Source organism: Miscanthus floridulus, chromosome 8, assembly GCF_019320115.1.
Source record: "Miscanthus floridulus cultivar M001 chromosome 8, ASM1932011v1, whole genome shotgun sequence".
Taxonomy (NCBI): domain Eukaryota; kingdom Viridiplantae; phylum Streptophyta; class Magnoliopsida; order Poales; family Poaceae; genus Miscanthus; species Miscanthus floridulus.
In genome coordinates this window covers 37,501,074-37,573,162 of record NC_089587.1, presented here as the reverse complement: position 1 = coordinate 37,573,162, position 72,089 = coordinate 37,501,074, and the positions used below count along the sequence as shown (strand labels likewise).

Genomic DNA, 72,089 nt, shown 5'->3' with positions numbered 1-72,089 from the left:
AAGATCAACAAGTGGCTAGTTCATCATCTCAACCAAGTGATCAATCAAATGCTAGCGATCAAGTGCAAGTGCTTCAACCAACCAATGTTGCAAGAGATCATCCATTGGACACTATCATTGGTGATATTACAAGAGGAGTGCAAACTAGATCAAGATTGGCATCATTTTGTGAGCATTTCTCATTTGTGTCATCCATTGAACCTAAGAAGATAGATGAAGCTTTGAATGATGTTGATTGGGTCAATGCTATGCATGAAGAGCTAAACAACTTCACAAGAAACCAAGTATGGGATTTAGTTGAGAGGCCTAAGGACCATAATGTGATTGGAACCAAGTGGGTCTTTCGGAACAAGCAAGATCAAGATGGGATAGTAATAAGGAACAAAGCAAGATTAGTGGCTCAAGGCTACACTCAAGTTGAAGGTCTTGAATTTGGAGAAACATATGCACCGGTTGCAAGATTGGAAGCAATTAGGATCTTGTTAGCCTATGCTTGTGCACACAACATCAAGTTGTACCAAATGGATGTGAAGAGTGCATTTCTCAATGGGTACATCAATGAGCTTGTGTATGTTGTGCAACCTCCCAGTTTTGAAGATGAAAAGAAACACAACCATGTTTACAAATTGAGAAAGGCTTTGTATGGATTGAAACAAGCACCAAGAGCATGGTATGAGAGATTGAGGGATTTCCTACTCTCTAAGGGATTCAAGATGGGAAAGGTTGACACCACTCTCTTCACCAAGAAGCTTGGAAATGACTTGTTTGTAATACAAATCTATGTTGATGATATCATATTTGGGTCAACAAATCAAGATTTTTGTGAGGAGTTTGGCAAGATGATGGCAAGTGAGTTTGAGATGTCCATGATTGGAGAACTTAACTACTTCCTTGGTCTTCAAATCAAGCAAATGAAGAGTGGCACATTTGTGAGTCAAGGCAAGTATATCAAGGACATGCTCAAGAAGTTTGGAATGGATGATAGTAAAGCTATTAGTACACCAATGGGGACAAGTGGAAGCTTGGATAGTGATGCAAGTGGCAACATGGTGGATCAAAAGATGTATCGGTCTATGATTGGAAGCCTACTCTATGTGACTGCATCAAGACCGGATGTGATGTTTAGTGTATGCATGTGTCTAGATTTCAAGCGTCACCAAGAGAGAGTCATTTGAAAGCAACCAAGAGGATATTGAGATACTTGAAGCATACACAACATATTGGATTATGGTATCCCAAAGGAGCAAGATTTGAGTTGATTGGATATTCGGACTCCGATTATGCGGGATGCAAAGTTGAGAGAAAGAGCACATCGGGCACATGTCAACTATTGGGAAGATCACTTGTATCTTGGTCATCAAAGAAGCAAAATAGTGTAGCACTTTCAACCGCCGAAGCGGAGTACATTTTGGCCGGTAGTTGTTGTGCTCAATTACTTTGGATGAAGGCTACTTTGAGTGATTTTGGAATTAGAATCAAGCAAGTGCCATTGCTATGTGACAATGAGAGTGCCATCAAACTCACAAACAACCCGGTTCAACACTCAAGAACAAAGCATATAGATGTCCGTCATCACTTCATAAGAGATCACCAACAAAAAGGAGACATTTGCATAGAGAGTGTGGGCACCAAAGATCAACTTGCCTACATATTCCCCAAGCCACTTGATGAGAAGAGGTTTTGCAAGCTAAGGAATGAATTGAACATACTTGACTTCACCAATATGTGTTGATGCACCCCCAAATTTATATGGCATGCCTCTCCTTCGAGCAATACAAGGTATAAATTGATTGGCATGACATACATCCTTGCTAAGGACATGATTAGTGCATCTAGACATATTCCACATTTGAATAGGCTCATTCATGAAAATCAAATGAATTTGATGCTTGTATGTTACCACTATTGCTTGTACGCTTGAAATGATCTAGTGGTAGCATATGACATGTTTGTGGGCTTGTAAACCTAGTGTTTGATATATAAAATGAGCTATAAGTGTTTAACTCAACATGGTACAAGATAACCCTCATTTGGAGGTGTGAAGAAGCTTGTCCTTGGATCAAACCGAGTTAAATATCTTTTGCAAGTAATCTAGATTGAACAAAATTGAAAAATGATCCTTATTTCACATGGTTTCACCCCAACCTATCTATAATTTAAACCTATCTATACTTTAAGCCTTTGTGGTCATTGATGACAAAGGGGGAGAGAAACAAAGATAAGTGATAGGGGGAGAAATAGTGTAGAGAGATAAGATATGACAAAGGAAGGGGGTCAATTAAAATTTTAAGCACACAAGTAGGGGGAGCAAGCTCATGAACTTGTATGTGCATTTGAATGTGCATTTCATATGTTTTGCTTGCATGGCACAAGTTTTAAATTTCAATATCCATGCTTGTGTGGTGTATGCTAGTGTAAGTTTGAATGATAAAATGAAAAACTAATATGCATAGGATATCTAATGATTTCATTTCCAAGTATTTACAAGTGGTATCTAGCTAAAGTAACTAGACTTATGTTCATCATATGGAAACTAGACCCTTACTTGTAATATTGATCTCATGGGGTATTCTAGTTTTTATCTATGTCTAGTTACTAATGGTGCTAAGGATGGTATAATTGTGCACTCCGATTGGTATCACGCTTCAAAGGTCCATCTCTTATACCTTAGCATCATTTGGTAGAAATTGTCTCCTATATTTCCTATCTAAGCATATGTGCAAAGCCACAATCCAAACTCTTAGCACATATGTAGGGGGAGCAATTGCTACCATATGGAGTTCATGAAACTTGTCCATATCCTTTTCACATGGTAGAAATGCTTGGGCAAGCAACATGGATTCAAATAAATTTTAATTCATATCTTTGTATAAGGGTTGTCATCAATTACCAAAAAGGGGGAGATTAAAAGCTCTAGTTTGGTTTTGGATAATTGATGAAACCCTAAGTGCTAACCTAGTTTATCAAAGTGATCATGAGATAGGTAGCACTACTCCAAGTGATGAAGCAATGATGAAGATCATGACAATGGTGATGACATGGTTATGATCAAAGGCTTGAACTTGGAAAAGAAGAAAGAGAAAAACAAAAGGCTCAAGGTAAAGGTATAAAATGTAGGAGCCATTTTGTTTTTGTGATCAAGACACTTAGTGAGTGTGATCACGTTTAGGATAGATAGCCGTACTATTAAGAGGAGTGAAACTCGTATCGAAATGCGGTTATCAAAGTGCCACTAGATGCTCTAATTCATTGCATATGCATTTAGGATCTAGTGGAGTGCTAACACCCTTGGAAATATTTGTGAAAATATGCTAACACATGTGCACAAGGTGATACACTTGGTGGTTGGCACATTTGAGCAAGGGTGAAGGAGATAGAGATGATAGAGGGTCAGTCTTGCTATTTTACAACTGACCGGACGCTGGTCTCAGGGAGACCGGCGTGTCCGGTCAGGCGTGGCAGTGATACCCTGGCATCGGTCATATGACCGGACGCTAGGCCTCTGATTGACCGAACGCTGGAAGGCAGTGTTCGGTCAGAGGTGATGTAGCTGCACAGTAATCAGGGTGACTGACCGGACGCTGGCTGAGTCCGGTCAAGTGCCATCGGACGAGTCCGGTCGAAGAAAACTGGTTTTGGAACCTTAGTGAAAACGACCGGATGCTGGGGGTTCAGCGTCCGATCACTTATGACTGAGCGTTCGGTCATGTCATGACCATTGAGATCAGACGACTCCTGTTGAACACAGGATGACACGTGGCCGCCATCAGACGACCGGACGCTGAGCTCTGTGTCCAGTCAGTAGTACTAGAGCGTTCGGTCACCCTGATCAGTACTCAGTGAAGGGGTACAACGGCTCTATTTCGTGGGGGCTTCTATTTAAGCCCCATGGCCAGCTCAAGCTCACTCTCTTGCACATTTTCATTGACATAGCAACCTTGTGAGCTTAGCGAAAGCACTCCCACTCATCTCCTTCATTGATCCATCATCTTTGTGAGATTGGGAGAGAATCCAAGTGCATTGCTTGAGTGATTGCATCTAGAGGCACTTGGTATTCGTGTTGCGCTGCGGATTTCACTTGTTACTCTTGGTGGTTGCCACCACCTAGATGGCTTGGTGCAGTGGTGGAGGATCGGCACGAGTTGGTGATTGTTCGTGGCCGCCTTCGGTGATTGTGAGGGGAGTTGTACCTTCCCCGGTGGAGTGCCGAAAGGTAACTCTAGTGAATTGCTCGTGTCATTGAGTTACTCACTTATGAGTAGGTTCTTGCGGTGTCCAATTGTGTGGATGAGGTTTGTGAAACACCTCTTAGCCGCCGAACCACCAAGTGTTGGTCGACACAACGGGGACGTAGCGTGTTGGCAAGCACGTGAACCTCTGGAGAAAATCGATTGTCTCTTGTCATTTGCATTCTTCCGGTGATTGGCTTAATCTTCATCTTATGATTGGTTCATTCCTCTACACGGCGGTATAATCATACTACTTACTCATTTATATTCTTGCAAACTAGTTGTGGCAAGCTCTTTAGCGTAATTAGAATTGAGAGCTTGCTTTGTTGCTTTAAGTTCATCTAGTGGAGCTCTTTAGAGTAGCAAGTTTGAGAGCTCTTAGTGAGTAGTAACATTGCAAAGTTGTGTGCCTAGAAATCATTGCAACTAGAATTGTTGGATAGGTGGCTTGCAACCCTTGTAGAGCTAGAGCAAGTTTGCATTTCACCTTTTGTCATACTAATCATATTGCTCTAGTTGATTTGTAGATTTTAAATAGGCTATTCACCCCCTCTAGCCATACTAGGACCTTTCACTCGACCAGGGTCTTATCACCTATGTGACTTAGACAGAATCAATGTCCCCAACTCATGGCACATCGAGCACCTCATACATTTCTATCCTTGAAACGCCCTAGATATGTACTCTCCGCTTTATGATGAATAAAGTTTTGGTCTCCATAACTTGTCTCACTTTTTCTCCATTGTGGTTTAATCTCCGCTTGTGGTCGCCGGGCTCTATGCTACTCCATAACGAACTCCAATATGAAACCGGCATAATATCGCCGAACATGTTTTCTCCAAATCGCCGAACATGATTTCTCCAAATCGCCGAACACGATTTCTCCAAATCGCCGAACATGATTTCTCCAAATCGCCGAACACGTTTTCTCCAAATCGCCAAACGTGTTTTCTCCAAATCACCGAACGCTTTTTTTTTCTCCAAATCGCCGAACATGTTTTCTCGAAATCGCCAACGTATTTTGCCAAACATGTTTCTCCAAATCGCCGAACAATTTGCTCCAAATCTCTAAGATATTCCGCCGATCAGCGAGCAGCATACGTTGTTTTCTGTTCTCTTTGGAGAAGACCCAGACCCCGATCCCTCCCTTCACGTGCCACGGGCTTTGCGCTCTGCGTTATGGGTGGTCGGCTGCGGTTCCTTGGTCACTCCTGTTCTTCCTACACATCCACGGGCTCCGCGCTCGACGTTATGGACTATGGGCTAGCCAAGGCTGAGAGCTCAGCACAAAACTAATTGCTCGGGCACCACTTATATTATGTATATCTCCAAGTTATTTCGACAAACGCTGAGTAGCACATGTTCTGCTCTGTTCTCTATGAAGAAGACCCAGTCTCTGATCTCTCCCTACACGTGCCACAGGCTCCACGCTCTGCGTTATGGGTGGTCGGTTGTGGTTCCTTGGTCACGCCTGTTCCTCCTACACGTGCACGGGCTCCGTGCTCGATGTTATGGACTATGGGCTAGCCAAGGCCATGGGGGTCAATAGAGAACCACCTGCTTGGATGCTACTTATACTATGCATAATTGCGTTATGGTTAAAACTACGAAGATTTTTTTGCCGAAATACAAGCAAACTGCATACACATGCCCCTTATAACATTTATCACATACATAAGTGTTTTTTGCGCTTTCACGCGTTCTAACTACACTGTCCAGATATTACAGATGATAATCTCCGAGCAGATCACCGAGCTTCACCATCGTAGCTCGTTTCACCAAACAGGTCGATGTCGCCGGCCATCTTTTTCGCCGCATCCTCCACCTCATCCTCCAGCTGCTGGGTTTCCGCCTCGCTCAGCTCCTCGGCGAATCCGACCCCTATCGACTGAAGGTCAATGGATTGATAGTGGGACTGGACCACCGCAAGGGCATGAGTAATGCCGGTAACAACGACATCGCAGTTGAAGCTCTCAAACGTCGTCTTGCACCTTTCGATGACGATGTCCGGGCGCGGTGGCCTGCCGTCGGGTTGAAGAGCCGCCTCTAGGTCGACATAGTTGAGCACTGGTTTGACTCCAGCAACTACGGCATCAAACTTGTCCCTCTGGGTTCGGGCGTCCAGCTCCAGCACATCGAATTGCGCCTTGACCCTCTGACGGTAGTCTACAAGCATTACAAAGTTCCATCAAGCAAGGAAACTACTTTAGCTTTAACTCTGACCAGTGAGTACTCACCGTTCAACTCCTCGACTAGTTTGTCTGCTCACCCTATCTCCTTTGCCTTCTCCTCTCAGAGTTGTTCAAGGGCCTAGCGCAGCTGGCCGAGCTCCATGTTTTGCTCTACAAGCACAACAATCATCGCCAAAAATATGGCTGTTCAGCAATACAAAGCACATTCGTCGATATACCGCACCTGCTTTCTGCTCGGATACACTTTGGAGCTGCTCAGATTCCTGTTCTAGTTGCATGGAGGTACTCGCTAGCTCTTCGGTCTTGCACCGAAGTTGCTCGGACGCAGTCACCAACTGCTCGGACAGGACCCCCTTCTGGTGTTCCAGGTCTCGCGTGTTGGACTCAGCAAGGTCTCGCTCGCAACGGGCCCTCTGGATGTTTCTCTCCATTAGGTTCATCGTCTCTCTGAGTTTTTCATTCTCTTCGGAGAGGGGTTCCATCCTCTTTATCAGCTGGTGCCGCTGCTCGGCAGTCCGAGATATTCCCTACAAATGCACAATTATAATGATGAACTTCGATCTCCAACATCAAAGATGAGCACTCCAGATGTAGTACTGACCTCGATTTGTTTCATCACTCTGGCAAGGGCAGTCTTCAATCTCCTCATCTCCCTGGTGGTGTCTTCCTCCTTGATAACCACCACCTCATCGCCGCGCTTGAGGAGGATTCGGATAGATTGGGGCCGAGGTTCAGCGCGCTTAATCTCTTCAACCTCGTCCTCTTTCACCGTAGCTTGAGGCACCACCGGGAGGCTCTATGGCCGGACAGCTAGTCCGATCATTCCCTGCGACGCCTCAGGTAGCACTGTCTGCCCTTCGGGTGCCATCGGCTTCACCACCTTAGACTCCGGTGCATCGCTAGCAACTCTAGTCTCTGCTCTCAAAGACCCAGCGGTTCCCGCCGTTGCCTTGGGCACTGTTGCCGATCCATCCGTTGTCAACGATGCTCGTTCATCGTCGCCAAGTTCGCCAGTAGTGGCGGTTGACTCCTCCTCCAGCTACCGAGCTCTCGGGGACTCTAGGATAGGAGCTGCCGATGTTGCCTCCACCATGGGATTAGCCCTCGGTGGTTTGGTAGTCTAGACTGTTGGGGTCAGACCCTCCGCACACTTCGCACTACATCAGATTAGTTCGTCAAGCGCCAAAAAAGCTAAGAAATGACAACAAAATAACTCCAAGGCAAGGATACTTACGGTTTGGTCTGCCGGTACAATTTCTTGAACCGGTGACGCCTACCCAAGCACTAAGGCACGGCCATGGTCTCGACTTCCGTGCTTTGGGGTGGAGGTCCTGTCTCCTCCACTGTCAGCCTCTGCTCCGCCTACTGCTCTGGGACTTCCTCCGCCTACTGCTCGGGGACTCCCATTGCCTACTGCTCGGGGGCTTCCATCGCCTGCTGTGCAGGGACTCCCCTAGCCCGCTGCTTGGGGACTTTTTTGCCTTTCTTCGCTTGTTCCTCTGTGCATGTGCTGCGCGGAGGCGATTCAGTGTTTGGTGGAGGAGCCATCCAAGTTTTGTCATCATCCGACCACTCGAGCACCGCGGTCCTTCGCGTTCGAGTGGTCTGGTCACCACCAAGCGAGATGCCGCCTGGTTTGAGGGGACCGGCGGCCGCCGTCTTCCTTTTCTTCTAGGATGGCTCATGTGCCACTGCCCTCTTCCCTCGGACTTTCTCCGATACCGGGGGCGAACTCTTCGTTCGACCAGCGTCGGTGCTTCTGGACTCTAATGAAGTGCTGGCCACATCTTCCTCAGGCCGAGCCGGTGGCCGGGCGTCTACACCCCTCGACACACCAGAGAAGTACACCGCTCTTTCCTACAAATGGATCTTTGCATAAGTGAATCAGTTCACTGCTTGGCAATGCTTCAGGATTAAGAGTATCGGGAAAAAATAATCGAGATGGTTACCTGAGGAGGCAGATTTGTACAATTGAAGGCCCTCATTTGCCTTGGCCAGCTGAACAAGGCGTTGGGAGCGAATAGCTCTACGACCCACTCTAGGACATTTTTTTCATCAGCCGCTCCGTCCTCTTCTAGGTCCCATCGTCATCACCTCTGTAGTCAAAGCTCGAGTGGGCCCTCTCCTTGTAGGGCTGGACACGGCGCACTATGAAGCTCGCCGCCACTAGTTCACCGCTAAGCTCCACGCCTTTAATCAGGTCGAGGAGCTCCCTTACTTGTTCCATGTCAGCACTATTTAGTTTCTCCGACCAGCTTTTTTGGTTCTCCAGGATATGGTAGACGTCGTAGCGGATTGCAGGGTGACTCTGTTTCATGTAGAACCACTTGGAGTTCCACCCTTTTAGCGAAGTGTTTAGTGGTACATTAATGTACTCGCTGGCCATCCCATCCCGAAGCTGTAGATATACGCCGCCGACCACCTTGGAACCACTGCCGCCCTTCTTCTTCAACCAGAACAGGTGTCTGAAGAGGTTGAAGTGTGGCAGAACCCCTAGAAACATCTCATAGAAATGAATAAAAATCGAGATGTGTAATATGGTGTTGGGGTGGAGATTGCACAGACTAATCGTCCAGAACTCTAGTAGATCCCGCAGGAAAGGATGAACATGGAACCCCAACCCGTGCCAAAAATAATCCTCAAAGACTACAACTTCATCAGTGTTAGGCATCGGGAAGGGCTCACCACTGGCTGGCCGCCATCCGGCAGTGACGCGGTCAGGAACCATGCCTGCCTCCACCAATCTCTCGAGCTCCGCTTCCCCCGTGCGTGACGGCACCCACTCTTTGTCACGACTGGCTCCGACACCTGCCTTCTTTGGACTCATCTTCTTCGGGTTCACAGCTCTCCTCTTCGGTGCCATCTCTCAGATCTAGATGGGGATTAATGTCGGGAGCGTGCGTGGATGCGAATATGGAAATGTGAGGGCTGAGAATGAAGACAGAATGGTAAAGTGGCAAAGGTATGAGCGCGGGATACGGCGGCGTAGTTATAAAGCACTTTCCCCACCCTTTCACATTCGAGGGTTTTTGGGAAATTGTTCCCACAATTTGCGCCCATCCAAATTCTCCGACGCGGCTTAATGGGCCATAACCTAGGTTTTCACGCAACCGCAGCCCACGTCACTCATTTATCGCCGCCGTTGGTTATCACTCGCCGAATAAACACTGACTTCTCCGCCATTTATTGAGGCTCAGTAACAGTTATTGTACAACCATTACTCTGGTTTTTTCTCTACGGTTGGGTTTTTTCAGATATCTCTGTAAACGGCTCGGGGACTGGCTGCCTGCTCGGCTGGTCTTTTTACTATTTTTTTGTCTTTGACCCTACTACAAGATTCATTCTTCATCTTCTAGTAGGCTCGGGGACTAAGTGGGCACACTTCACCTTGCGGTGAATGTGCTCTTTCTCATTTTGGGGCTACGCCCGAGGACTGGCTGCCTACTCGGCTGGTCTTTCATTGTTCTTCTACTTTGGACCCTGGCACCACATGACTGCGTGATCTACTGTCAGGCTCAGGGACTAAGTGGGCACACTTCACCTCACGGTGAATGTGCTTGCTTTATTCTAGAAGACTCCGTGCCTCTTGTAGCTGAAGAAGACTATCTCCTTTTCTCGTGGTCGGACTCTAAGTGGGCACACTTGGTCTACTGCGAAGAAATTTTTGATTTTGAACTTGAGCTCCTTACACCCTTATGGCAAGCCATGCTTGGGTTATGCTGCTCGGCTACGGTTCACGCTGCTCGGTGACAGTACACATTGTTCGACAACTGCTCACAACTGCTCGGCAACTCATCACGATGTTTGGACCATGAGTTTGACTGCTCTGCTTCGTTTGCACCTGCTCGGACAAGCTCAAGACGGTGTTGCACAATGGGTGCAAGGTGCTTGGGGACTAGCTGTGGGCGGCATGACCCCGGATACCCATGGCAGACCACATGGGCTGCGCCCCCAGGGGCGGCCTAGCCCACAAAACATCCTGAAGATATCTGGGCGGCACCTCCCACAAGACATCTGGAAGATATCCTGAAGATACTACGAGATCTGTTAGGATATGTATGATTTCAAGATTCCTGTAATCAGTTATTACTTTTCGGTTATTACTTTTCGGTTATCTCTCAGATCTAACCGACTTATAACCCTGCTCCCAGGACTATATAAGGCGGGCAGGGACCCCCTCCAAACTCACGCAATATCATACGATAGCTAATACAAACCAACAGACCACAAGAGTAGGGTATTACGTCATACTGACGGCCTAAACCTGTCTAACTCGTGTGTCTCTGTTGCCTTCTTGTTTTTTATCTCACGCTCCTCTGCCGATCAATCTACCTTCGTGGGATACCCCTCGGAGGACTATCGACGATATTCTATCGACAATTATCTAAAACAAAATATAGCCCCACCCTCCAATATGGCCATTGGGCCCTTGCTGCCCTCTAGCAGACCCGACGGTCCCACTGTGAGCCAGGGCAGTCTAACCATGAGATAGCCAATGGTCGACTGCCTCCTCCAACGGTCACCATCTCGCTTTCTGGTCCTACTTGTTGGCTAGTGTCGCCTGGCGGTCCCTACCGGTCCAACCGTGGGGTGCACCAAAGGTCACCCCGATGCCTCCAATAGTCATTTTCAGTTGAGGCCCATCTATTATTTCCCTTCTCTTGGCGGTCCCACTAGTGGACCTCCAACCTGTTCGGTTGGCTGGTTCGTATTGTTGCTGGTTCGTGAAGAAGTATTGCTGGCTGGTTTGTGTGAGAGAAAAATACTGTTCTGGATGAAAATTTACGATCGTTTACGACAAGCCACAGCCAAATGAACAGGCTGCTCATTGTCCCACTATGAGACGATGATGAACTGTAAGTGTATCTGATCCGTTGCCCCTACTCCACATGCATTGGTATAATCCGATGTTGTCGGTCCCACCGTGAGACAAGGGAGAGCCTGTCCTTCTCCTTTCTTTGTGCCATTTTGTTCGTTCATCGCTCCAGGCTTCTTTCCTTTGTGCCAAGAACTTGTGCCTTTATTTGTGAGTCTTCGATAAAGCTCCTAGGGTCTTCTTGAGGTGTTGTTATCTCCGCATTGGTCCAAGTTCACTTTGCATCCTGTTGAACTACAACACATATACTAGCACACGATATTAGTCCAATTGGTCATGTTGATCATCAAGCACCAAAATGCAAACTTAATGGCCCATAGGGTCAATTTTCCTTACAACCATGTATTCCTGATAGACATGAACATACTTGTACAAACCACTTGTCATGTATGGGTGTGGCAAGCCAAGTACTTCGTTGTGACCAATTTTTCCCATGGATTCGGTGCAAGGAGTAGTGCGGGGTAGCTAGACTAAGCTAGTACCTTGGCTCACGTTCAAACCATTCGTGGGTGTCCTTGGCCGAACTTGGGAAAGGTTGAGACATCGAGGTATCCCTTTATGTACCGATGGGTTAATGTGTACCCCTCTGTAGAGTTTTGAATTTATGCTATAAGTTCGATGCTTCTAAATATGGACTAGTGAAGAGAAAAGGACTCGTGGAAGATCGAGGCCCACCTTTCTAATTGCGTCAAGTGCATCAACCATGCTATGCTTGTTTAGTTGATAAGGTCCTTTTATTTATGTATAAAATGCTTTTATGCAAAATCAATCGCATTCCTTGCTACTAACCAAATGCATAATCCTTGTTATTATATGGGTAAGTCCTGTTGAGTACAACTGACTACTCACGCTGTCATTGTTTAAGCTTTGCAGGTACCTCAGCCCTCACGTATGGATTTTTCTATGCTCTTGAGTCTGTCGAGGATCAATAGTGGTAGATTATCCACTTGCAACATAGAGTCCGTGGTGTTGGCACCCCCATGGCACTAGTAGAGAACAGACCTTTGATCCTCGGTCAAAATGGGCTCTAGTCCCGGAATTTTTTGCCCCCGGGACTAGAAATACCTTTAGTCCCGGTTGGTGGATCCAACCGGGACTAAAGGCCCCTGCCCAACGGCTACTGCGCCAGACAGAGGTGGCAGGGACCTTTAGTCCCGGTTGGAGCCACCAACCGGGACTAAAGGTAGACTTCTACTCCCGGTTGGTGGCTCCAACCGGGAGTAAAGGTCTACTCCCGGGCCGTGGCTGCGCCCGGGGTTGGAAAGTTACCTTTAGTCCCGGTTGGATCTATCAACCGGGACTAAATGTTCTCCCTTTATAAATCGGCCGTCTCCTCCTTCCTCCCCGAGCCCGAGCTCAGCACATTTTGAAGCTCACTGCAGTAGTGTTCTTGCTTCCTCCCTCCCTCCATTGTTCCTCCATCCATTCTTCGATTCCTCCGTCGATTCTTCAGTTGTAAAGGTTACCAATCTCATACTCTCATTTTTTACCATTTTCTTATGCCATTTTATTCACTATATATATTTATGGTTCTTTATTATGGTTTTTTTTCATTTGTAAGCAATTTGAGCTCAAAATCACTTTAAGCTTGCATATTTACATGAAAGAAGGTTAAAGTATATATAAATATAAAGTTAGAAAATAGTTAGAAAATTATAGCAAATCCTTACTAGTTGAACTTGCGGACCGTGTTCAGGTCGGCGAGGATGTTCTCTGCCGAGCGGTAACGGACGTCAAGGAGGAGCTTTGATTCTACGAGGGAGAGCGATAACGGTCGTGGAAGACCGTGTTCCCTTCCTCGTAGAATCGGAGCTCTTCCTTGACCAAGTACGGTGCCGTCCGGTGGAGAAATCCTCGCCAAGCTGATCACGTAAGCAAGGTCAACTAGTACGGATGGTTATTTATTCACATGTCCCGATATCGTCGTAGTAGTCTGTCAATCACCGTACCTAAACGTAGTATATATAAATAAAAACTTAGAAAATAGTTAGAAAATTATAGAAAATCCGTATTAGTTGAACTTGCGGACCGTGTTCAGCTCGGCAAGCATGTTCTCTGTCGAGCGGTAACGGACATCAAGGAGGAGCTTTGATTCTACGAGGGAGAGCGACAACGGTCGTGGGAGACCGTGTTCCCTTCCTCATAGAATCGGAGCTCTTCCTTGACCAAGTACGGTGCTGTCCGGTGGAGAAATGCTCGCCGAGATGATCACGTAAGCAAGGTCAACTAGTACGGATGGTTATTTATTCACACGTCCCGATATCGTCGTAGTAGTCTGTTATGTGTGTACATTCCCATTCTTCTGTTAATTTGCGGAAATATCATATGAATTACTTACCTGCCGCAGTAAAAGACGAGAACACAATGACCATTAAAAATATCATTGTTTAGAGATCTAGATAATTTTATAGTTTGTTAATTTTATTTGTTTATAAAAGAAGAAATTTATAGTGTATTAAAAAATGAGTATAGAGAGTAGATGGCAACTGCTTCCGGGTCCTCGGCCTCTCATGGGTTTCCAAAGCGACTTAGGCCGGGCCTTCCTCTCATTCCATGCGGCAAGTGTCGTGATGAGATGAAGATTGTGATGGAGTACCGAGTGAAGAAGGAGGGTCCCAACAAGGATCGTATCTTCTACAAGTGTCCGGATCGCAATGTGAGTTATTTTATCGTATTTAATGATTATGGTTAGTTTATACCTATTTTCATGATGGTTGTGATTAAAGTTCTAATTTTTTGTTTTAATTTCAGTGGGATGGCAGTGGACGATGTTCAGGCTTCTACTGGGAGGAAGAGTATGTTGAACTCGTGCAAAAATATCTTGCACAACAGGCAGATACGGCGGCTAATGAGGCAGTGATCCAGCCGAAGAAGCCCAAAGATGTTGCACAATCGGGGGATCTGTCTGTTTTAGTTGAGATTGGTCGCGAAATCCTTGTGCTCCTGAAATGTATTTTAGCTTTAGTTCTTTTAGTGGTAGTTGGGATTGTCTACATTGTAGCGATGCTTTCATAAATTTGTATCTTTTGTGGTGGCACGCATGTTGTATAAATAATTAATTATGATCTAGGTTTTAATATGATATTTATGTCATGTAATGCAGATGAGCCGTCATTGGATGTATAATGCTGATCGCCGCTCACAAGAGTTCATTGACGGCGTGCATTCTTTATTACGTGCAGCCGAGACAAACAAACGCGACGGTTTCATGTGCTGCCCATGTGCCATATGTAAGAATACGGTGGAATATCCTTGCTCAAGGACTCTTCATTCACACTTGTTCAAGTCGGGTTTCATGCCAAACTATATTTGTTGGACAAAGCACGGAGAAACCGGTGTTGTAATGGAAGAAGATGAAGAAGAACAATGGGACGACAATGATATTATTCCTGATGGTGCGTGCTTCAATGATACTGCAATGGGAGAAGCTGAAGAAGAGGTAGTCGCAGAAGATGAGCTGGCTGATGATCTTTGTCAGGTCATTCGTGATGCACAAAGAGAATGTGAAAGTGAAAAGGAGAAGATCAAGTTCGAGCGGATGCTAGAAGATCACAAGAAATTGTTGTACCCAACTTGTGATGCAGGGCAGAAAAAGTTGGGAACCACACTAGAATTGCTGCAATGGAAGGCAAAGAATGGTGTATCTGACAAGGGATTTGGAGAGTTACTAAAAATCCAAAAGAAGATGCTTCCGAAGTACAATGAATTGCCCGCCACTACCTACGAAGCAAAACAAGTTGTCTGTCCTATGGGGCTAGAAATAGAGAAGATACATGCATGTCCTAATGACTGCATCCTATACCGTGGCAAAGAGTACGAGAAATTGGATGCATGCCCGGTATGCCATGCGTCGCGGTATAAGATCAGGCGAGATGACCCTGGTGATGTTGAGGGCGAACGTCCACGTAAGAAAATCCCTGCCAAGGTTATGTGGTATGCTCCTATAATACCACGCTTGAAACGTCTGTTCAGAAACAAAGAACATGCAAAATTGTTACGATGGCACAAAGAAGACCGTAAGGTAGACAATATGTTGAGACACCCTGCTGATGGGTCCCAGTGGAGAGCAATCGACAGAGAATTCCCGGAGTTTGCAAATGACGCAAGAAACTTAAGGTTTGCTTTAAGTACAGATGGTATCAATCCTTTTGGAGAGCAGAACAGTAGTCATAGCACTTGGCCTGTTACTCTAAGTATCTACAACATTCCTCCTTGGTTATGCATGAAGCGGAAGTTCATTATGATGCCTGTGCTCATTCAAGGCCCGAAGCAACCTGGCAATGACATCGATGTGTACCTGAGACCACTTATTGATGAACTTCTCATTTTGTGGAATAAAGAAGGTGTACGTGTGTGGGATGAGTACAAACAGGAACACTTTGATCTGCGAGCATTGTTGTTCGTAACAATCAATGATTGGCCTGCTCTAAGTAATCTTTCAGGACAGTCAAACAAGGGATATAATGCATGCACACACTGCTTCGGTGATATTAGAGGTGTATTCTTGAAAAAATGTCGAAAGGTCGTGTACCTTGGCCATCGTCGATTTCTTCCTGCAAATCACCCCGTAAGAAAGAAAGGTAAGCATTTTAAAGGGAAATCAGACCACCTGACCAAGCCTCGCAACCGAACCGGTGAGGATGTACTCGATATGGTCAATGATGTGAAAGTCGTCTTTGGAAAAGGACATGGAAGCCAACCTATTCCGAAAGACGCTACCGGTCACGCACCCATGTGGAAGAAAAAGTCCATATTTTGGGACCTACCCTATTGGCAAGTCCTGGAGGTCCGTAGCTCGATCGACGTGATGCACCTGACGAAGAATCTTTGTGTGAACCTGCTAGGCTTTATGGGTGTGTATGGAAAGCCTAAGGACACATTTGAAGCACGACAGGACCTGCGTTGTTTGAGAGAAAGAGACAACCTACATCCAGAGAAGACAGATGATGGACGCCATTACTTACGTCCTGCTAGCTACACTCTAAGCAAAGAGGAGAAGGAAATCATGTTTGAATGCTTAAACAACATCAAGGTACCATCTGGATTCTCCTCGAATATAAAGGGTATTATAAATGTGCCAGAGAAGAAATTCTGTAACTTAAAGTCCCATGACTGTCACGTTCTCATGACGCAATTACTTCCAGTTGCATTAAGAGGAATTCTACCTCCAAATGTACGTCTAGCCACCGTAAAGCTATGTGCATTCCTCAATGCAATTTCTCAGAAGGCAATTGATCCAACTGATCTAGCTAAACTACAGAATGATGTGGTTCAATGTCTCGTCAGCTTTGAGTTAGTGTTCCCTCCTTCCTTCTTTGATATTATGACACACCTCCTAGTTCACCTAGTCAAGGAGATTTTCACTCTCGGTCCTGTGTTCCTACACAACATGTTCCCCTTAGAGAGATTCATGGGAGTCCTAAAGAAATATGTTCACAACCGTGCTCGCCCAGAAGGAAGCATCGCCAAGGGCTATGGAACAGAAGAGGTCATTGAGTTCTGTGTTGACTTTATTCCCGACCTTGACTCGATTGGTGTTCCTGAATCGAGACATGAGGGGAGACTAAGCGGAAAGGGGACACTAGGGAGGAAAACATATATTGGTACGGATGATGATTATTTCAATAAAGCGCACTACACAGTTCTACAGAACTCCTCTTTGGTAGATCCGTATATTGAGACACACAAGGATCTCTTACGATCCGAGTTTCCTGGGAAGACTGAAGCTTGGATTACGCATAAGCACATGGAAACTTTCGGCGGTTGGTTGCGAAAAAAATGTCAAGGTGATGAGAGCATCCATGAGCAACTGTATTTATTGGCTATGCAACCATCATGGCATATCGTCACATACAAAGGGTACGAGATAAATGGGAACATATTCTACACAGTAGCCCAAGATAAAAGGAGTACCAACCAAAACAGTGGTGTCCGCATAGATGCCACAGACCCGAATGGGAATAAGCAGACATATTATGGACGCATAGATGAAATATGGGAACTAGAATATGCACCTACTTTGAAGATCCCATTGTTCAAGTGCCAATGGGTCAAGGTGACCGGAGGCGGAGTAACAGTAGACAACGAGTATGGAATGACAACAGTAGACCTTAGTAATATTGGGTACAAAGACGAACCATTCGTCCTTGCCAAGGATGTGAATCAGGTGTTCTATGTCAATGATATGTCTACCAAACCAAAAAGAGGGAAAAATGATAATGACTCAACCAAAGAGCCAAAGCGCCACATAGTTCTTTCAGGGAAAAGAGTCATCGTGGGAATTGAGGACAAGTCGGACATGTCAGAAGAATATGAAAAGGATGACCGAATTCCGCCCTTCAAAGTGAACAAAGACCCTAGCATCTTGGTAAATGATGAGGACACTCCATGGTTACGAAGCGATCATAACCAAGGGACATACGTAAAGAAGAAGTTCACTGCTGTGCCCACTTGATGATATAGTGATTTAATATAGTGTGTGTTTGAGATATTATGTAATAATTGTGAATTCAGATGTTTATTATGTCATGTTTTAAATTAAATCAATGTTTGATTTGGTGGGATTTCTCTCTCAAAAAGGTAAATTATTAGGATACTGAGTGATGAAAAATTAAAATATTAACGTTAAAATGATATGAAAACAAATTTCCTGTCCAAAACCAATAATTTTAATAATTTTAATTAAACACTACATTTTTGCATTAACGAAATAATAAATATTAGTTACATTATGTTTTATAATTCTAACAAAAAATAAAAAAAGTTAGGTTATCGATTTTTCCTATGTGCAATAAACAAAAATAAAATTCATATTTTTAACAAAATAATTTTATGCCTTTTATTTAATTTACTATGTATTTAATAAAAACTATTGCATTTCTATTGTATGTAACAAGACTATTGCTTAAAACAGGCGGGAAACGAAAGAGGGTGTGAGTTTGTACAGTACAAGACTTCGGAAGAGGGTGTGAGTCGGGTGATAAAGAACCAACATAATGCCCAACAGAAGACATACCACCATACCTTGGGATCAGGTGGCTACCCGACTGCCATTAAGAAGTGGAACAAAATGGAAGCAGACCTTCTTGCCAAGGGTATCAGACCAGAATCACTCGAGTGGGGAGAACGTGCAAAGAATTGGTTTTTCGCTCATGGGGGAACACTAGACCAGGAGACAGGGAAGTGCGTTTATGGCGCAAGACTGCAAGAAGCAGCAGAAAGATTGTTTTATGCTCAGAGAGCTACTGCTAGTGGTGCGTTCAGGCCCAACAGAGAGAAGGATGAGCTGACATACGCCATCGGGACTATTGAACATGGTGGCCGAACTAGAGGCAAAGGAAGTGTCTCGTGGGAGCATGGATTCCCTCAGGACAGACCTTCCTACAGAAGTCGCCAGAGAAAGAAGGAAGAAGAGGCACACCGGCTCCAGAGGTTGGAGGAAGCGGTGCGTGAAGCACAGGAGCGGGAAAAAAACCTTGAAGCGAGAATGCAGGAGGAAATCAAAAGGCAAGTGCAAATAGCAGTGAGTGCAAGCAAGCAGGCATCAGAGCCAGGAATCAACATTAGCCAATCTGTTCAGTTGAAAAGCAGCTGCGCTTCCACGGAGATACCAAATCAAGGGGACACAGGACTGCGCTTCCCTGTGGATGACGTCACTGAACCTTGTACAACGTGTGAGCTACACATTCCGAAGGAGAATTCCACAATCAAGGTGGCTATCGGTCTTGTTAATCCTATCGACCGAACCAAGACACCAAGGATTCATGGGAATATAATCCAAGAAGGATATGCCACCATCTCGGTAGATAAAGCTGAAAAAGGTTTTAGTGATTTGCCTCTTGACATTCCTGGAGGTGATGGCGAGAAGACTCTAGGAGAAGCGGAGAAGACATTCATTCTATGGCGCAAGCGCTACATCATCATTCCAGGGATGTCGGCTCCACCTCCTCCTGAACTACCTCACCATAGGTATGTGCGGATGAAAACACTACATCATTAATTTGTATTGGCTTAAATAATTAACAATCTGCTCATAATAATATGTCATTCCTTTTTTTGTAGCAGATCCTCCCCCAATCTAAATCCAATTGTTCAATCGCCAGATCATCATAGTGCTCTGTACGATGACATTGTGTTGGAAGACGAGGCTGCATCCACACCCTCTCCAAGGAGGTCTCCAACGCCGCAGCCGCCACCTCCAAGGAGGTCTCCAACGCCGCTGCCAACACCTCCAAGGAGGTCTCCAACGCCGCTGCCAACACCTCCAAGGAGGTCTCCAACGCCTCCCCCGCCCCCGCCTACCAAGAAGCCTAGCAAGAGGCCAGCCCCTCAAACGAAGAACCAGTCCCCGCCTGCAAAGAAAGCCACCGTGAAACCAAGGGTTATTCCCAAAATAATATCTGAAGAGAAGGAAGAAGGAACTGATGCATATAAAAAAGACATGTCTAGATTCTATGACAAACTTAAAATGAATCAAGAAGCAAGGAGAAACCCAGAGAAACCGTACTTCTTCGTAGCTCCGGATATTTTAAGAAAAAAGGTGATTTCTTACCAGCATCAACAGCGGGAATCTCGTAAGCCGTCCAAATCAACGTTATCAGACTATGACCGCACTCTCACCAAGTCAATTGAGGCGGCACAGAAAAAGAAGCAGGCAGGGAAAGGAGTTGCCCAACTCGGACAACAAGCGCACCAATCAATCCCCCCGCTAGTTGTTGGTAATGAATATGGTTCGAATTTAGGATTAATGCATCAGGCAAACATACCTCCGGATGTCGATTTGGATCACCTTGGTGAATTTCTTGATGAGACTGGTCTCGACCTTTACCAGATGTTTGGTGATGGAAACATTGAGAGTGCGGCGGAGGTTGATATTTGGAAGAAAAAATTTGTACTAGGCCAGAGTCTATACAACCCTCAAGCCTTATCTGATCTGGGGACGCAAATGTACCTGCTAAACAAGTGGTACATGCAGGCGTCTACCAGTGGAGACTTCTGCGTTGGTGTCAGAATTAGAGACGAACATTGGTTCCGTGGCGATGATGTTATGTATGTTGACTTTGCAGAATTTCATCAACTATGCCACCTGACCTCTCTGGACAAAGTTATCATTAGCTGCTATTGCCTATAAGTAATAATTCTTTCGATCTATTATTAAACTCATCATATGTGTGTATATGCATATAAATTATCCTAACAAGTACTATATATATGCAGATTTACAATGACAGAGCTCAGAAAGGAAGGCTGCAATGAAATTGGTTTTGTTGATCCCCATATAGTATTCAAAGACCCAATTACTCCAATGACTAATTGGAAGTCTGAGTCAGAGAGTAACCTCATGAACTTCTTAGTGAACCAACGCCACAAGAAGGATATACTCTTTCCCTATAACTTCAAGTGAGTGTTAATCATGTCGATCATAGCCTTAATGGCTCATATGTTGATTCTAGTTAATTAATGAGTGTTATGCGTTATATCCTATAAACACATGCAGCAATCACTGGATATTGATGGACATCGATCTGGTGAAAAGTCACTTGATAATCTATGACTCGATGAGAAAACCACAACAAGACTACCAAGATATGATAGATATTATCCAGAGGTAATTTCGAGATCTCTAGCAACTATATATACACACAAACATGATGATTAACTATATCTGATGACGTGGCAAATTTTTTATTGGGCAGTGTTTGGAAAACCTTTATTGAGAAGCAACACATGGAAAAATGCAAAGCGCCACTGAATGTAATCCCATTGAAAGTAAGTCCCCTGAATCGCATCATCTTTATTAATTAAACATATAGCTTTCACCGGATCACCAGATTGGATGACAAATCTTTTTCTCGTAAAGTGGTGTCTGAGGCAGGAACAGGGGAACAACTACTGTGGTTACTATGTTTGCAAGTTTATCAAGGTGGTCTCCCAAAGAACTCCTACAGAGAGACTCAAAGTACGTTAAAAATACACTATATATTCATTTAATTATTATTATTGATTGTGTTACTATGTCTTTATATATATATATGTACATATATTAATTTATTTTCCTTTAATTCAAACCTGTAGACTCGATGGTTGGAGGAAAAGGTCATACGACAAGACCAAATCAAAGCAATTCAAGAGTCTATAGCCGGATTTTTTAATGAGCAGGTCATCGATTCCAAGGGCGAGTTCTACTTCGACCCAACACTGCCATTGAAGCCAAGCTAGAGGATGAGAAGAAACTTGTTATGTCACAACAACTATAATGCAATCTTTTGTAATATATGCACATGAAATAATATAATGTAAAATACACATATGCATGCATGCATGTAAATATATATATGATGCATGCATGCATATATATATATATATATATATATATTTCTATGATTGAATTGTGTGATTTAATACGTTCATTGTGCTTGAACCGAAACATACTATATGCGCGTATAAATGTATAATTAGCAGCGTACAATACGACTTCGAAAACCTATTTTGAAAAGAAAACAAAAAAATGAAATGAAAAGAAAAAAGAAAAAAACCTTTAGTCCCGGTTCGTATTACCAACCGGGACTAAAGGTGCCGGCCATCGTGGCATGTCAGGAGGCACCTTTAGTCCCGGTTGGTGTTACCCACCGGGACTAAAGGTCCTCCTTTAGTCCCGGTTCCTGACCCGGGACTAAAGGACCCCCCCCTTTAGTCCCGGATGCTTGCTCCCGGGTGGGGAACCGGGACTAGAGGGGGTTCCCCACCGGGAGTAAAGCTCGGTTCTGTACTAGTGTGGGCTTGTATCAAAAACATATATTGTGTTGTTTAAAAGACTTCCGCTATGTACTCTATGTGTTGGTGTGATGGACTAAATTTGGACAATGTGTTGTAATTTGTAAACTTAACTACTCTTTTAATGTTGTGTTGAACTTGATGTGAGTTGTAATAATTCTTTAGGTTAGTTTACTATATGGGTAGTGTATCGGGATAAATGGTTGAGTTTATTATGTAACTATTTATAGTTAATGGAAGACTATTTATTAATTAGGTAATCGACGCAAGAGGCGATCTTGGTAATAAGCACCTCCGAAAACCGGTCTGGTAAATCTAAAGATTGATGAAGTCAGCACCTCGCTATCGACAGAAACACTGCCTATCACACAATGCTTTTAAATTCTTGAAGTAAATACCACGTTATCGATCGGAACATCACGTATCACTAAAAGTACAATGCTTTTAAATCCTCAAATAAACATCTCGCTGTCGATGGTAAACGTTGGCTAGCACTAATAACACAACGCTTAGTGTTGACTACATACCCTTAGACAGAGGTGGGCGAGCAACCACCCCTTAAAATAGTTTTTGTGGACCTCTCGAGAAACAACACAACATAAACCACGTCATGAAAAACACCTAATTAAACCACGCAATGCTGTCAAGTGCCATAAGAGATAAGGGGCAGCTCAGTTGAAGGCGATCTTATACATTAATTTGTATATCATTGAATGAAACTGTTCTTTCATGTAATGCAACATGATATGATTGAGCGGGGTTAGGTGGTTTGGATCTACCAATAATCTAATTGGGTATGTTTAGGACAAGATAATTATATATTGAAGAAACTGTTCTTTATGCACATGCAACATGAATGATTGAGCGGGGTTAGGTGGTCTGGATCTACGAATAATCTAATTGGGTACAGTGCCCATCCTAGGATTTTGAAGGCCTCTTGCGAACTCGTCGCGATGGCCCCTCTAAAATCTTATAATATATAAGCGCTAATTTTACTTGCAAAGCGAAAATAATCCAATAATATATTTTTAATATAACACCTAAATTAGACTATATGAGTACAAAATACTAGAAGTTTGGAATACTATATAAATAATTAATTTGGATTAAAAAATGAACAAGGAAAAAAATACCTAGGGCCTGGACATGAACTGAAACAACTGATCGGCGATCGCAATTCACAAGAAGGCAGGAACCAAGATGTCGTCGACGCATCACGAACTCGTGAGTCACGATCAGAGTGTGCGGCGTGGCTCTCCTCATCTCCTCTCTGCCTGGAAAAGAAAGTCCGACGTTGTCTTCTTGGGCCACCTGGCTAGTTCTCAGACTCTCTTCTGTCTTCTCATTAGTTTGCTGATGATGTCCTAATAGACTTATAGGGCCTTGGGGGTTTGTATACCTGAGCTTGGGCCCCTCCCCCGCCCCGTCGCACCCCTGTGCCCTCCCCCTAGGGCCTGGCACTGAGATTTGGGTATGTATAGGACAACAATATTTGGTCAAACTGCTAAAACCTACAAACAACAATAACTTTTGAATCTTTTTGTTTGGAAACATACAATGTATATTGGTATATTTGCACTGAAAATATTCAGTGGAATCTCATAGGTTTAGAGAATTTTAAGAACAAATTTGTACTGGAAGATACTAGTGGTAAAAAATAGGTATTGAAGAGTGCGACAAATATTTTTGACATGGTACAATACTAACTACTATGATTTTCATTAGATCCACCATTATGTGCTATTGTTGCTATGATGTTTTAGTTCCCTAAGTACCCGGTATTTGGCTTGGACGCAAAATAATTTCAGCACAACTAATCTTGGCTGAGCTAAATATTCATTCCTTACTCTAGTTTCCCTAAGTACCGGTATTTTGGCTTGACGGTGAAATAATTTAGCACAACTAACCATGGCTGAGCTAAATATTCAGTCCTTACTCTAGAGGACTATAATCTATTGATATCTGTTATGTTATTTACTTAATAAATGACATAATAAACCACTTAATAATTACTAAATTGTTGAATATTGAATGTTGAATAGTATGAATATTTGATCATAGCTATGAGTATGTTAGTGGATAGAATTAATATTAAGTAATGGTCGCAGAGAAATATTCTCTGTTAACCTTATACATGTATTTATGTTCTTTAATTTTTCTTACTTAACTTTATTTACAAAATTAAATAATAATTTCATATTTCTATTAAATTGCTAAATGAAATAGCTTCCGCAATATTTCACTATACTTTCTATAACATTCGGTGGAGGACACCGCTAGGTTCTGATTTGGATGTTGTGGTATTAAGATGCAATAGTATTAAGAAAACATAGATCAACTTATAGACATGCAAAACCATGTTTTTCTTTTTTTTAAAAGATCTAGAGTGGAGTTTTTAAAACTACAAAAGACTATAATTTTAGCAATGCTATGTCTTCAAAATTGTAAAGTTTGTTTTAACTTCATGATGCTTCAAAATTAAAGTATTTTTTCTAAAAATCTAAAAGTACTTTACATCATAAGTGGTTCTAAGTGTTTTAGGCTCTATTTGGAACGCAAGATTTTTAAATTTTATGGGAATCAATTTAATTTCACAGAAAAAACATAAGAATAAGAATTATTTCCCTATTTCAAATAGACCCTTAGAGCAACTCCAAGAGGATCCCTATATCCTTCCTAATTGTTAGAAATAGAGATTTTGGTGAAAAAATACGCTTCAACAGTTTCTTTAATTGGTTATCCAAGTATAATTATCTTCTATTCTGGATTTCTCGCTAGCTAAAGATAGAAAAATGAGAATTGCTCTCTAGAGCGGAAATGAAATATAGAAAAGCGGTTCGAGAGTGAAAGTTATAGAAAAGAATTTTTATGTAAATAGCTCTCTATGAATTTAAGTGCCTATTAATGTGTCTTTTCGCATAGCATTAACTGAACATAAATGGACGGCTTAGCTTAACCTAGTAGCTAAAATAACCAATGTTCAACTTTCAAATGAGAGGGATGTATTTAACTGGGGCCTACATAATCATGGTCAATTTGTACGGTCAATGTATGTGTACATGATAAACCAGGGTACCCTTTTCACTGATAAATTTGGCCCCGTTCGCTTCGCTGAAAAAACAAGCCGAAACACTGTTCCGGCTGATTTGTTGTGAGAGAAAAACACTGTTCCGACTGAAAAAAACAAGCTGAAAAAGACGGATTATAAGAGAAGCGAGCTTCCTCTTAAGATAAAAATCTTCCTTTGGTAGCTCCGAAGAGGTGTTATCTTAACAAAGGACAATTTAGCTAAGAGGAACTGGACCGGCAGCCAAAAGTATTGTTTCTGTGATCGCAATGAAACAACAAAGCACCTTTTTTTTATTGCTTCCATGCAAAAATTATTTGGAATATTCTTCATATTTCTACTGGGTTAACCGCACCTACATCTCCTAGTCACATGTTTTCTTAGATCTACTACTCAAGCTTGCTCACGGGCATTGAGGAGGGAGGATAAAAAATAGATTTTTATGGGAGCTGCTGCTATTATTTGGTTAATTTGGTGTACTCATAATGATATTGTTTTTGAAGAAAAACAAAATATTTCTTTTATGTAGGTTATCTTTAGAGGAGCATATTGGTTGCGATTCTAGATGCACCTGCTGCGTGAAGATAAAAGGAGAGACGTTTCGATGGCAAAGCGTTGGAGGTTATCACTCTAGATGTATTCGCCAAGAATGGATGACAAACTAATAATAGACTTTGCTTATGATTTCCTCCTATTTAAGTATACTCTTTCTCTTTATCTTTGACATCAAATAAGCTGACAACATTGTAAGACTTGTCTGTATACGGTCGCTAAGGTTGGAATTTTTCTGTTTTCTAAAAAACATAGCTCCCTAAACGATAATTTAGAGGAATATGGAAAACACTCTTGTACATGCTCTGTTATTTAAAACCTCGCTAACTACACATCCTGCGCAGCCAGAGAAGTCAACGGAGGAGGAGGTGGAGGATTAGTCACGCCATAGGAGAGAGAAAAGGAACGCCGTACTCCACATCTTAAATTGCCCCCACTTCGTTGTTGACGATCGCGCGATGGATTCGAGTCCTCCAAAGTTCCATTAGGTGAGCTCCTTGTTGCCTGCTCCCTTTTCCTTCGCATGAGGGGTAGTCTTTTCAGCTTATCGATCAGTTTTTTCTGATCCCCCATATGCTTCTTTCAAAATAGTTGGTTAATCATCCTGTTTGCTCCAATCCTTTCGCCTCAGGGGGACTGGAGATGGAGCCTCCGGTTAGTAGCTCCCGGGGCCCCATGGGCTCTCTTCTTTGGAAGCTCGATTGGCTTGAGTCCCAACACTTGCTGCGCAACCCAGTGAGAGAGAGTTTCGACCTTCTGAAAGAAGATCTGGAAGGCATAGACACCTTCCTCCTGGAGCTTTCAGATGAGGATGACCCTAACCTTATGAAGCAGTACTGGATGAAAGAAGTCCGTGAAATATGCTACGACACTGAGGACTACATTGACTGGCTGTTCCATTCTCAATTGAAGATTGGGTCTGTTGGCGTAGCTCCTTGTCTCAAGATCAGCCGGCTTCCCAGGACACTGAATCCGCGCCCAAATATCGTCAGCCAAATCAAGGAACTAAGGGCTCGTCTGCAAGATGCTAGTGAACGGCACAAGCGGTACTGTCCTTGATAACAGCACCTCCCCGAGTTCTAGTAACTTTATGCGTAGCCATTGGATTCCAGAGTGGTCAAGGGAGGCTGCTAGCCTTCTTGTGGGTATCGATGATTCTAAGGAAAAGCTTATCAAGCTGCTGAATAATGGAGAGAAGCAGATGAATGTCATATCTATTTCTGGGTTGGGAGGTATAGGGAAGACCACACTTGCGAAGCAAATTCTTCAAGGGCTTGGATGGCAGTTTGGATGCCATGCTTTTGTGAGAGCGTCAAGGAAGCCTGATACGAGGAGTCTGCTCAGAAGCATCCTCTCACAAACTGGGTGGCGCCACCATTCTGAAGCTTGCAATTTACAACAACTCACTGATCAACTCAGCGAACATCTGCGACATAGAAGGTATTTCTGATGTCTCCAGTCTCCATACTGCCTGTAGACTTGTCCAATTGATAATCTGTTTTTACAATAAAACTACACGTTCTGTATTTAAAGTTTGAACAACAATTTTGCTACAACCTAAAATTTTTATAAAGAGAGTGAGCATATGTGTTTGAGCCTGGGTTGGAGGATGGCTCAAAGGGCCCAAGTACCTAAGTTATCGCCCAATCCTCTAATTGGTACCTAATTACATACAGGGCAAAAGAATTCTATCAGATTCAGCAAAATGCAATCCCTAATTGTCAAATTTGCATAGCCTGGCCAATACTTCTGGAGCTCATCACTTTATAAGCAAATTAAATGATTGCTCTTGTGTATGCAAAAAATTGTACCTCCGAAGATATAATCTAACCATACCTCCTGCTACTTGTACTTTGTAGTATGTAATTTTGGTTATTTTTTCTACCATTTATAAACTACTAGATATATAAATAATACATATAACATGTTGATATAGTGGTAGAAAACAACATCCAGAAAAAAGAATCTAAGTCTAAGATTAAATAACAGGGATTTGCTCCAGTGGAGCTTCCAAAATTGTTTGTGAATATCAAGGAAAAAGTGATTATCAATGACTGCATATAAATATATACTAGTTAGTGTAATTAGTTTGGTTTCCATGTGTAACTCTATTGGTATAATATCAGAACTAATTTGTGAGTTGTCAACTATCCATTGATGCCTTCTCCATATGGTAGTCAAGGGCAAAAAAAACTAAATCTTTGATCAAGAATAATTAGTCCTTTCACAATTATTGATCAACAAACAGTTTCTCTTGTTCAATAGAACTTCACTACTAATACTATAGAACTCCCTATTGCTGTTGGTAAAAAATGGTACAAACCAACTGACATGAATACTTTGGTTGCTCAAAATTCATCTCCCGGTAAGGATAGGCACACAAGGACGATGTTTCTTTAGTAGTGGTCGAATGTTTGTTATTGTTGCTTCTAGCCTCCTTTCTTTCAGTTATTGAGGCTTTTCATCTTCATATGGATAATCATTTTCTATTCTAAGTCTAAAATGTGTTTGATTGGGATTAAACAGTATATGAGAGGAAAAGTGATAAAATTGTCAAATAAAACAATGGATGAAATTGACAAATTAACATCTCAAAGAACAATTCACCACGAAAAGAAGTAAACTATTTTGGGGTGCCGTAGGATTATATAAAGGAGGATCCAGGTGACTTGATCAACTAGGAAATCATGACAGGTATTCGAGAAGTAGTGTAGTTCAAGACTACAATGGCATATGATATCATTATATTGTTAAATAGTGTTAGACTAGCGCCTATAGGGCTGGGCCATGGGCCTAGGCGCCCACACCTGGTGGCTGGGCTGCCTTTGGCATTATAGTAGTTGATCTCCCAGATTAGGCAAGGATCTCCGTTGATTGGGTGTGTTCTATATATCCTACACCGATCCTTGCCTATATATGATGCACCCATTTGTACACATTAAATCAATCTACTATTCCTGTGCTATATTGACTCTCATAGTATTAGCCGCCTAGCTCCTTTTCTTTCGCTGCCCTACTGCTCGCGCGCCGGCACTTCGCCGTGCAGCGCCCACCTGCGCGCCGGTCTCTTGCCGTGCAGCGCCGCCATGCCAGCAACTCCCCCCTCTACCCCCAAGGCTGGGGATGACACCGTCGCCTCCTCTGTCGCAGTCCAGACCGACAAGGTCGCTCTGCTGCTCAGCGCCTCGAACGCGAACGCCAGGACACGCATGATGCTGCCCTGGAGCGCGCCCTTCAGGCTGAGGAGGAAGCCATGGCCGCCGCCAAAGAGTGTGACGCCGCTACCCAGCGCGCCAGCGACGCCCTGGCCCGCGCCGCCAAGGAGTGCGGCCGCTGCTGCCACTACCACTCTGGAATCTTCCGGTGCCGCATCAGGAGGTGCACCGGCGCCGACCACCGACCTCCGCGCCACCATGCTTCTTCACGAGGCTGTTGCCCTCCTGCAGCTCCATGTCCAGGCGGTCGCCGTCAACAACATTCAGAATCACATCACCATCATCCTCGATGTGGACTCTGGCAACTTCAACCGTTGGCGCGACCAGTTTATGCTCATCCTCGGCAAGTTCTCTCTTCAGGACCACGTCTGCCAGGCCCTTCCGGTCCCTGTCTCGCCTGATTGGGCTTGGATGGACTGCGTCGTCAAGTCCTGGATCGCCGCCACACTCACCGACGATCTTGTCGAGATCATCTCCGCCCAGGGCTCCACTGCTCGGCATGCCTGGCTCGCCGTCGAATCTTAGTTCCTCGGCAACAGGGAGGCGCGCGCCATCCATCTTGAGATGCGGTTTCGCAACTTCGTCCAAGGTGACCTCTCCATCACCGACTACTGCCGCCGGCTGAAGAAGATGGCCGACGATCTCACGGCCCTTGGTGAGGTCATCACTGATCACACCCTCGTCCTCAACGTCATCCGCGGCATCAACGAGCACTTCAGCCACATCGAGGCCCTCCTACGTCGCACCCGGCCCTTCCCCTCCTTCCTGGAGGCCCGTGACGGCCTCATCCTTGAGGAGCTCACCTTGGAGAACCGGAAGGACGCCCTGCCACTACGCTCGCCGTCTCTAACACGTCCAACTCTCCTAGCCCTACCCCTACGTCATCCGGCACAGGCTCTAGGGGCGCTGGTGGGGGTTCCAAGCCTTCCTACAATCGCCGTTGCAGGTGCGGCGGTGGCGGCAAGGGCGGTAGTGGCGGTGGCACCACTGGCGGATAGGGGCAGCGCCCCCCTTCTAGTACGCTGTAGCAGCATGCTACCACATCGCAGCAGCAGGCCGGTGTCAGGAGCTGGCCCACCCCCTACAATCCCTGGATGGGGTCGATCCAGATGTGGGCAGGTGGCCCTCGTCCTTTGTTAGCACCCATCCCGCTGCATCCGCAGCAGCAGGCCCTCCTCGCCCAGCAGCAGGCCTTCGCCGCTCAGTAGTAGCAGCAGCAGGCTCTCATCGCCCAACAGCAGCTTGCTGCCATCGACAGCACCGGTCAGTGGGTCGCGCCAGGCTACTACAACCCTGTAACCGGTCTCCCTTCATGGGATCCTTCGGCCCTCGCCTCCGCCTTCAGCACGATGTAGCTGACTCCACCTCAGAACAACGAGTGGTACTTCGACTCAGGTGCTACTTCATATATGACCTCTCAGTCCACCTCTCTTTCACATGTTCTTGTCCCGCGGTATCCTACTCCTTCATCTATTGTTGTCGGTAATGGCTCTTTTCTTCCTGTCACTGCCACCTGGATCCCTAGAGTTGCCACATGCTTTACGTTTTAATAATGTCCTTGTGTCACCACACCTTAATTAAGAATCTCATCTCTGTTCGCCAATTTACTACCGACAATAATTGCTCTGTTGAGTTTGACCCTGCTGGTTGTTCTGTGAAGGCTCTTCCGTCTCGGACCGAGATCGTCAGGTGCAATAGCTTTGGACCGCTGTACCCTATGCGCCTTCCTCCAGCACACTCCCTTGTCGTCCCGGGCTGCCTATCCACTAGTGGCATCGACGTCTCAGCCACCCTGGTCATGAGGCGTTGTCGAAGCTTGCGTCTAGCATTTCTTAGTCAGATTGATGATTGTTCAGATTTATGTCATGCTTGTCAGGTTAGGGCGTCATGTTCGTCTGCCCTTTCATGCATCCACCTCTCGTGCGTCTAGCAAGTTTGATCTTATTCATTATGGTTTGTGGACCTCCCCAGTTGTCAGCATTTCTGGATACAAATATTATTTGGTTATACTTGATGATTGCACTCACTATTTGTGGACTTTTCCTCTGTGCCTTAAATCTAACACTTTCAGTACGCTTGCTCACTTCATCGCCTACGCCTCCACTCAATTTGGCGCCCAAGTCAAGGCTGTCCAGTGTGATAACGGGAAAGAGTTTGACAACTCTAGCACCCGTAACTTCTTTCTTACCCAAGGCATCCACCTTTGCATGTCTTGCCCCTGCATTCTACCTCAGAATGGTAAAGCCGAATGTATTATTCATTCTATAAATAATGTCGTTCGCTCCCTGCTCTTTTAGGCGTCCATGCCTCCCTCTTACTGGGTCGAGGCCCTCTCCACGATGACCTTCTTGCTTAACATCTTGCCCACCAAGACTGTCCAACTTTCCACACCTCACCTTGCCCTCTTTGGCAAGCCTCCAGCCTATGATCACCTGCGAGTCTTCGGTTGCAAATGTTACCCAAACCTGTCCGCCATGGCTCCACATAAACTCGCTCCTAGGTCCGTCCTGTGTGTTTTCCTTGGCTACTCCGCTCATCACAAAGGATACCACTACCTTGATCTCTCTTCCAACAGAGTCATCATCTCCAGGCATGTCATCTTCGATGAAAATGCCTCTCCTTTTGCCGAGTGCGATGGTCCTCGCATTCCAATGAACCTCGAGTTTCTTGAAGCTACTGACTGTGTGCCCGTTCCTATTAGACCGCCGCACAAGTTTGTGTCTATAGGTACCTCTCACGGAGCTACCACTAGCGCCCCTGCCGGCCCCTCAGCGGCTATGCCTGGGGCGCCCCCTACTGCTGCCACAAGTAGCGCCCCTGCCGGTCGTTCAACGACTGTGCCTGGGGCGCCCTCGCCACCAGCAATGCATGTTGATCCCCCGGTGCCCGCGCTCTACATCCCTCCCGCGCTGCACTCACCAGGATCCTGGCAGGCCCTCTGCTTGCTCCACGCGCGGCCACCGGCGATTCTCCTGTGCCCAGCCTGCCTGCGCCCACCGCGGCTAGTGCTGGGGATGCCTCTGCTCGTCGGCTGTACGTCCCACCAGCACTTCGAGCGGCATCGATGTCTCTAGCAGGCTTCCCGTCGCTAGCGTCACCGCCCCGTGGGCCCCCACCTAGGTTCCCACCTCTCCGGCCGGAGCGTCTCTTCGCCCAACACTACACGCGCCGGCCACAGCCTCCTGCACCAGCCCCCGCTCCTCCGCTGCCCAAGGGTGCTGTTGTGGTCCCTTCAGTGACCAATCAGCACACCATGGCCACGCGTTCAAAGAGTGGGTTTCAGATGCCTGCTGTGTACTACGCTGCACCTCTGTCACCGGTGCCGAAGACCTTCCGTAGCGCTCTAGCCGACCCCAATTGGCGAGCAGCTATGGAAGAGGAACACCGTGCCCTTCTGCAGAATCACACTTGGGACCATTTGGTTTCAGCCGTGCCACTGTCATCGCCGCGGCACCTGCCCTGCTCTAGGTTGCCAGTGCCTCTGCGCGTTGAAGGGAGGTGGGATCCCCAGGATCAGCTCTTGCGGCGCAGGAACCAAGGTTCTAGAAAGGGTAGCTGCATTGCCCGCTTTTTGACGGTCCGATAAAGAATTAGACAGTGAAAAACAACAAGCCACGTGGCAAAATGAGAGGCCAAAGTGGTTGGTGCAAAATTCGTGTTCTAAAAGATGGTACGATCACCGAATTGATGGACATGAAGCACGATAAGAACTCTGCTAACTAATGACTGCAATTTTATCACAAATCATGAAAATTTGTCATGATATGAAGTTGTTACCATGGCATGACAAAAATGACTCTGTAACTAGCTAGTTGTCTCTAATTACCACCAACTACAAATCGTAATTTTTTCATGTATACCTAATAATAAAGAGGTAAAATTTCAGCCAATCTTTTTGGTCCGGTCATATTTTGGTCTGCCCTATCGGTATTTTTTCCTATCCGGATCCGGATGTGTTTCCGTACGGAGTACTTTCCGCAGTTTCTCGACCTTTCCCATCGCTGGTCGCCTGGGCCCTCTGCGTGCAGCGTCCGACTCCAGGGCTCCTCCACCTCGAATCCCTCAACGGCGCATGAGGACTACTACGTCTAGGGCGAGGCAGAGCGCGACGTAGGGGACGCGGTAAGAATAGGGCTGAGATCGGCGCCTCTGTTCCGTGGTTTGGGGAAGAGGATGAGAAAAATAATTAGAAGAGAAGGAAGGGTTCTAGGTGGAAAAGTGCAAGAAAGAAAGAAAAAGAAAGAAAAAGTGAGAGGATCTAAATTGAATTCAAGAAACTCTTAGATTCCTGATGTCAAAGTTCACCCCAAATTGGGCCGCTGGGCTGTAATCCGCCATGTGGGTCTTTTGCGCCAGTGGACTGGGCCGAGCCACGGCCCAAGTGCTGGCCCCTTTTCTTTTTTTCGTTTTTCTCTTTTTCTCGTAAAACAGTAAACTTGTAAATTACGTGTAAAATCACATAAAAATAGCAAAATTATTTTTTAACTCCCCTTAACTTGGTCAACACTTTTGTATAAAATATTTGTTGTACTTATAGATTTGTATTTTCTTTCATAAACTGATAGAGGATGTTTCCGTAGTCCTTTAATTTCACAGTGAAATTTTTATGGTAATCTATTGATGTGTACAATATATGGTAAAAATTTCATGTACAATGGACGCATATTGACCGAGTTAAAGTTTAAAAGAAAAAATGTCCAAATGAAATACAACGAAGGAGCACATAGCACTCAAGGCCACTCCACCATAGGTGACAGGTCTATTTCCCGCAAATAGTGATGCAAACCGGCTTAATACTCCTACAGGCGGCCCAGACGATGCCGCATCAGCCGCATACAATAAAACTTGTGTATCTGCATGGCTCGGCCCTACGCTTGGTCTTGCCGCCACTGCATAGAAGAGCTTCATTGCATCGACGTCAGAAACACGCATTGATGTGAAGATCAGGATTCTATGGCTCGAAGGCCACATCGGCGAGGCGACTGTGTGATGTTCACGGAGTGCAATGCCATGGAGCAGAGCCAAGCTCGTCAACTGGGGCTCCAATCTCTGGAAGCTTAGTGGTCCTGCTACTTGTGAAGCATCCCGCCCACGATGAGGCTCTGTCTGGGACACTGCTCATCGGCGGTGCACTAGGCGCGGTGCTGGCGTTCCGACCACATAGCATCCTGTTATCACGCATTACGCTGAAATCACGTATTACGCTGAAAGCAGCAACGCTGTGGCGCGGTGGGAGTGCACACTTCAAAAGGTATGGAGGAAGGACATTGCGCACTGCATGGGCGAGTTAGAGGAGATTGTAGCGGTGTTTGAGGAGATCGACGAGGTGAAGGAGACGAACCACAACTGCTATGAGTGTTTGCACACTAAACAAAATTCGACCATTTAACATAAACAATCATTTCTTATACATCTAAATCTTTAGTCGAATAAAAATTAGTATATGTTTTTTATTAACCCGGTTGTAACGCACGGGCAATTTTGCTAGTCATAATAGAATCTGTAACAACATTGTATAGAATTTGTACTATACATGACGTGTATATGTACATGGCTACTACGTACGCTAGTTAATTACACCGGCGGCAACTCGTCATCATCAGCTGACGACTCTGGTGCCTCAGCCGCATCTCTCGATGTTGTCACTGCTTTGAACGGCGGCGAGACCACGCAGCGGCACATCGGGCACGTCCCGTGCGAGTGCAGCCACATGTCGATACACCCCACGTGGAATATGTGTCTGCACGCCGGCACCTGCCGCACCATCTCGCCGCCGCGCACGTCCTCCAGGCACACCGAGCACACGACGCCGCTGCTTGCAGCCGCCGCTGCCGGCTCAGACCTGCCGTCGTCGGCCTTTAGCGGGCTGCACTGGAACGCGAAGCAGCCGCGCCCTGCCCTGTTGCTGGCCGATGGAGCCACCCCTTGGGCGCGAAGCAGCCGCCGATGCCGAGCAGCAGCGCGGCCAGAGCGGCGATGGCGAGCGCCTTCCAGACGATGACCGAGGCGGCGAGCACGCAGAAGAGGAAGATGGACAGGCACACGACTGCAATGCCGTAGAAGGGGTTGTAGCCGCCGTCGACCTCATCGACGACGCCGGCGTCGGCGTTCCTCGCCTGGAGCTGGTGCCTTGGGTACAAGTTGAGCATGGTGATATCGGTGAGCGCGTCGTCAGAAGCTGATTGCCGTGCTTAGCTTGCGTGCACTAGCTCGTTAGCTTCAATCGTGTGCATTGCCGCCATGAACGAACGTTTTCGCGGCAATTTATAGTGTTCGCCATGGGGGTTTGGCACCAGGCGGGCCAGGCGGCTTTAGCGTGTCACTGCTGCAGTTTGGTCAATATTTTCGTGTCGAATTTTAATAAATGAACATTCAGCTACTTATCCTGTTCATACTACACATGTGTTACTTTATCCGGATGAACAATTAATAATTAATGGACTATACGAGTATACGTATTACTAATGACCACCGCACGGCGGAATTGAGAGCTTAGGCTTGTTCTACCTTGTTGGAGGCGTCGTAGGAGTTTCTGTTTGTCAGGGGCAGGCTGGGGTCGAACGTCCTACCTGTGTGCTTCTACTAGCGTTGTTGGCGTCTACGGATATCAACGTCCTTCCTAAAGCCATCATTGGAGCACTTCTGCAGCCCATCTCCTGCTACTCTTGCAGGAGTTGCTCCTTCCTGTGCTATGCCGTGCGTGCTTCAAGCTCCTCCAATGGTCTGTCTAGCCTGCTTGGTGTTGCCGTAGTCGATTGGTTCTTCGCAACAAATTCTTTGCCACTGTCTCTCTTCTTTGACGGATGCTTTGTCATCGTCGCTGCTCGGGCGAATACTTTGCCGCTGATGTCGCTTCGGGCTCCCCCCTCATGCAGATGCTGCTGAGTGTTCGATTTGTAGTGGTGATTCTCTTGAAGATGCCTGTGAAGTTCGCGACTTTCACTGGCCTTTCACACTGGCAGTTGATAAAAACGCTAGTGAAAATAGGTTTAGAATCGCCGGTCCTCAAGTTCTGTGTACTAGAGCATGTACTCGACTGGCACAAAAGGACAACCATGTCGATGAGGATCATGTTGTGCCACTATCAAGGCTAGGAGGCAATGGTGTAAGGATATGAGCGGTTAATACCTAAGAGGAGGGGATAAATTGGCTCTTTAAAAACTTAGGTCAATACCTAAGAGGAGGGGATTAATTGGCTCTTTAAAAACTAGCCTAGGGATATACATGATGTCTACCTATGTTTTTGTAGTGCTCTCTGTTTAAAAAAACCCACAAAAGTTTAGGGGAGCCACATAAGTAAACTAGCATATGCTAAGTCTAGGAAAAGTAAAGAGCACAGGGCCTTGCTTTAGGTACAACCTTTACCTCATAGGATGAGGTAAGATCTCAAACAAATCTTAGCCCTTGATTTTTGAGTTGCATACAACAATTAAATAATTATAAATTAACTAAAATGTTTTGAAAAATAAAAAATAAAAGGCAACAAACTAAACAAATGTATATAAGATATCAAATATCCAAGAATAGTTTGTTTGTTGCCATAGAAAGCGATGGAGTGCACCAACATGCAACAGCGACATGCAATGCAGGTGGAGCCCGCAAGGCAAAGGGTGCCTAGCACCATACCAGACCTGCCAAAGTAGAGCTGCAGAGGTACATCATATACATGAACATATTATGTGAATATATATATTGATGGTTTGAGCCTAATCAACGTCAAAAGATTACTGAATACTAATGTTGAATTATAAAAATAAATATTTAATTTACATACCAACATAGATTAATTTAAATAAATAACTAAAATGCACCTCTACGTTTGTCACATTGTAGAAAAAAATACAACTAACGTTTATGTACATCTAACGTTGAGATAAGTTACAACTCCACGTAGATTAATTAATGAAAAAATGTCACCTGTCACGTTGGGAATCATCCAATACAAATCCACGGTCACATGTTTGCATGCATGTTAGATCTCTAATTGATAGATATGTTACCTCAAATTTAATTATTTTCCTATTTCTCAAAAATAAAAAAAATATTTCTCCTATCTGATTATAGCCACCTAGATCGACGGTCTGCAGTTATTTAGAGGTACCATAGCAAAACCGAATAGCACACCGTCAAGCACAATGAGAAAGTGTAAATCTAGTAATAAGTAAAGGATCAAACAAGAGTGTAAACTCCCAATCATCACACGTTTATGTATCCCCTAATGTTGAATGCCAAAACACAACCTCTCGCCACGTTGGAACTCCATTGAGATACGCTCGTGACCACCAAGCCTTCCCCGATCAAGGTGTTAGGTTCTTCATAATTAAAGAATTGCACCAGCCAAAACAAGTTGGGGTTTAGGAGTGCATGTAAGTCTGAATGTTGTAGTCTAGGGGTGGGAGTGGGAGTGAGCGAGGCCGGTGATGCATATTATTAGGCCTTGGTGAGTTGCTAGACTAGGAGATTGGGGGAGGGGGCCGCCAGGCAGACCGCAGGGGGTTTGCTGGTGTTCATCGATTGTTGTCTTAATTAGTTCGTTGGATCAGTTCTTTGGTTCGGTTTGAATAAAAAACCGAAGCTGTAGCCGAAGATCAAACTTCCGGGGTTAAAATATTGAAAACCAAAACAAACAACCGAACAAACCGATTCATCGGCTTGCCTCTGCTCGGTTTGGTTTTCGGTTTTTGTTAGTTGAAAAACTGCACAGCCCTACAAACATGCCCTCAGTTATCACAAGCCTATTGATTGCCACCACTACCTCAGATCTGGACATCATTGCCGGTTCAAAAACCCACTTCACTGCCGGATTTTGAACCGACAGTGGCATACCGACAGTGATGGGGAGTTGACATCACTGCCGGTCCTTAAAACCGACACTGATCTATAGGAAACAGTATCGGTTCCTGGCTCCACCCGGCAGTGTCCAGTTGAACAACACTGCCGGTTTGTAGTGCCAATCGACAGTGACGGTTGCTTCAAGAGTGTCGGTTCTTGGCTCAAGCCAGCGGTGTTGAGCAAGCCTACACTGTCGGTTCATGGATCAACCCGGCAGTGTTGTAGTAAATATCAGTGTCGGTTCATGGACAAACCGACAGTGTTCTCGTAACTATCAGTGTCGGTTCATGGTTCAAGCCGGCAGTGTTGAGCAAGCCAACACTATCGGTTTATGGATGAAACCGACAGTGTTGTAGTAAATATTAGTGTCGGTTCATAGATCAAACCGGTAGTGTTCTCGTAACTATCAGTGTCGATTCAAGGTTCAAGCCGGCAGTGTTGAGCAAGCCAACACTGTCGGTTTCCTTCTAACCGGCAGTGATGGTTACAACAACACTGCCGGTTTGTTGCTAACCGGCGGTGATGGCCCGTTCGTATTTTATTGTTTTATAATTTATTTTAATTTATATTTTTTCGTGGAATCGTGTTTCGCTTTATATACACTACGTAGACGACAGGTCCATCAATATTAAACATTGCAAATGTTACGGTTACAATTCAAATGTTCTTATCCACATCTCGATCCCTCAAAATAAAAAAGAAATGTTCTTGGACTTTACACATGCTTCTCGAACTTCCTACAATAATCTGGCGAGCCGCTCTGGGCCATACTTGTCCTTGTACTTCACGGATTGTGCAATGAAAAATACTCCATCTTTTTCCAATACCTCGGCTAAGATGAATTTTGCCAGCTCCGATTGTAGTGCGACGATCTCCATGTCTAGCAGCCTTTCGTGCTTAAATTTCTTGCGCCGTCGTTCAAAAAAGATGATATCCAGAGAGGAACAGTAAATTATTTTGTTGAATTATTAACAGACATAAATGAAATGGAGATTATACACACCAACTTATCGGCTTCTTCCGATTTCCCACCGATGTAGCGAAGCATTGCCCACATTACATAAAACCCGCATTCATTGTTTCCCGCCGGCTGTGATAGGTACTTCCCCTCCATTTCGACAACCTTGAATGGGACCGGCGTCCCACCAATATGTCTTCTTCGGACACTGAGCAACATTAAAAGGAGAAACATTAGAAAGCGGTATGTGTGATTAGAAAATAATAGTTATTAGGATCGCTTACTAATTCAGCACTGCCACCAGTGCATCCAGATGATGAAATGGTTTTTTCTTTAAGTCCCATACCTCGAGCAGATTTTTGGCAAGATTAACACAAATGAAGACGAAATGGTTGCTGCAATCACAAAATCCTAATTATCGAATAATCTTAACGAAAAAAGAAGCATAAAATTAAAAGCCGAGAACACATACTCGCAGTTGTAGGCTAGAAGTATGTGGGTTTTCTTCTTCATCGTGAATTCATCGAAAAGAGCAATCAATCTCTGTTTCAGGTCTTCCACGTCACATCCATAGAGGCCTAGACATGTCCTCTCATTGACTCACATGGGGTCCAAGAAGCCTATGTAATCCGATTTGCTTTTTAGAATGCAAAATTTTGCTATACACCTACATAAAATCATGGGAAGTGCTCAAAAGTTATCAATTTGTGTCTCGAGAGAGTAGTTAATTATAATATCGTGCGTGTAGGGTACTTACATAGTCCACAGCGTCAACATTTGAACATCGAGAGAGCATTTCTGGTATAGCTGGAACAAGCACTCCCACTCGACATCGAACTTCTCTTCTTCAAGATATTGGAAAACATGTGGCGAACGGATAATAACCTCAAAACCAAAGTCGTCTGTCTCTGTTGCTTGAGCCATGTAATATTCATGTAACTGGCGCATATATGTTGTCAGATTTTTATACTCATGATCAGGAACCAAAAGATTGCCCCTTTCATACTTCATTGCCGGTGTTCCTGTCCCTTGTACATTATAATAGATGTTCGCGGCCTCTTCCATGGTTAAATTAGGGTTGTCTTCGACTAACTTCATAATGTTCCTTAAATCTTTATTGTGTATTTCTTCGTCTCTTGTTGTAGCGTATTTATTCTGTGTTTGCCTTTCGAATTCGGACTTCAAACAAAAACGGAGGCAGTGAGGCACATAGATTGAAGAAACTAATACAATCTTCCTTCGAGATGTGTGCTATAAATTTGTCTTTCATCAAGGTGGTAACGCTGCCACTGAACGGCCTTTTTCTTTTATGTTGGTCCACTTTGGGAGCATTTGAGATCGAATCCAAGGACCTTTTCTGCGACTGCGAGGATGTCCTTGATCTTGTTTTGGGCTGAGGTGGAGGAGGAGGATGACGACGAGAATTCTGTTTTCCCGGTGCTGATGAAGATGGAGGAGGAGGAGTCTCTTTTCTTGGGGCTGATGAAGATGGAGTCGGACGAGGAGGAATAGAAGGAGACCTTTGTCTTCTCAGGGGTGATGGCTCCGGATGAGGAGGAGAGTGATCTATGTTGGGAGATGGTGAGTGATCATCACGGGTGGGCGAAGACTCGCAGTCGTCCTCATCATCAGAGGACAATTGATGGTCAAGCTTAATGAAGCGCTTGCGCCAGGCGACTTGAGAGCCCTTGTTTTGACCAAGTTTCGGCTTGTCTTTCGCTATGGGGTACTCAATAGGTATCTTATTATACTTCTTATCAAGTATTCTATCAATGGTGATGCGAGCGTACCCCAGTGGAATTGGACGGCCATTAATTGTCCCATCTCCCACAGGCTAGGCTTGGCCGAGCGCCACCTTGTCCTTTGTCCATTCCTGACGGATGTACAACCTGACATTGACGGGTTCATTGATGTCGTCCACCGGATGAGGCATATTCACCTCTTCTTCGTTGAGCGGGGTCGATCCGCAGCTGCTACGACCCCTAAACTGTGGGCTAAAGGCACTAGGAGTAGGGTTTTGTGGTACTACTGACCCCTTGGACAACAAAATTTGCTCGACTCACGCTTCAACGGTCGCCTCAATCCGTGCTTCCATTCTGTCTTCCATCTCTTTTAGTCTCCTCAAATACTCTACCTCATGTTCCGCTCTACCCCTCGAGCGGCTCCGGTAAGTGTTAGATTCTTGGGGGAATGCTAGTTTCCAAGGAACAACACCGATTCCTCTAGTGTGACCAGGGTGCTCCTTGGTTCCGAGTGCTTGGGTGAGCACGTCTTTCTCCCTATTTGAAGTGCGAGTCCCTTGCCTCACCTCCTCAGTTACCTGGGAGATCCTCTGGATGAGTTCGCTCATGGGTTGATTTGAGGAGCTAAAGCTCTCGTCCTCGGCATGCCTTACATTTCTCCCCATACAGTATAATACCGATCTAGGCTCCCAATCGGCAGTCTCAACCTGAACGCCTTCCTCAGCAAGGCGATCCATCTTTTGAAGTTCTGCTTTAAATTCTAGCATCTTTTTGGCGTAGCCACGAGAGCCGAGATGATGAGGATTCATCGCTTTCTGTGAATTCTCCTTATTCTTCTTGCTCAGTTCTAAGTACTCCTTGGATAACCTATTCCTTGAAAGCCTGCCAGAAGTCCTTCTGCTTGCTAAACTGTCCACCATCGAAATCTGGCTCTTTATTTTTTAAGGACAAAATTCTTGTACAATGTCCCCTTGAAATTCTTGAAGCATGTCCCCATGATTTCTTTTGCTTTTTTCTTGACTAACTCCCTATCATACTCGGTTGGGAAAGTGAAATACTCTGGGATCTTGACATCCCATATGTAATCCTTCTCGCTTTCGGGAACCCTCCACCGGTCATCATCTTTCCCAATCCACTTCCTATACTTAATCGGGATGAAGTCCCTAACAAGTAACCCGAGGATAGTCTTGTATTTGGTCAAAGCTATAGGCGGTGAGAGTGGATCCCCGAATTCATCGAACTCAGTAATGTGCCAGTGTGCATTCCTACCAATAGGAATCTTTGACATGCCTCGCTTGGATCTGGCCTTCCTGCTACCCGAACCCTCTGGCTCCTCGACCGTCGGAGGCTCCTGCTAGAGACACCAAGTAAGCTATGACCCTCTCAATTGATTAGCTTGTGTGGCTACATAGTGACATGATACCAAAGTTACCTAGCCATCTTGGTCATTTTGACCCAGATCGAGCTAGCCGAACGGGGTCCATGGCTGCTCATTCTCACCGACCTGATTGACACCGTCACCATTTGTTGGATCATGCGGCTCTCTCGTCCCAGCGATATCAGCCGCTTCTTGTTGCCGATTAGTTCTTTGGCGATGGGGTAACAGGCGACGATGAGTCATGGCTGTGACACGATCGTGGTTAGTTTTGGCCACAGACAACTACTAATAGCATATGTTCATATATATATATATAATATGTTTAATGCAAAGTCTAATAATAAGTCCACATACAACAAAGTCAAATAATAGCATATGTTCACCTAGAACAAATTCATTGTTTGATTGACCACATACAACAAAGTCCACCTACTGTTCCATGAAACTAAGTGATGAGGACATCACTACTTCATCGCATACAAGTCAAGTAGAGGAGGAGGTTCAGCATGGGCGTCCAATTCATCTTTTTCGTGGTGGAAGCCAAGTCCAACTCAAGTTTGAGACCGGTTCGGGCTCCAGGACTAGTCTGCCTTAAACTAGTCACCCAGGACGCATCCGGACTCCGTTTTCAACGATCCACATATGGATGGAAAGCTAATTGGATAAGGAAACCAATCCAATTAGTTTCACGTCAAAAGGCCTTCGGAATCAATGGAAATCGTCAAAACAATTCAGCGTCCAGAATCTGTCAGGGTGCTGCAACACCGTCTTTTGGTCCGTTGGACCGTGTATCGTGTTTGGGCCCATTAGGGGCCGCGTCCAGGGGGTGATGCCCAAGACTCTATAAATACCAGCCGTCGCTCTCCTTAGGGTTTGGGTTTTGTTTAGTTCTTGATTTCCTCATAAAACAGACATCGTTTTGCTGCAACTGTGCCGCCAAGGCTGCTTGCTGTGAACCAGGGCCCTAGTTCTTGATCTTGTTCGCCTGTGGTGATTAGTCCTTTGGAATAAAGACTTGAACTCCTTCTCGTTATCATAAGCCTCATATTTATTTGCAATTTCAGATTATGTTCATCCCGTTCTTGCTTGTGTTCTCGATTCTCTTGCAGGAAAGCCTTCTCGGTGAGGTCAATCGCGTTCGCGTGGTTGATAACCAACGGAGCAGTGGTGTAACGGTTGCGGGGGTCCGAATCAATCTTGGTTCGAAGCCTAGATCATGAACGTCGAGTCTCCACCAATCGACGCTATCATACCTTTGGAAGATCGAGCCTAGTCTACATCAAGTGGTATCAGAGACCTTGTTGCCCGTTAGGTATAACTTTGTTTCCCCCTTTAGATTATTACTGTTTTTGCATTACCTACAGTCCACAAAAAGCCAAAAAAATATACATCGTCACATATTCCCTGTCCTATAGCCTCATTGTGCCGTGCAAGTTCGTCTCTGATTTGCGTTGTTGAGTTTGTGCCCTAGGTCAAGTTCTTGTTGCTGGTTTTAGATCGTTTTTAAGTCTAGTTTGTGTTTTCCCTTTGTTTTTCATCATAATCCGTGAACACCTTCAAGTATTGATGTGATTCCTTTGTATTCATCAAACCCGAGTCCACGCCATCTTATTTGTTACACTTGTCTTCACTATTTTCATCAAATCCTTGCTGTCGTGACCACTTTTGCGCACATTGTTCCTGTTTTGTCCTCTAATTCGGAGTTCATTCTTAAAACTGGTCTAGTTTTTGCATACGAACTCCGTTTTCGACGTTCCATATATGCAAATCGATCAAAAAAATTTTTGGATCCATCCATCCCCTGCTTTGTTGGGGTTCAAAAATTTTAGATTGGTCAAAAAGTGGTCACAAGATCCTCTTTTCGTGGTCACAAGGTCTTTGTTGATTTTGAGCACGTCTTCTGGAAATTCCACAGGCCACGTCTTTCACTTGTTTAAGCTTAAATTTTCTATGGTTACTTCTTTGGTGCTCCTAAGTGAAGAAAAAATAGCAAAAATAAAAAGAAAAAGTCAAAGAATCCCAAAAAACAACGACAGCCCAAAAATAGAGAAAAAAGAGAGGGGCAAAAGTGGAACAATATCTAGAGGAGCACATAGAGAGCGTCATTTGAGCTGTATTTGCGTGTGCTGATTTCTACCTTGTTCCTAATCATATTCTTGCTGTCCACATCACTTGATACATCTAGTACTTGGAACGTGAGTAGGCCAGCAACTAAGACAAGTACTTAGGATACTTATTCAGCTTTGCTATTCAGTTGCGAATTTTGTTATTCCTTGCTACTATATTATGCCTGTCCAAGCTCCACTTTCTTCTAACCAAGTACAGGTTCACCTTACAACTGTTACACTCAAGCTACAACGGTATCACAGTCACCGACCGATTGCATCGCCTGTTGCTTTGGTAAGAACACTTGTAAGACGCTTGAGAGTTGAGTGCCTTATTTTTCCTTGTCCACAACCTAAGTAGTTGGTAGGGATAATACTATTTGTGTTGTCTTTTTCTTTCTACTAACCATGTCAGGAAAAGCCGGAGGCAGCGGCCAAGGAAACGAGGACACACCTATAGATTTCAATGACTGTGTTTCTAAGAATGAGCTCCGTGCCGTTCTTGATGACAAGTTCAATGAGATCCTTCAACAAATCACCAATTTGGCCAAGAGGATTGAAGATGTTGAACAACGACATCCGGAACCACGTCCTGAAGAAGATGATGATGATCTCTCTGAGGAGGACGATGGCGACGCAGAGGCTGAAGCCGAAGCTCAACGACGTGCTGAGGATGCACGTAACTGTAATCGGTTGAACTTTAACCGACGCGGTATGGGAGGTAACAACCAAGGTAATAATGATCCTTTCTCTAAAACCAAGTTTAAGATACCTCCTTTTTCTGGTTCTGCTGATCCTGAAGCATATTTAGATTGGGAGATGGCTGTAGATCAAAAATTTAGCTCCCATCAAGTACCTGAAGAATATAGAGTTAGACTTGCTACTAGTGAGTTTACTAGTTTTGCTCTTTTATGGTGGAATGATATTTGCAATAATGCTAATGCTAATGCTAATGATAATGCTCAAATACCTCAAACCTGGCCTGTACTTAAACGACAAATGAAATCAAGATTTGTTCCTCCATACTATCAGTGTGATCTGCGATTAAAACTGCAACGTTTAAATCAAGGTAGTAAAACTGTTGAGGAATATTATCAGGAGCTTTTAATTGGTCTAGCACATAGTAACATACAAGAGGATGATATGGATAAGTGTTCTAGATTTTTTGGAGGTTTACGTCGTGAAATACAGGATGTTCTTGACTATAAAGAATGGACTAGATTTTTCCAATTATATCATTATGCAATTAAAGCTGAAAGAGAAGTACAGGGATGACAACCTAGGCGATCCATGACTCCATCCGCGACTCCATCCATTCCTTCATGTCCAACCGAGGTGAGTAAATTTTCTAATGTGTAGACACCACCAGCGCCTGTAAAGAAGAATTCTCCTATCACACCTTCTTCCAGTGGATCTGCTACACCTTCCTCTAGCAGCTCTTCTAAAGTTGTGTGCCACCGCTGCAAGGGCATGGGACATATTGCTAAAGAATGCCCCAGCAAACGCGCATATATTGCTACTGATGATGGCGGGTATGCTAGTGCTAGTGATGAAGAGAATGAATTTGCACTTGCAACTGATCTTGATGCAGATAAATTTGTGGATAGTGCTGAAGATCCTGATGAGGTAATTGATAGTGTGGCATGCACTACAGACTACAAATCAATCCTTGTTTAGCGTGTTTTGAGTACACAAGTTGAGCCAGTAGACAAGCTACAACGCCATAATTTATTTCAAATGTTCCTCATTGTCAATAATTTCCGTGTTCATGCTATAATTGATGGAGGGAGCAGCAATAATTTAGTAAGTTCTGAGCTTGTCAAGACTCTTGGTTTATCTACACGTGTTCTTCCACATTCATACCATGTTTAGTGGTTCAACAATAGTGGTAAGGCAAAGGTAACACAATCTGCTCGTGTGCAATTTTCTATCGGGTCATACCATGATTATGCTAATTTTGATGTCGTGCCAATGCAAGCTTGTTCACTTTTGTTAGGCCACCCTTGGAAATATGATAATAATGTTGTACATCATGGTAGGCAAAATAGATATACTTTTATGTTTAAAGGAAAGACCATTGCTTTACTTCCTTTATCACCTGCTAAAATTGTGCAATATGAAAAGGAACTTGCTGAAAAGAAAAAGAAAGGCCATGATAAAGACTTTAGCAAACCAACAAATGAACCATCAAGTAACATGAAAGAAGTTTTATTTGCTCTTAAATCTATTCTTGTTGATCATGATGAACCATGTTATGCTCTAACTTGTACATCACCGATATGTCCACTTGGTCCTACTCCTAGTGCTATGCCTCTTGTTGGTACTAACCTTTTACAGGAGAAGGAGGATGAATTCCCAACAGGGAAGCCACCATAGCAGCCGCCTTTGCGAAGGATGGGGCGCCAAGATGAACGTCTTCTTCCGGAACCATCGTTGCTATCATCCAATGGAGGAGACGATCTACTTCAGTCGAGGACGACTTCAATTCAAGAAAGGGAGGATGATGAGGACATCACTACTTCATCGCATACAAGCCAAGTAGAGGAGGAGGTCTAGCATGGGCGTCCAATTCATCTTTTTCGTGGTGGAAGCCGAGTCCAACTCAAGTTTGAGTCTAGTTCGGGCTCCAGGACCAGTCTACCTTAAACTGGTCACCCAGGACGCATCCGGACTCTGTTTTCAACGATCCACATATGGATGGAAAGCTAATTGGATAAGGAAACCAACCCAATTGGTTTCACATCAAAAGGCCTTTGGAATCAACAGGAATCGTCGAAACAAGTCAGCATCCAGAATCTGTCAGGGTGCTGCGACACCGTCTTTTGGTCCGTTGGACCGTGTATCGTGTTTGGGCCCATTAGGGGCCGCGTCCAGGGGGGTGACGCCCAAGACTCTATAAATACCAGCCATCACTCTCCTTAGGGTTTGGGTTTTGTTTAGTTCTTGATTTCCTCATAAAATAGACATCATTTTGCTGCAACTGTGCCGCCAAGGCTGCTTGCTGTGAACCAGGGCCCCAGTTCTTGATCTTGTTCACCTGTGGCGATTAGTCCTTTCGAATAAAGACTTGAACTCCTTCTCATTATCATAAGCCTCATATTTATTTGCAATTTTAGATTGTGTTCATCCCGTTCTTGCTTGTGTTCTCGATTCGCTTGCAGGAAAGCCTTCTCGGTGAGGTCAATCGCGTTCGCGTGGCTGATAACCAACGGAGCAGTGGTGTAACGGTTGCGGGGGTCCGAATCAATCTTGGTTCGAAGCCTAGATCATGAACGTCAAGTCTCCATCAATCGACGCTATCATACCTTTCGGAAGATCGGGCCTAGTCTACATCACTAAGCCTACATCAACTTTCAAATAAGAAAAGCGATGACCATAGCCATAAATAAAAGCATGACATCTTTTCATGACCAAGGAGCAATTCTCCTAATCTTCACATCTTCGGCGGGTGGCTTCTCTTTGATCTCCAGTGCCAGCGGATGGCCAGGGTTTGCATTCATTGGACTATAGTAGACCGGTTGCCCATGGTTTGCAAGGTAGTCTAGATGGCTATAGTAGGCCCTCAAAGCTTCAGCTTCTGTGTTGTATTTTTTGTGCAAATTACCAGGGTAGCGATTGACTTGAGCATAGCAATCTTCCCAGGTTCGATAAATCCTAGGCATGTGACCAACATGCACTACATACCATGCCATGGTTGCCTATACATTTAAGTAAATTAGGCATGTGGTAAGTGGTAATGGTAACTCACTGAACAAGAGTTATTATTCAAGTTATATGGTCAAACTAAATCTATTTAATGTTCTTTATCCTTGACATTCCAAACTAAATCTATTTAAGCAAGAGCAGAAATTCTTATCTAACTCTTACACAAATAGAACACTCCCTACCGTCACAAATAAGACGTCCATAGTCATTAATGTGTACCTTTGACTGCTAGTTTCCATTGCTTGCAATAGTTACAAAGTACAGAGATATCATAACATTATGCAACTACTATTCGAGACAGATATGCTCATATCATTGTCACATATTCAATCTAACTATGTCAAAAGGTGTTGATGATCAATGTTTAAATACTTAGACTGCACACAACGCAAAAGGTCACTTAGCTGTGACTCAAGGGAATAACTTGTTGCGACAACATGCAAATAACACCAATGGTTCTTAAACAGTTTAGGGCCATGATTACTAGGTCCTCTATAAATCAGTAGGTAGCATAATCTCTTTAGGGAAAAACTAACTAGTTTATGTAACATCATGTACATATAAGGATAGCTAAACTAAAGAGTAACAACATGTAACTCAATCGAATAGGAATCGGCTGCTATTGGGAAGACAACAACCGTGGGGCATTTCATCTAACACTTAGCGGGCAGTGAGCCACGCACTCACCGTGGGGGTAGGAAAGTAGCTGTCCGCGCACGCTCCTAAAGGCCTCAGCGGTGCTCCGGCATCGGGCGGTGGACGGCGTGGGGAGTGCTCCGGCGTGGGGTGGTGCACGAGCGTCGGCGTTGAAGAAGAGGAGCGCGGGTTGGGAACGGCGGCGCAGGGGGGCGGTGGATGGTTGCTCTATCGTGGGGCGGTGCACGGGCCTCGGTGTCGAAGAAGAGGAGCGTGGGGCTAGGAACAGCGGGCGCGGGGGGCGGTGGATGAGTGCTCTAGCGTGGGGCGGTGCATGGGCGTCGGCGTTAAAGAAGAGGAGCACGGAGAACGGTTGGCGCGGGGTTGAAATTTGGATAATTTCAACCCGCGGCGGCCTTTTATACCAGACCTCATCACTGCCGGTTCTAATTAGAAACCGACAGTGATGGTGGTACATCACTGCCGGTTGTAAGTAGGAACCGACAGTGATGGTGGTACATCACTGCCGGGCCATTCTTTAAACCGGTAGTGATTTCCGTGTAGCGGTTACAGCATAAGTAACTTATCTTTTCCACTTCTTTCGAATACCTCCTACTGGCTCAACGGTTAAGACCCCGCAACTTAGCCCTCGATACCCGTGTTCGAATCCCAGGCGGCTTAATTTTTTTTGTTTAATTTTATAATTTATTAAGCAGTCTAAAGGTCAAAAAGATAAAATAAATGTGTTGCATTCCTGAATCGAACCGAAGCCTACAAGTTCCAGAGTAGCACACAAACCATTGAGCTATCACCTGATTTCGGAAAGTTTGAAGGAATTTATTCCTTTGAGTGATTATCTGTCCCTACTTTGCGCGTAGGCCCTTCAACTCCCCAGCCATGCTGGTCGCGTGGTTCCCATGAAGAGTCGCTGTTTTACCCGGTCCTTGGACTGGTCGTGGGCCTTCGGTTCCCCATGAAGAGACGCCGCGTTTACCCAGGAGTCCATCGGCTGCTCGCGCGCGGTTCCCAACACAGGCGCGCTCCGTCTTTCAAGGGGTGTGAGTTATTGCACCGTGATCAGTTCCACACCTATATATAAGCCAGGTCCCCATGCACAGTTGGCCGCCATTGCACCACCGCGCGTCAAGAAAGCGAAGCACCCTTCCCACGCACACCTCACCCCAGCCCTCGACCCGTCGCCACAATGCCTCGTTGCTTGAAGACAACATGGGCGATGTTGAACCCATCGTCCTCACGTAACCCCCCAATGTCAGCTCCATCGACGCCGTCGTCCGAATCGGACCTCGAGGTGAACCTCGAGGACAATCCGGACCGTGAGACCGCATCGGAGGAGGAACCAGAACCTCTTCCGGTGGAGGAGGTCGTCTTCAACTCATTGGAGATGGCTCGGAAGGAGGAGGAGGACCGGCACCTCCGCGCCATCACACAGAAGGAGACCGACGACTGCATCCTGAAGCGTGTCGTTGAGATCTCCAAGGAGGAGGAGCGCCGCCACGAGGAGCGCCACTGCGAGGAGGAGGAGGAGCGCCGCCGCCAGGAGGAGGAGACCGAGCATTGTCTCGCGATGGATGCAAAACGGCGCCGGCGCAGGGCTGAGCGACGAAAGAAGCGTGAAGAGGAGCACCGGCAGCAGGAGGACGATGCACGCGGTAGCACCGGTAGTAATTAGTAGCACTAGTGATTAATCGATGTCTTAGGTCGATGTAATAATTTACTGGTGCTGGAAAAAACCATGTCGTCGAATCCTTTGTTTGATCATCATCACCTTGGGTTGACACTTGCATTGCATGACCTCGTTTTATTTGCTTACATATTGGATGTTGCATTGTATGACCTCGTTTTGCTTACATCGTCCCTTGGATTGTATGTGGCGATGCATCTTGGTCGTTGTCTCGTTGTCATGAAGACCATAGTATATGATATGCTATGTACCGGAGATCGAGGGGGCCAACAGGACTGTTGCTCTTCTAGACATCACTGCCGGGCCATTCTTTCAACCGGCAGTGATTTCCGTGTAGGGGTTACAGAATAAGTAACTTATCTTTTTCACTTTTTTCGAATACCTTCTACTAGCTCAACAGTTAAGACCCCGCAACTTAGCCCCCGATATCCGTGTTCGAATCCCGGGCGGCCCAATTTTTTAAATTTAATTTTATAATTTATTAAGCGGTCTAAAGGTCAAAAGGATAAAATAAATAAACCTTGGCACACATCTTATACTAACGCAGAGGTTAAGTGTCTGAACTCTATAGCCCGAGACCCGAGCTTAAACCAGAGGGCTGGCACAATTATTTTTAATTTTTTATATATCACTACCGGTTTTCAAAATAATCCGACAGTGATAACAAGCATCACTGTCGGTTTTTTCTCATCACTGCCGGTTTTTTTGAAACCGACAGTGATGTTTATATATATTAAAAAATTCTTTTATATACTAAATAAATAGAAGCATATGTATTCCTATGTCGAAATGGCTTGAATTTTTTTTGGCAAGCTTGTACACCCAAATTAAGATCCCACACAGGATCTTAGTTTTTTCTAATCATTTTTATTAATTATATTTTTCTGTGTGCTGAATGAGACAAAAGAGGGTGAGTTTCATCTTGGACCCAATAGATTTTTTCAACCACCCCCACAAAATTCTTATCCCTAGGGCACATTAGATCCTGTGTAAAAGTTTGGTATCATTTCAGATCTTTTTGTGGGTAGGCTCAGCTCAACCTATAATTGAACGGTCTCGTCGTGCGGAAATTTAATTAAACCTCAGAAAGTAGCAAATCATCTCCCAAAAATCCTAAACTTGGTGTTTCCTTCGCACGTGGCACGTGTAAGCTTGAGAATAATTTTGAGACCAATATAACACCAGAATGCATATGAACCACAAAAACCTTGATAACCTATGTGTATAGTCATGGTTCGATGAAAGGGCACATATACCTCTATGAAGCATGTATACTCCGCCTATGTCGAAATGGCTTGAAATTTTTTTTGTAAGCTTGTACACCCAAATTAAGATCACACACAGGATCTTAGGTTTTTCTAATCATTTTTTTATTAATTATATTTTTCTGTGTGCTGAATGAGACAAAAGAGGGTGAATTTCATCTTGGACCCAATAGATTTTTTCATCCATCTCTACAAAATTCTTATCCCTAGGGCACATTAGATCCTGTGTAAAAATTTGGCACTATTCTGGATCCTTTCGTGGGTAGACTCAGTTCAACCTATAATTAAATGGTCTCGTCGCACGGAAATTCAATTAAACCTCAGAAAGTAGCAAATCATCTTCGGAAAATCTCAAAATTGGTGTTTCCTTCACACGTGGCACATGCAAGCCTGAGAATAATTTTAAGACCAATACAACACCAGAATGCATATAAACCACATAAACCTTGATAACCTATGTGTATAGTCATAGTTCGATGAAAGGGCACATGTACCTCTGTGAAGCATGTATACTCCGTCTATGGCGAAATGGCTTGAATTTTTTTGGCAAGCTTGTATACCCAAATTAAGATCCCACACAGGATCTTAATTTTTTCTAATCATTTTTTATTAATTATATTTTTCTGTGTGCTGAATGAGACAAAAGATGGTGAATTTCATCTTGGACCCAATAGATTTTTTCATCCACCTCTACAAAATTCTTATCCCTAGGGTACATTAGATCCTGTGTAAAAGTTTGGCACCATTCTGAATCTTTTCATGGGTAGACTCAGTTCAATCAATAATTAAACGGTCTCGTCGCGCGGAAATTTAATTAAACCTCATAAAGTAGCAAACCATCTCTAGAAAATCCCAAACTTAGTTTTTCCTTTACACGTGGTACGTGCAAGCCTGGGAATAATTTTGAGACCAATACGACACCGGAATGTATATTTCTAATTGCCCAACAAATGTTACACGAATTACATGCATGACAATAATTAAACACACAAAGCCGTACATATTAAAATTAGAACCCCATACATATTAAAATTAGAACCCCGTACATATTAAAATTAGAACCCAATTAAACTACGACCTTGAAAACCTAGCTAAATAAACATTAATTACTATCAGAATCACTGCCGGGATCGATCGGGCCACGCACACTAACATGCCTCTGTAGCCATATATGGTAATTGATGTCACGGATTATGTATTCGCTTGTATCGATAAAGTCCAATGCCCGTATGAGTGCACTCTCTCGTGTCTCATAATACCAAAAGAATGGTCAGCCACAGATGTAACCTACTGAATGACCACTGCCCCTGTTAGTAATCCTTATGCAGTACTGACATCCTTCTATAGTGAGTTGGCCGAGGTTTCCATTACAGAAGTCCTAATTGTACCCGAGTTGCTCCGTAGCTTGGTCTAGAACGGCCCACAAGCCACATGCAGTATAGGTAAGGTCCTGTAGCGCAATCTGCATACGGAGAAAAAAATTAGAGAATGTTATTACAATAATAAACAACAAATAACCATGACTTAGATATAAGTGACCATTTACCACATCCGCATGGTTGTAGCTTGCAAACCATTCGCTTGCTTGCAGGACGGGGATATCACCAGCATTCAAAGCAAGTGCCTTGAAGTGCGAGAAATCAGGCACATCATAGCAAATACATCGAAGTGCCTCTAAACAGATGTGCACGACACTTAATTGGGCGCTTATCATGTCCGAGCTCTGTATTCCCGTCCCATGGATATGGTTCTGATTATTTGAACCCCTCACAGGGATGAAAAAACTAAGTTCACACGTCCATAGCCGATCACTTGCATTAGATGCCGTGTTCTCGACGATGTTCGAGATAAAGAACCAGCTAAGTGCTGTTCGCAGCCAATCTATTGGGGATATAGTCTGCGACATATATGCATCCAACAATGATATTAAACTAATTACACTTATTTGTTAGCATCAAAAAACAAAAGATGTTGGAAAATATTTCATGCAATAGCTGGAATAGGTAACCGTGGAATGGCCACATTAGGAGCGAATGACTCATCGCCAGGGTGGAAACTTGGTTCTTGTTGTGGGGAAGGTCCGTTGTTCATACCACCTGATCGATAAAATGCAAAAAAATGAACATAAAATATATGCACAAAAAAATTCTTCCAAGTAAAATGTGGCAACATAATTAAATGTAGATCGAATGCAAGGAATAAGAATATAGATATAAATGTAGAATGCAAAGAAACATGAATATAAATATAGATCAAATGAATATAGATACAATATTGGAGAAGACAACATATCAATACCATTGAAAAATACAGGAGCCATAACCAAATCACGTAGAGAGAGTGTGGATGTCTTGAGAAGTGAGAGTGAAACGTGAGAAATGAGACTAAGAGAGTTCGTGGGTGGGTGAGATCGATGTATGTGGCCGGCAGTTTGTTTTATAGAGGGGGCATGGACATCACTACCGGTTTTTAAATAGAACCGACAGTGAAGGTGGCTATCATTGCTGGTTTCTAAATAGAACCGACAGTGAAGGTGGCTATCACTGCTGGTTTCTAAATAGAACCGACAGTAAAGATGCATATATGTAAAGGATATATCTATTTAGATACTATAGTGGGAAAGTTTTAACAAGAACGATATATTTATTTAGATAGTAATGAAATACATAAAAAAATACAAAAAATTATAAATAAGTTACATATACGATAACAAAGACCTTACACTAAAATTCCATATACGATAACAAAGACTTATTTGTGTACTGGTCGATGTTACCATCAATGTGTATCAACACATTATAATTTAACCACCTCAGTAGCATTCTTCTAGCACCAACTAGGGTCAAACAACAACACTGAGGTGGTCTACAAGCTATACCGGTTGGAGATGATAAGGAGGCATCGATGAATCCATGCCTCTGCTGTACATGGCCTTTTTCTCGGTTAGTCCAGAGCACATCAGATTTAGCTCAGCACCGCACCGATGAACCAATGCTGCTCTAGGACAGGAAATTGCCGAGAGCACACCAGGTCTCTCTCTGGACATACAGTCTAGAGCGCACCACAGCGGATGGCTCTGTGAACCTCGTAGCATCTCTAATCTTCGGCGTTGCTCTATCTTTAGTAGCATTCTTCTAGTACCTCATGTGTGCACCATTTTGATGGACTACGATGCATAACGATATATGTGGTTTGTTGTGAAAGAAAAACATTGTATCATGGCTGATAAGGCCTGGCTAAAACCAACATGCATAGAGAGGCTAGCTCCTGGCCGAGGGCCATTTTATAGGCGCTAGCAGTCGTGGTACATTTTTATTTCTAAACTAAAGTTGTCGGGGTAGGTGGGAGTAGTGTTCCAATTGTTGTGGTTATAGGAGCACTGTTGGCATGTGAGGAGCATCTACACATCACTGTCGGTTTTAGTTTAAAAATCGACAGTGATAGAAGCTATCACTGCCGGTTTTAAAACTAAAATCGACAGTGAAGGGCCCTGCCGCCATCTTTTAGTAAAAAAATATAAAAAAACATTGTCGGTTTGGAGCCTGCCATCGCAGCCTTTTTGTAAAAAATATAAAAAGTTTGACCCATCTGAGATTCGAGCGCGGGTCACAGGGTCGAGAGTGCCAGCCTTTTTGTAAAAAATATAAAAAGTTTGAACCGCTGAGTTAGGATAGGGAGTTCGGTTAGAATGGTTTTATTTTTTTCTTTTATCCCATCGTAATGAATAACTAAATAATAAATACAAAATCAAAAAAGTTTGGTCCTCCTGAGATTCGAGCGAGGGTCTCAGAGTACAGAGTGCACGGCCTTAACCGCTGAGCTAGGATAAGGAGTTCGGTTAGTTTGCTTTTCTTTATTTATTTATTAATAGAAATAATGCAGTTAGTTTATATTCTAAAATAACACAAAAATTTGTGTCTTGATTATTTAATTTTATAATAATTAATTAATGGTCTATAATTATTAAATAATAGTGTTTGTGAACATCGTCTTAATATTTGATTACATAGTCAATAATTAAATTATAGAGATGCGCACAAAATATAAATTAAATATTTAGTGCAAATTACTGATACAACGTCTGCATAATGATTACATAGTTAACAATAATCTAACTATCTTTAGGTGCATCAACAATGAGGGCCTCATTGTGATCAATTCGTACGTAAGCAGGTTCGTCACCCTCTTAAAGGATAGGTAGGGGTACGTTCGCCCCGAATGGTTGTATTTCCTGATAGGCCCTGTAGTCTTCTTTGTCCGTCACTCCATCGACACCGACAATCTTTCTTTTCTCTTCTAGGACTACTTTTAGCCTTCCTTTTGTCTTGTTGTCCCTTGCATAGAAGACTTGCATAACATCTCTTGCAAGGATGAAGGGGTCGTCTCTGTATGTGGTCTTAGTGAGATCAACGGTAGTGAACCCTTCGCTGTTAGTGTTGATTTCCTCGAGCCGGACCCACTGGCAGCGAAAAGGAGCCGCCTTCAATGAACCATAGGCTAGCTCCCATATCTCCTCTATGAAACCATAGTATGTCGCCTGCATGTTGTCGTTCTCGTCGTGAGCATCAAAACAAACACCACAATTTTGATATGTGCTCTTTCCATCTTGTTTTTTTGTGTAAAATGTGAATCTATTGATCTCATACCCTTGGTACTTAAGATATGTACTCGAAGGCCCCTTGGCTAAGGCATCTAGTTGATTATCCAACTTTATTCCAAGCAAGCGACGTCGCAACCAGCTGACAAATTCCTCCTTATGTTTTTTATCCAGCCAAGCCTGTGACCTGCTCGGATACAGAGTTTGCAGTGATTACCTGTGCTCATCAATGTATGGCATCACACCCTCAGCTTGCTGGAGAACAACGAACTATGCCTGTCTGAAAGAAACAGGGTCATCTACTGTAACAGATTTATCCCTCATTGTTCCTTTACCATGTAGTCTTCCCTCGTGACGAGATAATATGTGCAGAACTCAATGGCCTCCTCCATTGACCATCCTTCAACCATGCCCCCTTCTGGCCTAAATCTGTTCCTAACGTACCTCCTGAAAACTTTCATCAATCTTTCAAAAGGAAACATCTGATGCAGGTACATTGGGCCAAAGGCTCTAATTTGGTCAACAAGATGAATGAGCAGATGCAATGAGATATCAAAGTAAGTCAGCGAGAAATGCATCTCAAGCATAATGAGAGTTTTGACTATGTCCCGCTGTAGCTGCTCTAGCGTGGACACATCAATGACCTTTTTTGAGATCGCATTGAAGAACGAGCAAAGCTTTATGATTGGGGCGCGGACCTTTGGGGGAGGATACCACACAGGGCAATAGGGAGCAGCTGAGTCATAATGACATGACAGTCATGGGCCTTCATAGGGCCATAGTTGAACTTGAGTTCTCTCATGTTCACTAGCCTCTTCGGGTTCGTACAGTAGTCCGTCGAGGCTTTGAGTTCATTGAAGAAAGAAATAAGCACACGCTTTTCTTCCTTCTTCAATATCCATGACGCAACTAGAAGTTTGAACTGGCCATTCTCTAGCTCCATGGGATGCAGCTCCTTTCTGATTCCCAAGTGTTGCATGTCCAGGCATGTGGCTAGTGAATCCTTCGATGTCCCCCCGATGTCCATCAAGGTGTTAAGAGTGTTAGCGCACACATTTTTAGTGATGTGCATGGGATCAAGACAGTGGCGTACACTCAGAAATGGCCAGTAAGGTAGTTTCTAGAAAACCAATTTTTTTTCCAAACGCTCCCATCAGGCGCTGCTACTGCATTGTCCCCTTCCCAAGGACAACCTCCAGTTTGTTGAGTTCTCGAAGTATCATAGGCCCATCTCGATATTTTGAAGCTAAGCGTTTCTCAATAGCACCGTTGAAATCTTTTCTGTTCCTGCGGTAAGGGTGATCCTTAGATAGGAACCTACGGTGTCCCATCTAAACTATCTTTGAGTTATTTGGCAGATTTACCGCATCGGAGTCATCCAAGCACTCGACACATCCAGTATAGCCTTTTGTCTTCTCTCTAGACAACGAACCTCGACCTGGCAGGTCGATGATTGTAGCGATAAGTACTCCCTTGATCATGACATGTTCCTTTTTGTACTCGTCTCAAACATCCGACATACCCTTTTCAAAGATCTCCACTAGTTCATCGATCACTGGTTCCAGAAACACATCGATGTCATTCCCAGACTGTCTTGGCCCATGGATCAGTAGTGGCATCTGGATGTACGACCGCTTCATGCAGACCCAAGGTGGAAGGTTGTATATACAGAGCATCACTGGTCAGGTGCTATAATTGCTTCTAACCTAATCGAAAGGATTCATCCCATCTGTGCTCAAAGCAAACCAAAGGTGCCTTACCTCTCCACCGAATTGGCAGTCCTCCAGTCATGCCCATCGGCGGGGTGCCTCATTATTTTATCTTTCTTACGCTCTTCGCCATACCAGCGCAACAGCTTGGCTGACTTTACACATGCAAACAGCCTATGCACCCGGGGAGCTATAGGGAAATACCAAACGATCTTTACGGGACCTCCTCTGGTCTTGGTACCATCATCTGACGGCCCTTCCTTGTACCGTGGAGCTTCACACTTGGGGCGCTTGTCCAGGTCTTTGTATTTTTCTCCATGGTACAATATGCAATCATCGGAACACGCGTGGATTTTTTCAACCTCGAGGCCGATGAGGCAGATCATTTGCTTGGCCAAGTATGTCTTTTCTGGCAACTCGTTTTTTTCTGGGAGCATTTTCCTTATTATACCTAACAACTGATCAATGCCTTTATCGCTCAATCCGTTTGTCGATTTGAACTCTAACAGCATGATGTTTGCTTCCAGTTTGCTCATTGGACAATTCCTATACAATGGTGTTTTGCCATCTTGTCTTATTTTCTCTAGCTTTCTCAGCTGTCTTTCACTAAGACATCCAGTCTCTACATTACGTAGCAGCTGAGAAATGACATCATTATCCTCGATGTCGTCAGCTAGCGTGTTCCTAAACACATTATTAACTGTGGCCATAGGTTCCGTGTTGACACCGGGTTCCTCGTCAGCATCGTGGATGGCTACGTCAGGCATGTCCACATCATCATCGTTTTCCTGCAGAACATTCACACCAACCTCGCCATGCATAGTCCATATCGTATAGTTTGGCATGAATCCCCTAGTAATCAAGTACGATCGTATAGACTCAATTTGACGAAAGTTCCTATAATTCTTGCAATCTTTGCATGGGTAGAAGACAGGGTTTCCATTCCCAGCATGGGCTTTGGCATCGATGATAAACTGGCTGACGTCATGCATGTACCGCTTGTCTATTCAGGACAGATGCATCCACTCTCGATCCATCTCTGCACAAAAAAATACTGAGACAGTAATTACAAAGAATTAATAAGAAATCGAGCTTCATGAACAACAATTATAGCTCAAAAGTACCATTTTTGGAAAATATTATTGTACACTAATTATTGAAAAATTAAAATTGGTAGCCCTGCCTTGTAAATTGAAAATCGTAGTAAAAAATAATTATTGCACAGTATTGAAGAACAACTATTCTACTCTACTTCTAAGAACTAATTATAGCATCACATACTAACAATGATGATCTTGACCACCATGGAATAATTAGCTAGGAATTTAAATATGTTCATAGACACCAACCTTTTGGATGATGGATTCACCATAATTTAAGCCTTGCACAAATGTCCAATTGAAAAAGTGCTCTCTAGAATGGAGAAAGAACTAGAATGAGAATCAAGCAATGTAGCCATCAAAACGAAGCTAATTAAGCACAAAAATCAAAGGAGTGGATGTTTGTTACTAACCTTAAAGCAAAAAGATCAAGCCATTCTTCAAAATCCAAGCACTAGCTTCATGGTGAAGAGCAGCCGCAGCAATGGAGGGAAGGGTCCAAATGCGCGCCTCTGTTCTCGGGATGAAAGAGAGGACGGCTGCAGCCTTTTTATGTTGTAGGCTTATCACCGTCGGTTCTTGGCTAGAACCGATAATGATATAGCACAATCACTATCGGCCCTTGGCTTAAACCGACAGTGATGAGTGGCCGCCAAAACACTGTTGGTTCAAGCCACAAACTGATAGTGATGTGGTCCTTCACTGTCGATTTTAGCCTAGCTCCCATCATTTTTTCATTTTTAAACTCATAATCGACAGTGAAGGTACATCACTGTCGGTTCTCATAAATCCGACAGTGATGATGCCGGCAGTGATATGTAAATCTGGCGTAGCGCCGCTAGTAGTTGTTCTGGCTTCACATTTCCCACCTTGCACAACTGATAAAAACGTACGCTACTATTCGAAAACATTTCTAACTCTTTATTACAGCTCGCACTACAATAGCGCTACTGCGGCGACAACGAACCAGCCTGCGATCCTACCGGCGCGGCCGTCGTAACCCGTCGCCGCGGCGAGAGATCAGACCTGCACAGCGGGCACGTGACGTGCATCTGCAGCCACGCGTCGATGCAGCCGACGTGGAACAGGTGCCGGCACTCGGGCAGGCTCCGCACCATCTCGCCGCCGCGAAGGTCCTCCAGGCACACGGCGCACGTCACTCCGTCTCCTCCGCCCGCGGGGCCGCCGCCGAGGCGGTGGTGCTGGTACGGGGACTTGGGCAGCGCGCTGATGTCTATTTCGGCAAGCCCGCACCCTACTCCGCTGGCTCTGCTGCCTGGCGCGGCGGTGGAACGAAACACCGTGCCGGCAGCACGACCCGCGGCTGCGAGGCTCAGGCACCAGGTGACGCCGGCGACGAGCACCGCGGCCAAGGCAGCGAAGGCGCACGCCTCCCAGATGATGACGGACGCGGCGAGCACGCAAGACGCGACGAGCAGCGAGCAGGACTCACCCGCCACGGTTGCCAAGACGCCGTAGCCGTCGCCGACGTCGTCGACAGACTCGCCGGAGAGCACCGCCACCGAGGGCCTCGTGTACAACCTTGGCATCTTCGGTAGAAACGTACTTTGTGCTATGCTGCTTACTTGGAACTTAGCTTGCGGCCAAAGCTTTTAGCGCGCGGCATTAAGTAGTCCGTCATCGCTTCATCAGGAGACAGCGTCGAACCAACGCAGTAACCAGAGAGTATTTATATTAATCAAAAAATTCAGGAGCGCATCAGATTCAGATTACGGCGGAAACGGCAGTAACCATGTGTTCCTTGGCATGTTTATCACCGTGTCGAGTCTCAAGTCTGAACGCCGGTTACAGCACGTTCAAGTTCTTGTGTGCTTCTAGAACTTGTTGTGTTAATGGCATGGACAGCTAGGGCGGATACTGAAAATTGTATATACGCAACAACGAAAAAAAAAACAGTTCTGTTTGTTGGAACTCTCCCGCCGGTTATTCTTTTTGTGATAGACAGGGCCCAAGTGAACAATTTGCTTATCCACCAATGCGTAGTTGAAAATTTGTAGAAGCACACAACAAGTTCTAGAACAGCCTGCCGAAACGGGCGCCATTCCTGCCGTCGTCATATAGCGCCTACTCGACTTGGTAATCAAAATGAGCGCCATTCCTGCCAGCGTCATATCTCAGCAACTCAGCTACCTTCACGCAAGAGCAGGAGGACATACAGTGAATGGACGGATAGGTTTGAGTGACGTGGCAGCTTGAGGATTGAGTTTTCAAAGAATTTGTTGCTTAGTGTGATATGAACTATATAGATATAGTAACAGATTAGTTTCTTAGGCCCATTTGCATAGCTCAGCTTCACTAATGAAGTTGTTTTGTTTTGTTTTGTTTCAGCTCATTGAGCAGCTTTATATCGATGAAGCTGAGTTGTTTTCATGACCCTGTTTAACAAAAGGGCTTCACACGATGACAAAAGAAACAAAATTAAAATGATGCCCTTAGCTTTTCATTCCTTCTCTATTATATTGTTTCTCATCTTCTTCCCATGGTATTTCTTTCCGACACATACGCCCATAAGCCCGTCAGCCGGCCATGCCTCTCACGGTAGCGCCTCTCGGCCACCTGCGCCTGACGGCAGCGCCTCTAATCGCGGTCGTGCGTGCTCGACGGCAGTGGCTCCTAGGCGTGTGAGCCTAATGGCGCCTCCCGGCCGCCCGTGCCCCATGGTGGCCCCTCCTCGTCGCGTCGCTGCATCTCTTGTGCGCCAGGCAACCGCGAGCCCCAATGGCCTTTCCCTGGAGGGCCCTCGATCCCCGGCGGCAGCAACCGTACCCCGGCAAGAATGACGCCCGTGCGCCCATGCGGCGGTGGCCGCAGTCGCGGCGGCGCCCGTGCCGTGGCAGCCGTGTCCGCGCGTGGGTAAATCTGGCATCCGTACGAAATAGGCCCACAAGTGTGAGACGAAGCCGGGAAAAGTTACTATTTTCAACTTCATTCTACCACATTCCGATGTGATAGAAAGATCTAAGAAGCCTCATGTATGAATCTATTTTCAAAAGACCCATTTGACAAAAAAAAAAAAGCTCACAACAGCATATTATGAAGTTGTTGGCAAAGGTGTGCCAAACAAAGCCTTATTGGATGGGCAACACAGTTTGCCTCAAAAAAATCGTTGTCACTGTGGTGTATGTGCACGGTTACTTTAACAGAAATGCTATACAACACACATGTGTTTTTAGCGTAAAAAAAACACATGGATTTTTTCTCTCTTTTTCCCTCCGTTCTGTTGGCGCGGGCACGGGCGCTGCCGTCGCGCAGGCTGCAGGCGCGTGTCACGCCGCCCAGGATCCGCTCTGCTCGAGGCCGGACATGGTGTCAGGATTTGCCTCTCCGCTCGAGGCCGGCTGCTGCTCTGCTGCAGCTTGCTCCTGGGTAGCGGTGGAGGAGTCTGGCCGCACGCGTCCTCCAGTAGCCTCTCCTCCTACTCCTCTGCTGTGATTTGTCCTTCCATAGAAAAAAAAATATTTCTTGTGATCTGTGGATCTGTGATCTTTTGATTTGTGATTGTTTGGAGATAGAAGGCTGGAGGCTGGAGGTAGAAGGAGGGTAGAGGCTGTTGGATCTTAATTCTATGGTGAAAAAAAATTAATGTGTTGAAACTGCATAAAACACACGGTTGTTGGATAGACAAACTCTACTTTAATTGATCTACCAAAGGGAAACAATGATGTCATCGGGGATATGTAATCATGTTTGGACGTTGAAATACTACTCGCCAAACGGCGAGATGATAGGAAAAGGTGTATGATTGAGTTGACTTTTTTTGAGAAAAAAACATGTATGATTGAGTTGACTTGAGGATGATTTTGTCCATATTGTATCATTTGTCAATCTCAAGAACCAATCAGACAGTGGCGACCGATTTCTTGCTACCAGGTCCATCGTATCTTTTAGACAAAAAAAAAAAGCATGGTCCCACGATACTTAAGCGTACGTATAGGTATATAGGAATCATAAATAGACAAATGCAGTCTGTACAAAACTAGTTCAAGTGGATAACTCAGTCATATTTGTCCAACGTTATCGTCCTGATGAACTATAATTGCAACCTTCTCCATATAAAAATAAGTTACATTATACTCAAATATTAGCATTGATTATAATCAAGGGTATAGTGTCGGTGTCTTGGAAACCGACCAGTAAATTTATCGCCGTGCTAAGGGATTCGATGGCTAGCACTCATGACACAAAGGATTTATACCAGTTCGGGATGAAGCCCTACGTTCAGTGTCGGAGATCTATGAGTATGTGTTTCTCAATGCCAAAGTGCTCCAAAAGGTTTACAATAGCGGGTATGAAAGCTATAGTCATACTGGTAGAAAGTTTTCGAGGAAGGGGAAATCGATCGTTTGGAAGAAGGCCCGACTCCCCTTATATAGTCGCGAGGGCCAGGTTACATGTAGAGAAGTAGGCTTCTCCTAGCCCGAGTGGCCAGGAGCCTGAGGGAGAAGCTTGCGTGCTTGTTAAGCAGTCCATTTGGTCTTGTCACTGTGTCGGGGTATGGTCGTCGTGAGCTTGCTCCTTACACCAAAGCATGGCGTACGGCGACAGTACTGTTCCGGCCATAGCGGCACAATGGGAGTGGTGGTTGCTCACCAACTCCCCTCTCCGGTATGGCTTGCTTGCTGGCGTCGTGGCTTCCGTCCTGGCGCTCTGTTTCTTTAGGGAGAAGTCGTGATGTCACTTTACAGGGAGAGTGACTGTCCCATTGCGGGCTGCCTGCTCTCGAAATCGTGGCCCTGCTGCCCTGGCCTCTCATAGCCGGGTCGAGGTCTTTGGATCTGGTTAGAACGGGAGAGCTGGCTCCCGGTCATGATCTCCATGCTGTGGTGGTTAGGATCATACTCCTGTCCATCAGGCTTGACGGGATTTGGGCGGTGCCGAGCCACGCGGGGTGACGTTGCCGTGCCCTGGTGTTGTCTTGTCTGTCAGCGGGGTGTTGATCGAGGTAATGCTCTGCCCCAGGGCAGGATGGTCAGACAGAACGGTCGTCCTCCCTGTACTCGATGGAGTGGGCGAGTGCATGTCCCGTATGGATAGGCGTATTGAATGTGCCCTCCCATCTCTCCTCCTTTCCTTAGCAGCTAAGGCTGGGGCGGTTGAGGGCACTGTGCGGTGCATGGTCGAGAGGTGAGAGAGGTCGAGGACGGGCCTCCTATGACTTGGGGCGAGAGGTTGTGGACGGGCCGTGTTTAGCTGGGCTATGGCCAGCCGGGCCGTCGTGAGCAACTCTTATGTCCGCGCTTTGGGGTATCCCATTTACATAACCCCGACATATAGGTAGCAACTCTATAAAAATATTATGTGACAGTTGAACTCTCACAAACTACGTTATAAATATATAAGTAAAAATCTATCATATATAATTTATATATATAGCTATATACTAAAGACATCAACGCGTAGATTAAATTACATTTTATAATGCGTTACACCGGAGGCTGATCGTCTTTTGTAGGGACCTCCTTAATAGGCAAAACCGTGGCCCTACAGAGAGGACACGTGGAGTGAGAGTGCAGCCACATGTCGATGCAGCAGACATGGAACAGGTGCATGCACGCCGGCAGCCGCCTGACCACCTCACCTTCCTGCACAAGGCTCAGGCACACCGCACACTGCGCCCACCCGCGCCCGCTGCCGCTGCCCTCGCCACTGCCGGAGCCGCCGCCAACCGACAGGTCCCCGCCCCTATGGAACACGAACGACGGCAGCGTGGACACCGCGGAGGGGCTTAGCCCACCATCGCCGTCGGTGGTGCCGCCATGTAGGAAGAACGGCCGGGCCGCCACGTACACGACGGTCCCCCCCGCGCCGCGGCGGCGGCGGCGGCAGCACAGGCACTCGCAGATGACGATGATGAGGACGGAGACGGCGGTGGCGCAGAAGCCGATGCCGAGGAGCACAAGTGTGTCGTGCGTGCTGTAGCCGCCCTTGTCCGTCGAGTAGGGCAGCGAGTTGGTGTCCGACGACAGCGACATGGCTCAAGGCTGATTTTGCAGTGCAGAACTGCAGGCAGCTAGTTCTGTTTGAGAGCTACGGTAGTATGGTCGCCTATGATCTATGAATATGAATGGTGCCGGTATCTTTATATTCTTGGAGGGGTGACCTTGCCTTGGAGCTGGCTATATATAAAGTTGTGCAAGTTGAGCGTAAATTTTTAATTTTAGCGTTGAGATTCATAGATGTGAGTATACGACAATAGCAGATTAGTTATAGAACACAAGTAAATTTTATTTGTTGGTTGAGAATATACCTTGGGGCGCGGCTTGTTTGCCCACGGTATTGGAAATTTGGAATTGGTCTCAGAGCTTGTAATCCACTGAATTGTGGTTTTTGAAATGGATTATATAAAAAATTAGTAGTTTTTATTCAGTCAAAAAATTAGTGATCACGAGATGAACAAAATTTGCTATGTAGTTAGATCATTTCAGGTGTATTTCGCTTTCGATTCAATTAGAGGTAGCTAGCAATCAAAAACGTCCCCAGAACGGACTATCATTGCCGGTTCAAAAACTGACAACCGGCACAACCAAAGCGGCGGTGATGAGGGGGCTGATCAATGCCCGACTGTGATAAGGTTTTCAGAAAACACAAAAACGAGATAAAAAAGGAGATGAAAAGTAGCATTTTTTAATACTAGGAAAGACCCCACCAGCTAGCCACACAATCACTTGATTTTTTTTAATACAAGTCATGAGAATTTTCGCGCACTTTCGGCCGGCAGCGCTTTAACACCACGACCTCAGGCTTCGCGCGTTCGTCTGTAACCACTCCACAAAGACACTTGTGTCCATTTGGGATATTCATCCTCCTCATTCTATCTTTATCTGGTTTTAAAATGAGTATTTGGGACCATAAACGAACTCAAATGAAAAAGTTGTCAACTACAAAGTTTTATAAATTTTTGAGATTTACAACTTTGGTTTTGGTCATTTCTCCATCCAAGGTCCTTTGAAAATTTTGAATTTCAAGTGTGAAGAAATTTAGCCATAATTTTCTTTGGATAAATGATTTCAAATAAAAAAGTTGTCAACAACAAAGATGCATAACTTTTCGAGATTTACGATTTTTGTTTTGGTCGTTTCTCCTTCCGAGATCGTTTGAAAAAATCGAATTTTAAATGTGAGAATTCAAATGTAATTTTCGTTGGATAGACGATTTTAAATAAAAAATTGTCAACTACATTGTTGCATAACTTTTTGATATCTATAACTTTTGTTTTGTTCGCTTCTCCATCCGAGATCCTTAACTACAACTACACACTCGCTTATGACTATAGAGGATATGAATTCCTTTGGTATTAACTTTTATAAAATCTTGTAAAACAAATAACTCAGCATCAAAACAAATTTAAGTAAAAAACTTATGAACTATAAAGTTTCATAAGGTTTCGAGATTTATAACTTTTATTTTGGTTGTTTCTCCATTCGAGATCCTCTTCTACCACTACACACTCACTTGTGACTTTAGAGCATATGAACTCATTTGATATTAACTCTATAAAATCTTATGATACATATTTGGATATCCAAATGATTTCAAATAAAAATTTAAACTATAAAGTTGTAGACCTTGAAAAGTACTACAACTTTGATATAAAGTTCGTCTTCGTCGGACATCATATGACAAAGTTATGAAGTTTTTCGTGCAGCCTATCACCGCTAATTCAAACCACGAACCGGCAGTTTTTGCCAAAAATCGGCAATGGTGACCAAATATCGCTGCCGGTTCATGTCTAAAACAGACAACGATATGAACCGGCAATGATGACCCGGATATCATTGCCGGTTTTAGCCAAAAATGGGCAGTGATGGGCCGTCAACCACTATCAGTGTCGGTTTCTCAATAGTGATGTGGCCGGCAGTGAAAGTCAATTCTGTAGTAGTTGTATGTTTATCTAATCTATTTTTACATGAAAACAAACATGACCACCCACTATTCAGTTTGTCCACATAAATTGCGATCATGGCGCGCCTAGGCCACTATATATAAATCTCATCATAGCAACATCTAATTGATCCGAGCTTATAGAATCATAAGAAAAGCTTCCCACAAGTGCACAACGGGAAGGTCAAATTCACTTTCCATTGCATGTATCTGGCCTGTTCTTGCACCATTGCTCTAGTTTGTGCGTCATCGATAACTCAGTCATCAACTGGAATGATATATGACATATGTGCAGTGCCTTGGAAATCTCGCGAGATAAGTTCCACAACGACTGCATTGTTTAAAGGTCTGGCTCTTCTTGCTGTTAGATAGCCATCTTCCATCCGGTTCATTAATAAATAATATATAATATGTATAATATATGCATCTTGCTAAGCTTTGACAAAAACAGCGACAGAGACTAATGTGAATGCACAGTTATTTCAATGTGCGAGATTCCCACCCTCGTCGTCTACGCATGTTCCTCCACACCACGCTAAGGGTGTGTTTGATAGGAGAAATGTTTAAGTTTCTCATGAGAATCACCTGAATCACTTTCAAACGGTCTTTCCAGCAAGTTATTCAAAACCGAAACATTTGTACATTTCTACATACACATGCGACGCCTGGAGGCTAGTTTCGCACTTATTCTCATTTCATTAATTGCTTATTACTTTTTTGGATCATTTTTTCAGTTAATTCTTTTTAGTGCAACAAGTCAAAATAGTTTTTATTTAAGTTGTTCTCCATCCACAGAATTTTTTGAACATATTTTTATTTAAATGATTTTTTTAAATCAGAATCCAGTTTACCCGCCAAACGATTGGATAAAGTGACCCCGATTCATCATCAGAAATGTTTTTTGAAAAAATCTGAATCCGAAACATTTCTGCGATAATCTAGAGCCCTACTAAATGCACCCTAAGTTATGTTACGGGGAGAGAAGGAAATGTTGAGAAAATAGATAATTTCGAGATTAAAACTAGAACATAAATCATAACGATCTCAAATACTAGTATTTAAAGATCTAACGTACTAGTTGAACGGAATAATAGCATGGCGAGCAACATCATGACTGAACCAGAGACATGTTGAAGTAATAGATCAGATCATGGCGTGCGTACCTCTCGTTTATAGATAGGGACATCGTGGCTGGTGGTGGTACAAAGTCGATGATGAGACATGGAGGAAGAGCTCGATGCAGTTGTTGACGAACACTACAGTATGCGGCACAACCTGACTTGTATGGAAGACGACCCATTGTGGAGATTATGAGCAGTTGCGCGAAGAGAGCTCCTGTAAAGCCTTCTAGGCTAGTGTGCGGGGCCACCATCTTTTGGTTCGTTGGGCCATGTATCGTCTTAAAGATCGTTAGGGGGGTCACGTCCAGGGGTATCACACCCCCCAAACACTTCATATTTAGTCATGGTCGCCCAAGTTAGGGCTTGGGGTTTTTGCTTTTGATTAATCTATTTTTGAACAGCCACCATCACCAATCGTGAAACTCCTACTTTGAGTGCTTAATTATTTGCAATTATCACTTCAATTGAGTTGCGTACTTTCGAGTTATTGCTTGTCTTCTTTAATTCATAGGCAGAGATTATCCTTCTTGGCGAGGTCAACCGGATTTGTGATAGGTCGATAACCAGAGGAGTTTTGGTGCTAAGGTTGTAGGGTTTGGCACTTTTTATCTGAAGCCGGATCGGTGTGTCCTGCTCTAACCAAAACGATAGTTATCTCTACTTGACGGAAGATCGGGAATCCTGTCCCCATCAAAATTTGTGTTGCTCAAGCAATCTACAACTTTGTAGTTGGCAAGATTTTTATTTGAAGTCGTATAAAGTCTCAAATATTGATTTTAAATTTTCATTTTTTAAAACTTAAAATTTAGAATTTTCAAACGACCTTTATGTTGACATGATGTATAGTTGTAGTGCTCACACGATCTATAACTTTATAGTTGACAGGTGTTTTAAGTATGTAGTGTAGTGGTAGGGGGTCAAGCAAAGCAAAAATTCATGGGTTTGAGTTATTTTGCATAAAACATTATATTCTTTTAGGCTTTTTATTTTTGGAAAACATTTACAAAAATGATCTTCTTAAATGTTTAAATATTATTTATAAAGATGTTAATCGATTTATAGATAGTCAGGTTGTTCGCCTGTGCAAGCCACTAGCAAAGACTATTTGATAGAAACTGTTGGGCCCATAAATATGAGGATGATCGCCTCTAAAAACATCTTTTGTAGTTGTAACAACAAATTTATATTTTGCAAATTAGTATAGCTCAACTGGTTGGGTTCGTTGTGGTATAACCAGTCCACCTGGATGCTCGTATTTTTCTAGATTTATTATAGGATTTGACGACGCTATTTTTTCAGTGGTAGACGACACGTGTTGTCAACAGTGAAGCGCCTGTGGTGACGACTTTGTCAATCTCAAGATATATCAATCCAACTCAAGAAGCTCATAGGAATAGGGTGTGCATCCATAGGAGTGAGTATGAGCTTGTATATATGAGCGTCTGTGTTTATACCAAATCCTGCAAAAAAAAACAAATATCTATTTTAATAAATGTCCATATTGAATTTTGGACTATCCAAATTCACTCCCACACCTACGTGCGACTCATATCAAATATAGCCCGTTTTTCATTAAGAGGAGTGAATTAGACAATACAGCCATAAGAGAACCCTCATAGAACAGATTACAAATCACCAAGCTAGCGGTGAGTGACCTGGAATAAACATAACAGAAAAGAAAGGAAGAAAGAGCAACTGCCCTCAAGACCCAAGACCTACAGCTGTGCCTGCAACAAAAGGAAACAACGCAAAGGTTGCCTACAAGATAGACTAGGCCATGGCGGCAAAGTATTTTCCTAGAGAAGGCACAAGAGCATCAGCAGCAACAACGGCAAAGAATCCACCAGCGAAGACCAAGCGACCACGACGGCCAAGTATCCACCAAGAAGTGTGCCCACACACTCTCAGCAGTAAAGCATGTACTAGAGAGGGGACTAGAGAGCCAACGACAGCAAAACATCTGCCAAGGATTTCACTTACAGCCAAGTATCCACCGGGGAAGCGAAGACTCCCCGTATGGCCAAGTATCCGCGGAGGGGAGTGTTGACGGTCTCTACTGCAAGAACAAACCATCAATATCACTTGCATTTATCCTTGAAATCAAACATCAACCATATATAGGTGTAGAGGTTTAAACTAATGAATTCCACAAGTTTTGGTGAATATTTATATGCAGGTTGATTTATCAAGAAAATAGGTTAAAAGGCCCATTGTCAAACACATCAAGCAAATGTACCAACGTCAACAAATGTGCAATCACGCGAATAACCACTCAAGACAGAGTGTAGACCCACATGCCAGAAGGGGAGGACCACCTAACTTGAGAGGGGGTCGGTCGACCCCCTATGTAGGTCGATCGACCTACCCTGGTGGCCCCATGGTGTCAGCCGCCTCGTGCACGTTTCTAAGATCTACACCGTTGATTCTAAGGCGGTTGAAGGTTGGTTCATCCAACGGTGGTCGAGAGAGTTGACGCAGATTGATGACGTGGCAATGCCTTGCCCCTTACTCCATCTCCCCCTATAAAAGGACCCCCTAATCTCCTCTAGAAGGCGATCCAAATCCTTTATCCCTCTAGGATCATAGATCGCAATTGAAGAGAAGAGTAGTCCTCTAGTTTATGATCTACTCTTCTACATAGAAAATAGTGAGTTAGAGAGGGTGGGAAGAGTTTGAAGGAAGTGCCGGTTTATCGGTGCTACTTCTATGACTTGTACCTTGGTGGATTTAGGTTCTTCGAGCCTGCATTTGAGATAACTCTAATAATTGATTTCTGATTTAAAGTAGTTTTGTGCTTTGGTGTTTATCAGGATCACAACTCTTTTGAGTACTTTAATCCTTGTTAAGCTCTCTTGGATTAGAGTAGTAATTGTTAGTGTAAGCGTGGTGCCTAGACTAGTGGTTACTTATGGATGCACCCTGCAGGCCAGAACATGTGGTAGACCGCATGAGTGACGGTTATGTTGGTCCTTCATAATCTATCTCTCGTCTATAGGACTAGTAGGACCTAGTTGTGATGGAGGAAGTATATTTTGCTATTCTCTTCATGAGTAATGTCCCTTGGTGAACACTAGAATACAATGCTAACTTAGGTTGGACGTTGAAAGCCATATAAGTCCTCTCTACACTCCTATTTATCATAACCTTGTTGCTATCTCCAGTTAAGTTAGATAGTAGTTAGTCTCACACATTTCCCTGCTCTAGGTGAAAAGCTACTATGATATCCGTGCGCTTGAAGATCTTTTTTCTGCGAGCACCCACAGGTGTCAACAAGCTTTTCTAGCACCATTGCTGGGGAAACGGTTGCTGAATTAACTACAAACCTAGCTTAACCTTGTACCTTTTTATTTAGTTGTAGCATGGATAATACACCTATATATAAATACATTGCACCTACAAGCGCAAGCCTAGAGCCACCAAAATCTGCAAAGCCTATCCTAGCGCAAGCCTAGAGCCACCAAAATCTGCAAAGCCTATCCTATGACCTAGCTATGAGCTGCGTCCGTGTTTAATAAAAATGATTCGGGAACAATCCTTCTTGGAAGAAGGCAAGAAAAACCTCTACTTACACCTATGAGATTTTGAACAGACCTGTGCATGCTTACATATCGCTAGCATGTCTGACAAGACCTTAATATGGAAGTTATTTCCATTCTCTTTGATAGAAATAGCTAAACAATGGTATAGTCAAACCGTAGGAAGTATGCAACGAGATTGGAAAACTTTATGTTCTAAATGGTGTTTATCTTTCTTTCCTATCTCTAGAGTAGTCAGCATTCGAATAGAAGTTTTAACTTTTACACAAAAAGAAAAAGAGTCTCTTGGCACGTCTTGGGCATGTTTTAATAGCCTAATAACCACTAGCCTAGACCTCTCTATTCCAGACCCAGTGCCGCTTCAACATTTTTATATGGGTCTTAGTAAGGAAACCATGCAGTTTCTTGACATGGCTTCGGAAGGTTCATTTTCACATGTCCAACAGCTGAGGTTTGTAGAGTTTGAGGTGTGGTTTCCTCCGAGGAGGGATGAGAGAGCAGCAGAGGGTTTCTATACACCGCTCCAGGAAGACTTCTACAATGCATATCTGAACAGTGGGGCAGTCTTCCGATCTCAGAGAGTCTACAGTATTGAGGCTATTGTGGTAGCAGTCGGAGAGCATATCCGCCCCTACTTATCATATTTGTCGAGGCTGACAGATCTGATTGGTCGGACAGGATTGTATGTACCATCTTGGGTTCGATAGTTCTATGCTTCGCTCTATGTTGACCCGCATCATAACTTCATACACTTTGCATTCAGAGGCAGAGACTATAGGGTGATGAGTTTTAGGGCCAGGGAGATACTGAGGCTACAGGAATAGCCTGTTAGGTTACATGAGGTGTGTTATGGACAGCAAGAGCCTCCTAGGCATCCTCATGGAGGTTTGGTGCCCC

General features: G+C 44.4%; 4 protein-coding genes and 1 long non-coding RNA gene across 5 annotated transcripts; 2 read left to right on the top strand and 3 right to left on the bottom strand.

Annotated features, from left to right (window-relative positions):
- Nucleotides 1–26,047: 26,047 nt before the first annotated feature.
- On the top strand, nt 26,048–46,930 carry LOC136471649 (uncharacterized). Its single transcript, XR_010762072.1, has 3 exons — nt 26,048–26,177; nt 26,321–27,129; nt 42,924–46,930. It is a non-coding gene; the product is annotated as an uncharacterized lncRNA (long non-coding RNA).
- Nucleotides 34,479–35,053, bottom strand: LOC136474776 (RING-H2 finger protein ATL74-like). Its single transcript, XM_066472333.1, is given in 2 exon segments — nt 34,479–34,735; nt 34,738–35,053. Coding segments are annotated over 2 exon segments (573 nt in total).
- Nucleotides 46,931–49,527: 2,597 nt separating the features above from the next.
- Nucleotides 49,528–49,950, top strand: LOC136468878 (vicilin-like seed storage protein At2g18540). Its single transcript, XM_066467284.1, has one exon. The coding sequence runs from the start codon at nt 49,528–49,530 to the stop codon at nt 49,948–49,950; it is 423 nt and encodes a 140-aa protein (XP_066323381.1).
- Nucleotides 49,951–59,580: 9,630 nt separating this feature from the next.
- On the bottom strand, nt 59,581–60,183 carry LOC136475345 (putative RING-H2 finger protein ATL69). The gene has a single exon (XM_066472878.1). The coding sequence runs from the start codon at nt 60,181–60,183 to the stop codon at nt 59,581–59,583; it is 603 nt and encodes a 200-aa protein (XP_066328975.1).
- A 3,894-nt stretch (nt 60,184–64,077) lies between these two features.
- Nucleotides 64,078–64,626, bottom strand: LOC136472885 (E3 ubiquitin-protein ligase EL5-like). The gene has a single exon (XM_066470590.1). The coding sequence runs from the start codon at nt 64,624–64,626 to the stop codon at nt 64,078–64,080; it is 549 nt and encodes a 182-aa protein (XP_066326687.1).
- Nucleotides 64,627–72,089: the final 7,463 nt, after the last annotated feature.

Coding starts and splice junctions, on each gene's coding strand:
- LOC136475345 (XM_066472878.1), bottom strand. CDS start 60,183: ATGCCAAGGTTGTACACGAGGCCCTCGGTGGCGGTGCTCTCCGGCGAG.
- LOC136472885 (XM_066470590.1), bottom strand. CDS start 64,626: ATGTCGCTGTCGTCGGACACCAACTCGCTGCCCTACTCGACGGACAAG.
- LOC136468878 (XM_066467284.1), top strand. CDS start 49,528: ATGTCAGCTCCATCGACGCCGTCGTCCGAATCGGACCTCGAGGTGAAC.